General features: G+C 37.8%; 4 protein-coding genes across 4 annotated transcripts; 2 read left to right on the forward strand and 2 right to left on the reverse strand.

Moving 5' to 3' along the window:
* Positions 1 to 3,117: 3,117 nt before the first annotated feature.
* LOC139963426 (actin-related protein 2/3 complex subunit 5-C-like) lies at positions 3,118 to 8,690 on the reverse strand. The gene is made up of 4 exons (XM_071964179.1): positions 8,463 to 8,690; positions 7,602 to 7,670; positions 6,344 to 6,514; positions 3,118 to 5,593 (listed from the first exon to the last, which is right to left on the reverse strand). The coding sequence occupies exons 1-4, from the start codon at positions 8,598 to 8,600 to the stop codon at positions 5,531 to 5,533; spliced, it is 441 nt and encodes a 146-aa protein (XP_071820280.1). The 5' UTR covers positions 8,601 to 8,690; the 3' UTR covers positions 3,118 to 5,530.
* LOC139963428 (large ribosomal subunit protein uL29-like) lies at positions 8,629 to 11,202 on the forward strand. The gene is made up of 3 exons (XM_071964181.1): positions 8,629 to 8,766; positions 9,955 to 10,091; positions 10,830 to 11,202. The coding sequence occupies exons 1-3, from the start codon at positions 8,764 to 8,766 to the stop codon at positions 11,059 to 11,061; spliced, it is 372 nt and encodes a 123-aa protein (XP_071820282.1). The 5' UTR covers positions 8,629 to 8,763; the 3' UTR covers positions 11,062 to 11,202.
* An 874-nt stretch (positions 11,203 to 12,076) lies between these two features.
* Positions 12,077 to 19,507, forward strand: LOC139963427 (mediator of RNA polymerase II transcription subunit 22-like). Its single transcript, XM_071964180.1, has 4 exons — positions 12,077 to 12,235; positions 13,081 to 13,243; positions 13,709 to 13,792; positions 14,675 to 19,507. Exons 2-4 carry the CDS (start codon positions 13,109 to 13,111, stop codon positions 14,891 to 14,893), a joined length of 438 nt encoding a protein of 145 aa, XP_071820281.1. The 5' UTR covers positions 12,077 to 12,235; positions 13,081 to 13,108; the 3' UTR covers positions 14,894 to 19,507.
* An 899-nt stretch (positions 19,508 to 20,406) lies between these two features.
* Positions 20,407 to 52,549, reverse strand: LOC139963422 (xenotropic and polytropic retrovirus receptor 1 homolog). Its single transcript, XM_071964169.1, has 16 exons — positions 52,293 to 52,549; positions 44,318 to 44,369; positions 40,174 to 40,275; positions 39,162 to 39,403; positions 37,783 to 37,932; positions 35,088 to 35,168; positions 33,603 to 33,681; positions 31,551 to 31,673; positions 30,678 to 30,865; positions 29,305 to 29,484; positions 28,314 to 28,461; positions 27,369 to 27,557; positions 26,253 to 26,419; positions 23,989 to 24,119; positions 21,443 to 21,652; positions 20,407 to 20,710 (listed from the first exon to the last, which is right to left on the reverse strand). Exons 1-16 carry the CDS (start codon positions 52,359 to 52,361, stop codon positions 20,437 to 20,439), a joined length of 2,385 nt encoding a protein of 794 aa, XP_071820270.1. The 5' UTR covers positions 52,362 to 52,549; the 3' UTR covers positions 20,407 to 20,436.
* Between the last annotated feature and the right edge of the window lie 239 nt (positions 52,550 to 52,788).

Genomic DNA, 52,788 nt, shown 5'->3' on the forward strand with positions numbered 1-52,788 from the left:
TATATCCTGATAAAAGCAATTCAGCGATCCGTAGATAAACGAACAATCATGAACCAATAACTCAAACCATGAACGTCAATTAGTATTGTTCAGGTGTGTGGATGGGGTGGGGGAGGGTGAGGAAGAAATTAAAGTTTGGTCGAGTGGGAGGAGGCCGGCTGTGGTTCAATATGGATCATTGACCAATTTTCAAGGGCGTCTTCTGATTTGAGTATAGAGTTAGTAGAAAGGGAGAGGGGATTGGTGCCAGAGCCACATCAACTATGTCTGGCAAAAACTTTATATGATGGAAGTGAGGATTATTTTAAATAGGTTTTTTAGCCTACCATATCAATACTCAGGAGTCTCAGGTAATACGAAAATGATCGGATTAGTACTAGGGAATTGGCGGGGAAAGGACTTATATATTAGAGCAGCCATGCATAGTATACGTGTCATTTGCTGTTTTGGTTTTCTAACATTTGGATCGACTCCCTCGATAGGTCCCATAGATTCAGTTGTAAAAATTATCCAATATCCTTTGAGAGCCAGGCGCGCTCTACGAACAATCGCGAGTCATCTGGCCCAATTGTGACACTCTTGTAAATACCCCATAACTCTTTCCCGCCCTTTACATGCATTCTCCGAGACCCCATATTGACCCCTGTCCCAGGGTTGAAATTGAAATCCTACCAACGATCATCTACTCCCCCGCTAGGTATTTTCAGCTAATAACACCTATCAATAAACCATTTACACTACTCTTGACCAGCTTGGGGTGTTTTCTGCATTTCAGTTCATTAAGGACGGGAAGGCATTTTGTATGTGTGCGGTCAGTACTTGCCAACAACATCGGTGTATACATTAACCTGGACCGACTATGTCAATGAGGAGACGCCCTCAAAAACATACCAACCCATGGAAGGTCATGTGAATTCATGTGTAGCACTCAACTCTCATAATACTCCTTCAATGTATTTCCTACAACAACTAGTGTCATATCATAGCCATGGGCGGCGAGCGAAATTATTTTTCCCACTTCGACGCGGCCATATTAGCATAATGGGCGTGGACTATCGGTCGTTGTTACGGCTTATTGGTCACGTCACAGACTATGCAGTGATATCTCTCGGGTGTTTGTTTGGGTGCTGAAAGTTCTCAATTAAGTTACATGTCAGGGATTCTAGTACACGTACCAGTACAATAAATAGTATAGTACAGAGGGACATTGCTATTTAGGCATAGTTATAGCAGGGAGCTGCTACTCTAACAGTAACAGCTCCCTGGTTATAGTTAATACAGACGCAAGTGACAACTGTTTAATCAAATGGGTAGAATATTTCAAGTCCGTAACAATACCCAGTAGCGTACGTAAACTAATGATGAAAGCACGTAGGCTCCTTACTGCCGTTTAAAAGGGGGTTCATTTATAAATGAACAAATAATTTAAAATGATGGATAAAACAATATGGGGCACAATACAATACATGTATCTTTGTAGGTTTTTAGCATTGAAAGGTCAGTGGGCCTACCTGGTGTAATATGAAGTGTAATCATCAATACCACGGGAGGTTCATTTATAACTTTTCCAGACCCTGCTCTCACGGGAGGTTCTTTTCCAAACTTTTCCAGACACGGGAGGTTCATAACACATCTAATAAACAAACACAGTTTGATTTTGTGATGGAATTTACCTCAAGAGCTCCATAAGACCCGATTGACTGGGAGGAGCAGTCGCACATCATCATGGATCTCATGAAGTCATGTCTTAGGCCTGAGTATATTAGGCCTGAGTATATTAGCTGAGTATATTATTAAAGAGCTATATACGTAAGAGCTCGAAGTCGAAGTCACAAACTTGCCGGCCTGTGACGTATTTCATAAGCCACGCCCATGTGGCCGCGTCGAAGTGGGAAAAATAATTTCGCGGGCGGCGATCCGTACTTTCGAGTGGGGGGGGGGGGGATATGACCTTGTTGACTTTCTAAGCGTATCGCCACCATGGGTTGGCGCGAAGCGTACAAGAAAATTTTGGGATTTACAAACCCTCTAGATGGCCGGAAACGGCACTTCCCGAGGTTTCCAAGCGGCATATACCGAACTTTAAAATAGGGATATCATGTCCGAAATATCTTATAATCAGGATCCAAAATACTCTTTTTTAAAATTTCGGGTGTTATTTTGGGAAAATTGCCCCTGTCAATCTTGTTTCAGGCGATAAGTTAGAATGTTCGAGAGCTCTTTTTTATTATTCGATGAAGAAAATGGCCTCATTCAGGCTATTATAGGCCTATACACATGCAATACACAATTACACATAGTTACATTCCTAGGTACCGATTGCTAGGGCACCCAGGTGAAACGTGTATTAAGCATTACCCTGGTAACATGAGATTCTCAGCTATTCGAGGGAACATGTACGTGTGTAGGCCTACTATAGGGCCTATATGAATACTATTAGTGTGCATATATGTACTATATCAATACCGTGGGCGCAATAATACATTTTGTTATAGGGCCAATGAAGCCTACAGTCAACTATTCTTGCTTTATAAAGACGGTTTATTTGAAAAGATCGCACTGCGTTTATGGTAGGCGAGATATGAAGCTAAAAAAGAGCTGTACATTCACGATGATGCATAAATGTAGGCATGAAAATATTCTTATCCCTGGCATTTGGTGGGGGGATATGGTGTATTACATCCCCTCCACCCATTTTCATGGGGGGGATATATCCCCCCTCCCCCCCCAGGATCGCCGCCCATGATCATAGCTACCACATTCCTTGTTAGGCTACACGAACAGTGAAATCTAAAAAAGTGGTACATTTTCACTATGTAAACTGCAGTTTTTCAATTCCAATATCGCCATTTTGAGTATTATTTTTCCCAAGAATTGAACTGCAGCTAACACGCATGCAGCATATCAGGGCAGTACACAAATGAACATAGGCATGAGAAGCAGACGACCAGGTTTGTTGTTACTTTGCAACACAAGGATCCTCAGTGCCAACAACGTGAATGAACAAGTCTTTATCATCCAAGGACTACTGACTTGACATGATGATGATAATCCATATATGCATGATTGAATCAAAAATAAAAACACAAAAACAGAAGCAAGAAACACAGGCAGAAATATATTATTTGCTAAAATTTTTAATACCTGTTTTGTTTGCAATGTATCGTCTCCTTGTGAGAAATCAATTTTTGTCTCGAATTTACATAAGAAAAGAAAAATCTATACTAGACCTCAATGATACCATCCGTGTATATTCAATTACGTCATAACATTTCATAACAAAAAATTACTGCTCATGAAACCTGAGTGAAGACCTCTCCTCTCAGTGGTTACTTGCCTTGACAGTATATGCAGAACAAGCTTTCAAATAGTTTAGATATTCTAGTATATTCTATACATATATGTATTGCAGATTGTTATATTAGGGAACTGCTACGTAGGAACTAAGTCTTTCAAAAATTCTTCCAAATCATCTTTAGGTGAAAGATTATAAACACAAAAATTGTCAAGAAGATCATTCTAAGCGACCTAATTCCTCAAAAGGAACCAGTTTACTCCCTATAGATCATATCAGTCAGAATTGGCTAACACATGAAGCCTGCCACCAGATTGGACATCCCATTTCTACCAGTGAGAAAATATTGTGACAATTTCTGTAGATGATCAATGATGATATTGGTTGAACTGTGGTGAAAATCGATATACTGAATCCAGCTTACTGCCTGTATTATTTAATGGTCAGAAGGAAATCACCTTTTTAAAGGTTCTTTGCAGATAACCTTTGACCTCTTGGTTAGCTGAAATCAGCAATGACATCTTACAGCTAGCTCTGTTAAGTACAGTGATGTGGTATGGCCAGATGGAAATACTACTGAAAGTTTGGTTTTGGTTTGTATACTACTGATAAGTAGATGTTTGTAAGTACAGTTAAGTGTGAATTTCATATGCATGTTATTTACTATACAACTTGACTGTATAGGATACCTGCCTAGATATAACAAGTAACCATTAATGACTGAGGTCACACAGGTCTTTTAAATTGACCAAAGGCAATTAAAAACATTATGAGGTGTGGTGGTGGGGGACTGAATTAGAGGTGGCAACACAACAATTTAACGAAAGACACCAACAATTTAAGGAGGGCAAACAAATTGTGTCCTGCTAATTGTGATTTTTTTCTGCCTTTTTTACACATATAATGGCAAAGAATTATTAGCACAGCAGTCTGCACATGAATGGTGTGTCCATTATCTGTCCTTGGGTAAATATGTATAGCCCCACCATGACAGACACCAGCTCGACCAATCAGCGCAAAGTTTCATTAGCATTTCACCTTACTGTGTTGATCAATGCAAGCATTTTACTCTTCATGTCCACCTGTGTATGACCTGCGTCAGTAAGGATAATTTTTGTGATTTCCCCAGCAGCCATTATTCACAGTACTGCCCTTCAATGAAGTATCTGGTACATCTGATAAGCATTGACTCTACCTCCATCAAACCTCACTCCAACCCTCCCCACCCCGCCCCACCATGATCCTCCCCTCTCCTCAGAATTTGTTTCATGATTGTGTCATTTTAATGACCCGTATAACATTGCCTTGTATTTATTTTTCTTGTAAAATGAAGACCAAAAAAAAAAAACAGACATTAGACTGTTTCTAAAATCTAAACCCAGCAAGTTTAATAGTTGAGTAGTAAATGAGAAGATGCACAGAGCAGCATGGTCTCTTAATGTATGTCAGTGCTTGGAACTGAACAAATGATAATTAAAGACTAGTTAGCACACAGACCATCTATTGTCATGCAAAGATCAACTCTTATATTCAGCTAAAGAGATCCCACTAATTACTCTAATGAGCCGAGATGAAATGCATCAAAGTTTAAAAAAAATAAAAAATGGACAAAAATATGAATTTAAAAGTGAGTTGCCGGGGAGACAAACAATTTGGTTTTTCTCATGAAAGACATCTCTTGAGGCAAAACAAAATTCAAGCAATTGGAAAAAGGAAGTTGGTGGTGGATGAGGAGAAAAATTCTAAAGATTTAATTACAGGAAAGTCTGTACTCAACAAGCTATGGATGGTATCAAGGGTAGGACAGTTGTATGGCTTCACGAATCAGAAACTTAATGTGAAAATGATGCTTTTTTTTTTATTAATTCGTATTCACGGTACCAAACCATCCCAAACTGTTATTGCAGTGTTTTCCAATCTTTGATACCTTTCAAAGAAGCTACTTTTTTTCTAAATCTAGCATGCAACTTCAGCATGCGACCAGTGTACAGAGCTGTCCGTTGTAGCAAGTTACAGCATGTGGTACCTGTTATCATGATTGTCACAAGTAAACTGTAGCGTAACGAGTGATTATCGACTGAAGAATATGTCACTAAACTCGATATTAAGTATATCACAACTTAGACAACACCTAATATCTCTCTCTGTTCTCAATACATTGTTTTTTTTTGTCAAACTATGTTACAAAACCTTTCCTATAAAAAAAAACAGTGCTATATGGAGTGACTATTTGTTTCAGATAGACATTCTGTCCGTTAGCACACGAAGAATTGAACCGACACCTCCAACAGCATAAGCCTGCGAAAGGAAAACAAAATCAAAGATGATAAGAAAGAATAAAGAGGTTGATTTATATCACACATTTATCTCATCAATTATGCATTAAATTATTTCAAAAGTTTGTCAACATTTTTTTTGGTCTTCAAGGTCATCACTGTTGCCCTTAAATATGCTAGAAAAGTCATATTTAATGGTCACCCAATCCTCAAACTTAAACAAGCAAGTGGTACACTACACATGATAATTATCAGTTTGTATCTTTTACTACTCCTCAATGGCCGAGAATAATTCCGGGGATCGCAACCTCGAGACAAGTGGTTTTGAAAATTTGATGCAATTTTTTACTGCGCTGAAATTTGGGAGCAAATGATGACTTTTAAGTAGTCCCATTTGAGACATGAATAATCATTTCCTACAGCCAGATAAATCAAATATAAATACATTTGGGTATTTTTTTTTATATTCATATCTTCTTTCTATTGTCATTTTTCAAATATTTCAGGAATACTAAATTGCTGATTAAGCTATATCCTGTGCTGTAAAATATAATGTTTACGCTGCAATGAATGTGGAACTTCAAAAATATGACACGAATCGGAAGAACGAAAAACCAATAAATGAACCGAAAAACGGATTAACCAATGAACAAAATGCATGGACGGGTTGAACCGTCAAACTAAGTAAGTAATGAGTATTTGCTATCCACCACAACAGAAAATTGTTCTTTTTTCAAATAAATTGGCTTGTACTGTTCTTTGATAAAGTTACCTTTTCATGCCAGGTTAAAAGTATTCCGCAAGTATTATCCTGTGGTGTTTCAAATCCTTTGTAAATAAATTTCATTAATGTGTCCACTTCATCCTTACTCAGAGACTGAACGCCCTTCTCAACTTCGCTGGCTTTGAAGGAGGACATGGCTCGTAATGCCAACTCAGTGACCTGTTGATGCAATCAAATCTTTAAAATGTCAGGACATTGATGTAAAAATTCATACTTTCTGCTGGGAACTGATTGAATAAGTTGAATGTTTACATTAGTTGAAGATGGAACACGCCACTATGGTAACTTACATCATGCTACTAAACTACTAAACTAGTTACATTTCCTTTATAACAGGACATAATTGTGTGCTTGTAGCCTTGTATTGCATGGTGTGGTATTGGGGAGGGGGCACATTAAGTATAGAGGGTAGAAATTAAACAGAGGACTATCTCATAATTTCCCAGGCAAACTACTGTATGGATCACAGCCTGTGAATATCTACTTCCCTTGCTGACTCTTGTCATTACTTATACAGTTTGTAACAAAACTTAGTGTACCCCCATCCTGAATAAGAAACGTCTAATGTCGGTAATCTGACCTAGTTTCAATTGAGGTGTTAGAGAAGTGTTAGACACCACCATCGATCCCAGAAAATACACACACAACTTGCTACTGTCGGTAATTAGACACTAGTGTACAGTCAGTAATACAGCTGCGGTCAATACCCAAGGCACAGTGTACAAATAATACAGCGATGGACAACTCAGGTCCAGCTAAAGATAACAAGGTATCACGTTTCATTACTGTCTGCATTTTGTAGCGAAACAAACAAAATGCAAGCAACAGAAAGTTAACTTTTTCAGATGGCTGCACACGGTTTGGGGCGAGTCTTCAGTGCCTTTAAATGATGACACAACAGGTATTTATGTATGTACAAAAAACTGGCCTGTTCTTTCAAAATGGCCAAATTCTAAAATCTCACTCGAACATTTAATTACTAAAAGTATATACTATAACTGTTGATATCACCCTTTTTCTTTTGTTATTTCTGAACATTGTTCTTTATTCCATTACCCTTTGAAAGATCTCTACCTCTCTTGTTTTCCTCCAAACCTTCCCGCCCAACCCCCCTCCCCCCTTCCCTTGGTATTTGGCTAATATTGTGGAAATTAACCCAGACTCACATCACTGTTTTAGTTGCTTGTTCAGGATAGTACTGATTCCACTATCTTAAATAAAACCAAAAGGCAAATTAATTACTTACTTTAACAGCTTTCTGTTTACTGGCTGGTGGGTTAGCAAGAATTAGTTTCAAAGCTTCAATATTCTTTTTTGTGAAGCTTCTGTCAAGGTTTCATAATAATCATTAAAACAAAAATAGTGCAAGAAAGAAGTACAAAGGGGAAAAAATAATATCATTATAGGGAACTTACATGGTATCACTGGTTTGAAAGCTCATTGCGATCTTACTCATGTGAAGACATACTAAGACCCCACTAATAGAAATATAAATACTTAGGTGACCACAATTTTTCTAGGACACCACTCATATTGACATCATGGGTTGGAAACAACGCTGCATGTTTAAAACGAGGGGTTGTAACTTTGGGAGCCTTAAGCTCAGAATAGTGGTGGTTCTGTGTTTCACTGGGCAACTGCCCCATTTTACTAGAATTACCTCATTGAGGAAAAAAGTATTTTGTCCAAGGCAAATATTAGAAGAAATTTAGAGAAAAACCAATGCCAAAATGCCAGGTGGTAACTTACAGTTTCATTGTTCATTTATGTTTGTTGTTCAATAACTGCTTATGTTCAAACTAACAGTAACACCATGTAAAGAATGCCAAACAGGTTAACTTGAAATTATTCTGGGCCTTTCTACAAGTACAAGTTTGGGGATATTCCCATGGGCTAGGCGAACTTTCTTTATTATCAACATGCATACTGTCAATATTGAAGGCATTTAATTTGTTGAATTCTTACGGAATATTTTACTGTAGACAAAATCATGGGCTCACATGGACCACCGAACAGTTCAAACTTATGACTCAATTTCTGACTATGAGTAAGCCTAACGTTAGGCTTAGGCTAATGCTGCACACAATCACAATGTTAGGAAAGGATATGAGTTGATCAAGTTAGCCACCTCCCCTTCGTCTGGACCGCCTTGTGTTTCTTCAACAACGTCGTCTTGAAAATTATTTTCGTCAAATTCGTCTACATTTACTTTCCTAAACTTGCTTTCGCCCGTATTTTTTGCCATGTTTTCTTCTGTCAAAGGTAGAGAAATATCAGTTTATTAACTTCGTAACAGGTAGGCCAGTCTTCCTAGAAGTATAAAGTGCACTTCCTTATTCGAAGTTGCAAAGCAAAGTTTCCCGTCGAGCGCCATCTCTCTATCTTTTGGCCGTCTTCTCATAATCAAAATGGTAGGCATAACATTGACGTTCGATTTCAATCCTTCTTAATCGTATTTAATTCCGAAAACCATGTGCCTAAAAAGCGTTTTAATAATGCCTAATTACCATTCGTTTATTTAAGGTTCATTTTGTTATATATTTGGTTGTATTAGAATGAAAAATGAGTTACGATTTGAAATCGCAATACATCACTCGCTGTCCATGTCAGCTAGTATTATTGTGTGTAAGCTAGTTCGGAAATACTAGCCTATACTTCAACTAAGTCACATAGGCTCTTCGTCTTCGTCTTCGATACGGTGACACATCCGCAAAAAGGGACAATATCTCACCACACACACGTCAAGAGAGTAATTAATTAGATCTGACCCGAGTACTGATATAAGTGACAGGATTCACAGAACCACTGGAACTACTAATGAGGTCTGAAGGCAGACTATTCCAATCCCTAATTGTATTTGGAAAAAAACTATACTTATAGCAATTGGTACTGGCATACAGCTGGCAGAAATGCATATCATGCATGTTCCGACTCCTACGCAGAGGCTTTCTTAGGCAGTCAATAGGGATCTGAGCCTGACCATAGATGCCCTTAGGCGTACCAAATTCAGACGGTCCTTGTTTTACAAAGTTAAAAATAGCCCCCCCCCCCCTCAAATGGAAATAGGCAGCATTTATGTTTTCGTGGCTCCCATTTCCCATGTCATTAAGGGAAATTCTATTCTACACTAGGCCTAGGAAACCTAGGCCAAGGCTACAACAATACAAGTTTACAACTAAGTTTGGCTAGCACTAAGTAGTAAGTAACAGGTCTAGTAGTATTACTAGTTTCATGTGTGTGCTTATTTTCCAGTGTCGAAGGGTTATATGAGAAAGCCAGGGGTATGCTAGTCTTCCAGAGTGGCATTTCTCACAAAATGTTCAGTTCTGAAAAAATGAAAGTAAACCTAGCACAACACATTTACCAGTTCACATGTCGGCTATAGGCTAGGGCCTAGTCTATGCTGCCAGTGGGACGACTGGGCATGTGCCTGCAAAGTGATCCTTGGATCTAGTTCGGATTATTGTTAATGATACATAGGATATTGTCATTTCATACAAATGCAAAACATAAGCTATATATCTAGGATGTGCTATTGCAAATTATTATAAAAGAACTGCTGCCAGATATTTTGAAGCCATCGTTTCGTTGCATTTCAGACTCGCCTGAAGGCTCATGAGTTGCGAGGGAAGAAGAAGGAGGAGTTGGAGGATCAGCTCACACAGCTGAAACAGGAACTGGCACAACTTCGTGTTGCCAAGGTAACTGGTGGCCAGGCATCCAAGCTCTCTAAGATGTAAGTTGTTTTTCCAATTTTTACCTTGATGTTAGATAGGCCTAGATTAAGTTAGGTAGAGGTAGGGTATGGAGAATCTTATTGTACACAAATTCACACTAATCTATAAATTAGTATCAGTATATTAATGATTAAATTAAATTATTGCCTGCTTTATCTTCATCCTTGGATGCAAAGCATATATGCAACTTGAATTGACATTGTTCGGTTGTTTCATGCCTAGATCTACACACACTCTGTGCACAACTTTGCAATAGCATGATTTATAACAGTGGTGTGTGAGTCAGCATGTTTCCTCTGATTATGGCAATTTTCAAAACAGCTCTTCCGATTAATTTTTTGAAATTTTTGGTTTTGAAGACCCTGCATTGTTTCCTCTTAATTAAGAAACACCTAGCTTGCCATATTTTGTGTATATCGATACCTTGTGTATTTCGGGTGTGAAGAAACTTCCCAAAAAGGTCCCATGCATACGAAACAGGAAATACCGATTTAAGGTTCAAGAATTATAAAACGTTATTAATAAATAGTTTAAAAAAAAATTGAGTGTTTTAGCATTTTTGTCTTTAGTTGTGTTTTCTATGTCTTGTTTTCATGTCTCTCTATATTTGTATGTAGATATATTTGTCTGCCTGAAGTAAATTTTGTATGTGGTTTAACTTCTTGTTTCTGTGTACAGTGGACTCAAGATTTACCGTCTGAATTCCTTAAATTTCTATTCCTTTCACCCTTCCACAGACGTGTGATCCGTAAGAGTATTGCCAGGGTGTACACCGTCATGAACCAGAACCGGAAAATGAATCTGAGGAAGTTCTACAAGGACCATAAATACAAGCCTAAAGATCTCCGGCCCAAAAAGACCAGATGTTGGCGCCGTCAGCTCACCAAGAAAGAGCTCAACATGAAGACACGCAAAGAGACGAGAAGGTTGGCCAGATTTCCACCAAGGAAATATGCTGTCAGGGCATAAACACAAACTCTTGATGAGCTAGAATTATCATGTACTTTCTTCATGATGTGATTGCTTTTCATTTGCTCTTTGTGAAATGGATGGAAAAGAGAAAGTAAACATGAAAATTGTTTAGAAAAGAGAAAAGAAAATGAAAAACAATTTTTTGTCCTTATTTCAGTTTAAAGTTGAGTTTAAGTAACTTTCCTGCTAGCACATTTTGTCTTGTTTTTTTTTTTATGGTTGTTCCTCTGTGGTGAACAGAACATCTTCCTGGATATGAAGTGAACATATATAATCACTTAGACAACCAATGCAGCTATTTATGAAGTAAGGTATAATGGCAAACTGACTATTTAGCCCAGCACCATCACTATGGCAGCAAATCATCTTATACAGCCAGATTGTTTGGTCAGTGGAATGTTTTGTTCTATCAATTGCTGTAAAGACTTGCACAGTTCATGCACCTTCCCACACCCCTCTCTCACTCCCTTTCCCCTCTCTTACTCATACCTAGCCCTACATGTGCCCCTGCTCTTCCATCACACAGACTAGCTGGATAAGTAGGAGTACATATTGGTATCTTCACATTGTATTGTACCTTCAGAACCTATGTAGGGAAACGAGATTGTAAATAACAACTGCCATTACTTCTGGAAAGTTGTGAAGTAAGGGGTACAATATCTCTATTAATCCTGCCATTCTGGTCTAGTTGGATCAATATTGCCCCTTCAGGAGAGAGTTGGGGGGGGGGGGGGGATGTGGGCATTGGGAGCAGTAGCTGCAGGGAGAAGAAGAGGGACCTACAGAGAAGGTAGGGCTGGGGAGCGGTTGCTTGTATCTTACCCAGCCCCTGTGATATATGCTATTGATCAGTTATCCCACCATGTACACTGCTTGCACGACCTATAAGACTTTATTCAGCTAATATTCCGCATCATGTTCATATCACCGAAGTACCATGAATAGCACAAATTCCCCCCCTCGAATACTAAATAGAAGAGCCGTCTTTTGTGTACAGTACGGCTCTGGTACAATTCAGCTGTGGTAGATGTCGCTAGACGTAAATAGGATTCAGTCACGTTGATTGTGTGTGTTACAATCTTGCATGGAGCTTGGTTGGTCTATTTGAGTTGAAAACAGAAGAAGCTTTTATGATACATGTCATCAGACTTTTTATCCCATCCGATATCTGGTAAAATTTTCGATTAAATTTCTTTGGACGCGATTTAACTGTAACGTTTTCTATCTTTCATTAAGAAACCACACAGAGATAACTGATGCATAAGGATGTCCCGTAGGCAAGCCACATGGACGTATTTTGCGAAATAGGCCTAAGTTTAGGTCTAACGTTAGGCTCCTAGTTAGTATTTCAAACCTTAACGTACCCCAGCTGTGTTCCACAACATTTATTCTTTATTTATAAAAGCTATGTGACATAGGTCTGGAACGCATGTGTTCACAATGCAGTCAAAGAACGGTTGTTTTCAAGTCGTGTTACAAAATGTCTATAGGCTAGATACGGTACATAAAACCATCTAGCCAAATGCATAGCCAAAGTTAGGCTAGGAGTATGACAGACTGTATTTTGTGTAAAGGATACTTGCTCACTTGGTTTTCTTGGTCAAAGTATTACAAGAGTCCTACAGGTTGGGATGTTTAATTTATTCTCCTAGGTTTGAAAATAGCAGAACAGTTAAAAAGAAGCCTTTCTATGCTCATGAATAAAGATTTATTTATCAAACAAACCAATTTATACTCCTAGTCTGCAGTTCACAGAAATCTACTTAAAACTACAAAAAAAAAAGTGCTACACCTAGTGTATGCCTGCATGATTCTTGCAAAGTTACAGATTCTATAAAACTGTAAAGCCTACTTTAATTCCTTGAGGTATAAATGTTGGCCTTAATTAGGTTTTACTTTGAAAACTAATGTTTGACATGGAAGCAAATCCCCCGACCCCCACCATCCCTCCCTCTCCCCCAAATCAAATTATTGTGCTACATATTCATACTGACCAAAAGTTTTCCTTTCGAAAAGAGTACCTGTGCACATGTGAAGTCAAGAAATGGCTCAATCGCAGCAACAACAAAGGGCATTACCCCAGAGCAAGGAAACACTTTTGAAGAACTACCAGAGAAGACTCAAACAGGATACTCGATGCATGTTAGACAACTTCCTGGAGATACTTAAAATAGCAAAGGTTGGGATTTAATATTCAATTTTGAAGTACTCATGTCTTTTCCTTCTTTTAAAAAAGGAGGAATTATGATATCATATAAGTATTGCTTTAACACAGAAATTTCAAAATTTGTCTATATACATAGTAAAAACATTATTTAAAGAAGAATGAGAAATTTCTAAAACTTAGTTATTTTTACAGCTCAATTGCCATGACAACACCACAAAATCTAATGTTGCCAGATGCATTCATCAAAGTGTTTTCATATATTAAAATGTTGTTTTTTCCAAGGGTATACAAAATTCTTTTAGGATGTAGTATTGACCTAATGGTACAGAAAATTGATTGCACAGGTCTGTAAAACATCAAGTAATCTTGAATTTTTCCAGTTGCTTCCAATAGATTGGTTTGTAACTTCGTACACATATTTACACATACATTTATAATTGTATATATATATTTTCTGTATTGAATTCTGTTGCTAAGGTCAATCCAGATGGAAAGATACTAACCAGACAACTGCAAGCAGAAGAAGATCAGTATGAAATGAATGTGAGGGCAGCAAACATTGTAAGTACCAACATTCAGATGTGTTAAAACCCAATACCATTCACTACACACAGTCCATAATCTTCTTTCCAAAAATATCTTTGCCACAAACTTCGGTCCTAAGTTTCCTTCAAAATGACATCCTCGCAGCAATTGAAGGATTACACACAAGGAAAGTGAAATACCACTTTCCATGTAAGAACTGCTTTAACACATCACACAGAGACCCTACAAACACATCACACAGAGACCCTACAAACACATCACACAGAGACCCTATTAACACATCAAACAGAGACCCTATAAACCATGATGCCTTCAGACTTGGTGATTCCGTACCATGGTTTACGTGAGAACATTCTAATTATCAAACATGCACACAAGATGATTGTACTCGATAAGCTGTTATTGAAATATTGCACCATGTTATGTGCAACAAGAGATTTCTGGACTGTGACCTCTATTTGACCTCTCATGTTGACAAAACCACCCCATGAGGGTTCTGATACCAAACAAGGGTGGATCCACACACCACATATGAAGTTCATCCAAGCTTCATTAATGTTGTAACAAGATTTTTAGATGTTTCCCTCTGTTGACCTCAATGAAAATTGGCTGGCCTCCACAGAAAACAATAGGGTTCTTGTACTTAATAAGATGTATTTACTTACAAAATTTGAATTTCATCTGTTATGTATTTGTGGTGTTAACAAGCCAATGTGTCACATACACCTATATATATATATATATATATACCCATACATGCTATTACCATCATCTAGATTCATTTTCCTTTGCCAAAAATCTATAAAAACCAGATGAGAGAGCTATGCAATGAATGACCAACGTTAAATACCTTGTTTTGATATTTCCTTTCACTTTATATCATTTATCTTCCGAAAGGTTCGGGCCGGCGAATCCCTACAGAAGCTTGTATCGGACATTAAGCAGTTCCTAATCCTCAACGATTTTCCAGCTGCAAACGAATACATCGACGATAGGACAAGGTTCCTGCAGTCGCATCAGAAAGAGGTCGACAACCGGCTTGCAAACCTTCGCGACGAAGTCTCCGTCGACCTCTACGAAATAGAAGAGGAATATTATGCGTCCAAATATAAATGAATATTTATGAATGGCTATGGATGTTGAGGTCAAGCCTTCCAGATGGTGGGTTGATAGTCCTGGACCGAGGAGAGGTCAACTTGGGTGAATCAGATTAGCTGATATTCTACTTGTGATGATCGAAAGTCATTTTAGTCACAGAAAATGGCTCAATAACTCCACCGACTTTCCGTAGAATCCGTATGCCACCGGCAGAACAAATCACGAAGATGGTTGATTTAATGCTAACCGAACAAGACTGAGAAGAGTGCTTGCAAGCATGTTAATATAACATTGATGGAGAAGTCCTTCTTCAAGAAACTTGACAGAAAGTTTGTTACAAGAACTCTGGCTCAAATCCAACCAGAGAAGATCATTTAGTCTTCATGTAAGTAGATTTCCCTTTTGACATAAGTGAAGACGTTCCCTATTACTATGGCGACCCACGGTTGCGGAACTTGAGGCTACAGTGTGCGTCCCCAGATGGATGTGTCCGCTACTCTAACCTGCCGACTACCACCAATGACGGCTCAAGTTGGAACCTTCAACCTACCACCAGGCTCTGGAACCTGCCAACAGGTTGTTGCAAAAGTGGTCAATGACTTTGTAGCTCCCTCCAGTTTCGTTTGAATCTTTAATATTTCATCCTGAAATGCTTTTGACCGTGGGGCACAGCTGGGTGTGGGTTTCCTACCCACTGCAGAGGATTTGTGACAATTTTACCTCCTCCACCGCAGATTAGGCATCCACTTTGTTTCCGAACCACCACTTGAATCTTCCTAGTAACACATGGATGAGTAGTGAAACCAATAAGATGGGGTGCTATTTTGTTCTCTTAACACATTATGTCAAATTTGTACGGATTATGAAAAACAAGAGCAATTGGTGATTCCTGGTTACAGGGTTCTACTGTAATCGAACAATCATTTCTTGCATCAGGGAATGTTGAATGTGTGTTTAGGTTTGGCAGTGAATGGTGTAATGAAAGCATGTTCAAATTACTGTCATCCTATCAGACCTTCAATTTCTGAGCCGTGCATGTTGCATTTGTACGAACGTCAAAATTTTGATTATAATGAAATTATGTTTGTTCGTTTCCTCTCTTTGTGGAGTAAACGTTGTTATTATATTTACAATATTTTCAAATCAAGCATGAGAATATATCAGCGATTGATCATATCAAAAAGGTGTAAAAGGATGGACTTACCTCTGAATAATTCTTAGTTATTATGCTGTATTCACCTCCCCTCCTCACTCTGATAATTATCGATAGCAGTTACAAGCAGACTTGGTCCTATATATGAGGAGAATTGAAAAGGGAGGTTGGGGCAGGGGGTGAGGGAGAGGATTGGCCCACCACCAAGAGGAGGAAAGGTTTGGGAACTTTGGGGTACTTTGACCTCATCCACAGGAGGAAAAAGTAAAGAGACTTGGTTAGTGGTTACCTGAGACAACTTTGGAATGGAAAATACAGACTACATATTGGGGGGGGGGGGAAGAATTCACCATGTTCCATCCCTCCCCTCCCCCCTCCCCCTGTCCTTCCTTCTTCTTACCTCCTGTAATTGGGTTAGAAAAACACTCCACAAAGTTCTCAGCAAAAAGCAGACTACCAAAAATTAACTCTTAAAACCTGTATCTCTAAAAAACCGAGTGTATTTATGACTGATTACTTAGCTTCCACAAGCTCTGAGAAGAAAAAATACATTAACACATTTACAAATCATAAACACTATTTCTGTGGAAATTCCTTGCCAGAGCTTTCAATAACACTTCTCAACGGTACCGTCTATATAGCTAAGTTATGTAGAAGAAAAAAAAGGAAACCTTATTTAATACATTACAAATCCTAATGCGAAGACATGCAGAGTAATACCTTGTAATGTTTACACATTCTCAAAGTTCATGCAAAGTACACAATACCAGTATTAACTTGACTCTCTCATCTAAATTGACAAGTTTTGGTATTTTCTTTGTTTTTTGTGTGTTCTGTAGCAGACTTAATTCTAATTAAACATGTGTTTGTAAGAAATTTAGAATAACACCGTTTTTTTTCTACTTGCTCGTACTCGAGCGTAGCATCTCTAATCTACTTTTTTCTTTGAGAGAGGGCATGACAAGAAACATTCTGTTATGTTTTGATACTGAATAGTAATAAAAAACTTTAAAAAAAGATCAAACCACAGGGCTGACCAATAATACACCAGCAGATATTTCCTCCAAAAATATGCTAGAAAGTAAAATACTAGGTTATGTTCAAACTCCACATATTATACGTAAGTCTTCTTATTTTAACAATTTTTCTCCATTCAGGAAATAACATGGTGGGGAAAAGGGAGTATCTGAGAGCAATTTTTTAGGATTCTTAAAGATGTGGAAGCAATGTTGTAACATTAATAAAATTAAGGGGTTAGGGCAGGGGAGAGGTTCATATTATAATGAAAAAAACAACAAAATATACCATGCAAATGGTAAACAAAAATGTGTTAAATAACATATATACATGATGCAGTTTGTACATGCCTACTCTGTCACAAAAACCCGATTTTACTTCTCCAAAACTGTACGTGGGTCTAGCATACATAAAGGGTCCTGAATATTAACCATTTGTTCCCTCTGTTTTACTGTGCATCAGCTCAAAAAAGATAAAAATAATAAAAATAATACTATATAAGTTACAGTATATACCTCTTATCAACAAGTCAAAGCCAACTACAGAGTTAGACCATCATACCAGATAATTAAATATAGATTCATTGTAACCTGAACTTCTTGCTAACTATTTCAAACCGTAAGGTTGTCTCCTTTTAATTCTGGTACATGGAGGATGGCACCCAAGTTTGATCATTTAACTGAATCAAATTATCCATATCTATGTATTTGTTAAAAAATAAGAAAGAAAAATACAAACACACCTGCCAGTTTCAGCATGACCTTCATATGGTCATACAGTCATGTCTTTACTGAAAGTAAGTTTATAAAAGAAATCTTGATATTAAAATGCAAAATATTGAAGTGAATTAAAATGCAGCAAAGAAAATAATAATTTCAACGTTTTGGCCCTCTCCTGTTCTCTTCCCTCCAAATTTTCTTCTTTCAGCCAGTTGGGACAGTTTCCTAATGCTAATACCTCTCAAAACTGTCCATCCATATCATGCTTCAAAGCACTTACACTGACAGCATGAACAGTTCCTAACCTTTTATCTGATATTGATACTGCTCGTACTGACACTACGAGTGCTCTGAAGAAGAAGAAAAAACCTCACTTAGCAGCATACAAAGAGAGTAGCAAAATGGTCATATGATCTATGTTGACCTATGACCTGCATAAATTAGCATCAATACCTTCTGAAAAGAAATTGCACATCAAGGCTTCAGCTGTTTTGGAAATTGTAGAACATCTGTTTGTTGCTGGTATTGTCAAAATGATCAAATCCCAACCTTTTGAATACCAAGCTAATATATCTCGGTATGTTGCGGGAAAGGGAACAACATGCAGAAATCTCAGTATGTTGCTTGTAACATGATCTTGACTAGTTTTACTGTTATTCTACACAGCTGATACATAAGTGCTTGAAAAACAGAAAGAAAATAAATTGCTAAAAATGGTTTAAAAAAAAAGTTGAATGATATTGGAAGGCATTGCTATCATATCACACAATACTTCTATGATGATCAATTATTCTACAAAGTTGCTGACCAATTCCTGAAACAAAAAGTTGTTACAATTTATTTTGCAGTATTTGATCCCCTTGAAACACTGCATTCTGTTTTGAACCTAATTTACCACTAAGCCACAGGAGTACTCACATTTTGTTGCATTCTTCACTCTGCTTGGCACAAATCTTATGTTAGAAATATTATGTAATGGTTTCTTTGGCAAAATTACGAAAGCTATTTCTTCCAAACCAAACTTGGTTTTCTTGATAACAGGTACAAATTGTTCACTGAGACCATTAATGATTGCAGAAAAAAACAAAAAACATTAAGATCATTTTTCATATGCATCCATGCTTGGAACTAAAATTAGACTGCAATAGGATCACCCATATTGATCCCCTCCAAATGGATCACCTTAAGTTATCCTCTCCAATAGGATCATACGTATTTATCCCCCCCAAAAGACCACCTTATTCATCATCTAGAAAAGGATCGTCCATATTTATCCCCTCCAATAGGATCACCGGTATTTATCCCCTCCAGAAGGATCACCCTTATTTAATCCCTCCAATAGGATCACTCTATGTTAACCTGTCTAATAGGATCATCCATGTTTATCCCCTCCAATAGGATCACCGGTACTTATCCCCTCCAAAGGATCACCCGTATCCAAGCAAACAAATTCTATACTACAAACTCTTGATTTCGATTCTGAGAATTTCATTAGAAGAATGGGATGCTTGTATAAACTCTGAAGTACAAAAAGACAAAAAAAAATAAAAAAATATCCCAGAAATGATAGCCTAACAGGGAAATAATTAACTAAGGCCACACAAATTACACAATAACTTAGGCTAACGTTACTGCAAATTTAGAAAGCTCTTTAACCACTCAACCTAGCAGGGAAATATTTCATTTTAATTTCATAACCGACAGGTTGGTTAAATATTGGAGATACAGGCAACCCCACCCCCCCCCCCCCCAACAAATCACCTTTGGGCAACTGGTCCTGTTCCAAAATGGAGAGATTTCTGTATATATGCGAGTGTTCACAATAACACCACTTCTAGCTAACAGGCTTAGTGTTTATTTCATAAAAAATAAAAAATTCTAACTTATTCAGTACTACTTTGCAGCAACCAAAAATGTATTTCATAGTAAAGTATTTATTTCAAAGGGAATGTTACGATCCATCGGACATGAAACCATCTTCATGTGACGTCTGCTTTTTAACCCTATTTAAAGTGAAAGATATACAGTTACTTTGAGCATCAAAGAAAAATTGACAAAGGCCCAAAAAAAATTTACTTTTTTAATTTAATTAAAAAAAAAAAAAAAAATCATGCACCAAAAGATAGAAAGCACATCCAGATAGCATGCTTTATTACGAAGACATGAACAAGTGAACTTTTGCATCTGGCAACAGCTGAGAGCAATTTGATTAATGTACCTGGCAACAGGGTGGAGCTGCTCTCCTTCAGTGTGTTATGTGATTGACTGAAGGAAACTTATATATGTGAGACTAAGATAACTCACTTAGACCTTCAGTGCCATGAGTAAGACTGAATCTCTTGTATAAAATTAACAAAAATAAGGATAAAGTGAAACCCCAACAGAGCACATCCTCTTTGTGATTTTAAGACGCTACAGGATTCTCTAGCACGTGACTTGATGATGCGTTACTGTGTTTCATACCCGACCCAGAACTACTAGACAACAGAACACTAAATGGTTCACTGATATCATAAAGGTGACCAATGCTCACCAATCACTTCTTAAACAAAAACCAAGAAAATAATGAATTCGGACAGAAAGCTTTAAGAAAATACCGGTAATTTTCTTTTGTTATTTGATTATTTTGTTATTTGATTATGTGATTATTTTGTTATTTGTTTCTTTTGTTATTATACACTATCTTCTTCCTCCTCATCCTCATCTTCTTCTGATCCTGGCTCTCTCCTCTCGGAAGAACTTCTCTCCAATCGGTGGTAGTTTGCACATCGATCGCCTACCCCAATCCTACGATGGCGGGAGTCAGAGGAGCTCCGTGGGGGCTCCTCGTCACCCAGGAGGAAGTAGACGCGGGACGTACGGTTTTCCCTAAGGCCTGACGGTGCTTCTTCGATGGTGGGGTTTTGCATAGTTAAACAGTTATTTGGAATGTGCATAGTGTCGTCACTGCAGAAAGTAGGGGAAAAAACAGAAGGTAATTCAAAATATCCTTCCCGTTTTTATCTTCTTCGCTCTCAAGACTTTTCATGTATGCATTCAAGTTAATGGAATTTGACTTGATACAGCTTTGTCTATGAAAACCACAGCACAACGCTGATTCCTGTGAAATTTTAACCTAAAAGACCCGTCTAAATATTGCGATGTCTTTATCTGTCGTGGTTAAAATATTGACATATATCAACATTTGAGATAATTCAGATCAAAATATGAAAGCTGCAAAGGCTTTTAACGTCAATCTATATCGAACTCAGAAGAAGAGTGATTATTATTACTTAACATTTTTTATTCTCAGTGTTTAGTTCATCCTCTGGTTTTTTTTTAAGGATTGCGATGAATAAGTCGTAGGGGGAGGGTGGGGTTGCAGGGGGGGGGAAGGGAAGCTCCCCTGTTCCTTAATATGAGAGAGAACTCACCATGAATTAGGAGGGGGAGGGGGTGGGGTAGGGTTGCAGGTGGGGGAAGGGAAGCTCCCCTGTTCCTTAATATGAGAGAGAACTCACCATGAATTAGGAGGGGTAGGGTGGGGTAGGGTTGCAGGTGGGGGAAGGGAAGCTTCCCTGTTCCTTTAATATGGGAGAGAACTCACCATAAATTAGGAGGGGGATGGGGTGGGGTGGGGTAGGGTTGCAGGTGGGGTAAGGGATGCTCCCCTGTTCCTTAATATGAGAGAGAACTCACCATAAATTAGGTATCCTCTTCCTTCTTTCCCAGCTCATCTTATTTTTGGAGAGCGGTATACTGCCCTCGTCGTCCATCATGCCCTCTACCTTGACAGGATTGTTCTCATTGCTCTTGGCTGGTTTAATCGAGATGTCCCGGACGGCTCGGAATTGGCCGCAGTTGTTCAGGTGCTCATTTTCAAGTCGAAGGAAGTTCCACACGAACCGTCTGGCGGGAAGAAGAGGGTGGGGTGGGGTGAGGGGGGGAGGAAGAAGGAGGAAACTGATTTGAGATTGGTTATAAAGGACACTTTAATAGCTAGAAGATATCAAGGAGTAGGACAGTTGTCCATGGATATAAAAGGACACTAAAGGGAAATGAGGGACACTTAAATAAGGATATGGAGGACATTAAGGAATATGGAGGACACTAACAAAAGGATAAGGAGGACATTAACACAAGGATATGAATGCACTAACAAACAACACGGAGGGCACAGAAACAGATATTAACAAGAAAACCAAGAGGTTTTGAGATTCCTTGGCATCTACAGTAAATATTACTGTAGGTTCATTGTGTACACTTGGTTCCGACCTTTTATGAATATTAATGTAGCATCAACACAAATGTTGTTCCTTGCTATCAGCTCAAGTTTGATGAACAAATTGATATTTTAAAGAATTTGCTTTAAGCTCTACCACTCATTAATATTCATGCCCCCTCATTAATAGTATTGGGGTAGAATTCCGACTTGCAGCTGGAAGGTTAGGGGGTTCGACTCCTGGCCGGGTCATACTGAAGATTTGTTGAAAATCACTCTAAGCCCCGCCCTCTCATTAATATTCATGATATTAGCACCAAAATAAATAGGGATCGTCTACTCATGATGGGTAACCTATGTACCAAGAATGAGATCAATCCACCTTGGGATTGCTGAGAAAACCTAATTTCAAGCTTTTTTGCGAAAAACAACACTTAGCCCCGCCCCTCATGAATAATAATGAGATTGGACAAACTGTCACCATATTCATATAGAGGACTTTCCTCTTGTACCACCAAACCAAGTTCCATGAAAATTTAACTTACGGTTGCGAAGATATTGACATTTGTTGAAAATCACTCTAAGCCCCGCCCACTCATTAATATTCATGATATTAGCACCAAAATAAATAGGGATCGTCTACTCATGATGGGTAACCTATGTACCAAGAATGAGATCAATCCACCTTGGGATTGCTGAGAAAACCTAATTTCAAGCTTTTTTGCGAAAAACAACACTTAGCCCCGCCCCTCATGAATAATAATGAGATTGGACAAACTGTCACCATATTCATATAGAGGACTTTCCTCTTGTACCACCAAACCAAGTTCCATGAAAATTTAACTTACGGTTGCGAAGATAATTGACATTTGTTGAAAATCACTCTAAGCCCCGCCCACTCATTAATATTCATGATATTAGCACCAAAATAAATAGGGATCGTCTACTCATGATGGGTAACCTATGTACCAAGAATGAGATCAATCCACCTTGGGATTGCTGAGAAAACCTAATTTCAAGCTTTTTTGCGAAAAACAACACTTAGCCCCGCCCCTCATGAATAATAATGAGATTGGACAAACTGTCACCATATTCATATAGAGGACTTTCCTCTTGTACCACCAAACCAAGTTCCATGAAAATTTAACTTACGGTTGCGAAGATATTGACATTTGTTGAAAATCACTCTAAGCCCCGCCCACTCATTAATATTCATGATATTAGCACCAAAATAAATAGGGATCGTCTACTCATGATGGGTAACCTATGTACCAAGAATGAGATCAATCTACCTTGGGATTGCTGAGAAAACCTAATTTCAAGCTTGGCGTCACACACACACAGACACACACACACACATACGCACACACACACACACATACACACGCAGTCATGACCGCATAGATTCCTACGGCTACCGCCAAGGAATCAAAAAGGACACAAGAAAAAGGGATATGAAGGACAGGGAAAGGCTACTACAAAGGATATGGAGGCCACTATAACAAGGATATGGAGGACACTAAAAAAGAACTTGAAGGACAGACACAAAAGGATATGGAGGACACTAAAACAAGGATATGGAGGACACTAAAACAAGGATATGGAGGACACTAAAAAAGAATATGGAGGACACTTACACAAGGATGTGAGGGATACACACAAGAACAGGATTGGCAGGCCACAGAAAAGAACACAAAGGACACAAACAAAGTATATAAAGAACAAAAACAAAGGATTTTGGAGGACACATACATAAAGACATGAGGCACACAAAAGAAAAAGAACAAGAGGACAGGAGCAAAAAGATATGGAGGGCACTAAAATGGATATAGAGGACATATTCATGTGGCTTTTCAAACTAAAGAGAGTGGCTTTGAAGTAAAACAAAAAGCAGGCAGGGGCAGGGTTTGAGCATTGGGATAAAGCAGCTCGAGGAAATAATTTCGTCCATGATGTGCATACAACTTTTAAGATGAATTCCAAAATGGTGACCTATCTTATTAATAGATTAATACTCACTAACCTGAAAACTTCCAACACTGCAAAGATGGTAACGATCACATCAGTTTCCAAGAGACCACTCAAATTGAAAGACAAAGCGATGGTCCAGGCAAACCGTAGAATAAAATCCTCTACCACAGCAAAGTAGTAAACCTGCAGAACAAAGGGAGAAAATGAAGAATAAATTAAACATTATCTTCAGTGAGATTGAGGGTGTGGGAAAGGGTGCAGAGGGGGGGTAGAAGGGCCGGGGGGGGAGGGTAATAGTTCTACATGATCCTTGTACCACAGAACTTGACATAACTTGTGACTGTGCATTATTACACCAATGTTTCAATTTGATGCGATACGGATTACAGAAGGTAAGATATTTCGTGAAAAGCACAGCAAGGTTCTTTGGCCGATATAGGCCGTATTTGTTAGAGGGTGGGACTTTCTATGTTATGGACAGTGATTGAAATCACATTTCATTGACAGAAAACTATTTTTTTTTGCTTTTCACAGTTGGTTCCTACACAACTCTTTTTTTATACACCCTATTCAGGTCAAAGCATCGCTTGAAAATTTGCTATCAGCATTTAACGATTTTCAGAAAATCTGATCCTTAGGGAATGATTAGAGCTGTTGGGTTGTACATTTATGTCACTCATATCAAGCCATACCAAAATGAACACACAAAAAAAGTGGTAGCCCTCAATCTTACTAAGAGATCTAATGGTGTTAAGAACCACTGGCTCCAATGTGAATGAATTACAAACTGTCTCATTCAAAATACAGACAATTTTATTTTTCACCCGACTTAACAAACTTTTGTACTGTTTCTTCTGCAAAAAGTTTGAAGTTTGTGCCCCTGTTCCATCTATCTCGGTTGTAATTTTTGGTGACACACATGGTTCCTAATGCTTTACCATTGGCATAGGCATAGGAGGCGGGGGGGCTGGGGGGGCTGCAGCCCCCCAACCAAATTTTTGGGTGAAAATTCGGGCAATATGCTGAGAATTTTTCGGGCACCTACTGGAAGAAGAAGAATTTGCAATGTGTTTTTCATTTTTTTGGGTGGTGAAAATTCGGCAATATACTGAGAATTTTTCGGGCATCTACTGAAAGAATAATAATTTGCAATGTGTTTTTCAATTTTTGGGTGAAAATTCGGGCAATATGCTGAGAATTTTTCAGGTACCTACTGGAAGAAGAATAATTTGCAATGTGTTTTTCATTTTTTTGGGTGAAAATTCGGCAATATGCTGAGAATTTTGTCGAGCACCTACTGAAAGAAGAATAATTTGCAATGTGTTTTTCAAATTTTTGGGTGAAAATTCGGGCAATATGCTGAGAATTTTTTCGGGTACCTACTGAAAGAAGAGTAATAATTTGCTGTGTTTTTTCCAATTTTTTTGGTGAAAATTTGGGCAATATGCTGAGAATTTTGCGCCACCTACCAGTGGCGGAGCGTCCATACAGTCAGAGGGGGGCGGATGCCCCCCCTGACGGACTCAAATGGACTGCTGGCGCCCTTTTCAGCTTTTTACCACTTTTTACTTATTCACGATTATTGACTTTTCTTATTGCGCTCTCAAATACCTATTGACATTTGTCACATTTTGTTGGTGCAATTTTCTGACAAATGGCGATGACCCCTATTTATTCTTTGTTTATCTGCAAATTAGCAAGGCCCTGAAAAGGTAATTTCCGGCGATCTAGGGAATATCTTTACTCCAAAAATTTCTGTACGCTTGGTGGCGCTCCGCTTAGATGGTGTCAAAAGCGCCCCTACAGACCATTCTCTCCCCCTTGACCAATACCCCTAGCTCCGCCACTGGCACCTACTGAAAGAAGAAGAATTTGCAATGTGTTTTTCTTATATTATTTTTATTATCATTATTGTTGTAACAACTTCCCCAATAATTCTAACCAATATGGAAGGGTCATAACACGGAAAATGATTTTATGTTATTGGCATGTGATGTAATAACCGATGAATGCCTATTTATATGCACATTAACATGTGGAACGCGCGCGGAGCGGGCGAAAAATTTTGGTTATATTTTTCGGGCAAGTCGTTACAGCCCCCCCAAATCAAATGAGGCTCCTACGCCTATGACCATTGGTACCAACAGACTGTGAACAATTTCAATGGAGAATGCAGCCATTACAAAACATATAAAAATATAAAAAATATAAAAAATACAAAAATTATAAAAAATATAAAAAAATATAAAAAATATAAAAAATATAAAAAAAATATAAAAAATATAAAAAGGTCAAAGGAGGTCAGAGCACACTTACTATTTCTGAGTATATGACTTCTTCTCGAAGGAATCTTTTTGGAGCTTTCCCCTCCAGCAGACCCCAGTCCATCTTGATGTCCCACGTCAGAGTGTAACAGGAACTGACCAAGATGCTGGTCAACCATAGATAATGGAACGGATCCTCCCACTTACTAGAATAATTCACTGGACAAAAAGAAAAATCACCCCCCAAAGAAAATATCGGTCAAAATTTGTGTCTTAGATGTTAATGATTCATTTCTATGAGCGTCGTGATAAATCGAACAAATTCTGGTCTGACTCGAGTGGCGAGGAAAGTTCCGAGCAAACTTTCCGCTCAGGGCTAGAGACGGTCGAGGGATTTGTAAAATATTTTCAAAGAGTGCGAAAGATGAGAACAGAAAGAGAAAGAACTAGCCTGGAAAAAATAGACAGCCAGGAGAAGAGTAGAAAGATGAGAGCAACTGAAAAATGAAAACATATACACATACACACGAACAAACACGCACACACACACGCAAACATGCACAAATAAATACATCAGCCAAGAAAAGTAGGTAGTTTTGAATTATCTTTTGCCTCACAGAAGAATATATCATTATGCAATTGTGGTCATCATCCCTGTTCCTCAATCCCTTCCACCCATCCTTTGCACCCTCTTCTTTAGCACTCCTACAATGGGACTAATTTTTTACAAACTTTGACACCCCCTCCATTCAGAAATTGTGAAAATAATGACTGACTTCAGCAAAAAATGCTGTTATGAACCTTGTAGCGGGTGTCTTTAGAAAACGAAAACTTGAACAATCTTTCTATTTTATTGGTCATTTATGAAAGAAATCTTTTACAATTTTTCAAACTCTTGTAAAATGCAAATCTGAAACTGAAAACGTGCAGTCTCTAAGTACTTTTGAAAGCCTCCTCCGGCCCCCAGGTGAGGTTTTCTATTCACTGGTACTCAAAAAATATCATAAGCCTAAAAAAATAAAATAAAAAAAAATCACATTTTATCGAATATATCTTTCGAGATTGACGGTGAGTATAAAATAATAATAATAATGATAGGAATTTTTAAAGCGCAAAATGCAAAAGCCTCTAAGTGCTAAAATAATGTAAGAAAACCAACCGTACTTACTTTCAGAACTTAATGATGAGAAGATGACGACGAAGAATGTGGTCGAGTACTTGCCAGCGTTGACAAGATGTGGAAAAGCCAGTCTGGAATCGTAATAACGCCTCACACACTGGGCAAAACGGAACCAAGCAGGAAGACTAGCGACTATTGCACGTACCTTATAGCCATACGTATTACAACTGACACTGCCTGTGATGGTGTTAGAGAGGATAGAAACAAATCATCGTTAAATAAATTAAATCCCCTCCAAAATACAATAAAATAATCATAATAATTATAAATTATTTCTCCTTAATTGGTTTTTCAAATTTGGTCAGTAGCGCTACGATATGCGGTTAAGTGATACCAAATGGTTTTTTGCCCTTGCGTGACTTACAGACACACAAGTATTACGTGTAACTGTGGTAGACCTTAGTGTACCCGGAGACTCTCAGAATACACATGTTAAGGCTAGCAGCCAATAATATCACAACCAGATAGCTGAGCATTCTCTATTCTGTCAGCCTGTACCAGGAGATGTTAACCAATCTATTAATTATGGTTAACAGCCAATCAGAGTCAGGGTACTTTTCTATATTATGTGGAATGTACCAGTAGACTGTTCACAATGTATCTATCTTGTTAAAATGCCAATCAGAGACAGCTATTTGGGACTTCTCTGTTATGTCAGGCTCTACCAGGAGACTGTCACAATCTATGAGCTAATGGTTCGCAGCCAATCAGAGACAAGTATTCTCTCTCATGTCAGTCTGTATCAGCATTTAAAATGTCACCTGACAACTTCTTCTTCTACTGATTCACTACAAATGGTGGATTCATCAATTAACACAACCAAAATGTCTAATTATACATGCTGGAAGCAGCTTGTTATTTCGTGCCTAATCAAATATGAAATATTGCAACAAACACATCATCTTCAACCTGGGTAGACCTAACGGTACTTACAAGAGCTGTTCACCCAGAGAACCTCACAGGAGTAAAAACAAATAAGAAATTCAAAATCTAGAAGGACACACTGTAGACTGTTCAGTTGATCGGCCAGCCAGAAATCAGCAAAGCCTACTGGGTAGAAAGGAGCCACGGCGATGTGTGACTGTGGATCGGAATAATAAAGAACACGAAAATACCATTTGAAGTACATGATTGTGATCGTAGAGTGATATCATCAAGAGATGGGTGGCTTATTTCCTCGGGGGTCATCGAATGGATGAACCGTGACATAGATCAAAGGATCAAAACTAATTAGTGACGGGTTAAAGACAAAAAAAATAAAAAATTGTCAGTAAATATGACATATTCCAATAAGGCTATCACGCAGACTAATATGATACTACATTATGTCGAAACATGAAACCAATAAGTACGAGTCTGTGATCGTAAAATGCTCATTTGCCCTATTTTCCTACACTGAATGAATTAATTGTACCTATTTCCACATAATTTTCCGTCTAAAACTGAAATCGTATTTAACTATATCCTGTTCATTTGAGACGAAACATGATAGAAAAAAAACAAACTGTTCACTTTCTGTCTCTGCTTTTGATCCCCCCACCCACCCACCCCCTCCTTCCTCACAAAAGACTAACAATGACAATACTAACAATGACAAAATTAACAATGACTATACTAACAATGAAATAACAATAATGATCATGACAATCTCCAAGACTTGAGGAGGGGAAAAAAAAACAGCACATTTTATGGAATATTGTCAACAAATTTCCAAGATTCTGGGCCAAAATATGACAATGACAACTTACCAATGACTATAAACAATACAACAACGATACAACAATGACAATGACAATTTCCGACACATGGAGAGGGGAAATAAAAACGACACATTTTACGCAATATTGTCAAGGAAATTTGTAAGAATCCGGAACCCCCCAAGAAAAAAGATCAAAAAAGAAAGATGAGAAAAAATTGAACATACCAATATTTTGAGCAACCAGAACCTTGCCCTATATTTGAGTGTCCTCGTGGGATTAAATAGAAATAGAAGCATAAAGACTGCTAGGGCCAGAGGGTTTAGGTAACTCCATCGATTCAACCAGTAACAGATAAGAAAACTAAAAACACTGATGGCCCAAAGGACTCCTAAAAATAAAGCAACCTGTAGTGAAAAAAAAAACAAACAAAGGAAACAAAAGTTAAAAACAACCCCCAGATATGATGAAATCTAGTATTAAGTAGCATATTAAACCAACCAGAGAAGAACAAATTGGTTAGTGGTTCAAATGCCCAAACAAATTCAATGGTGTGGTAAGCCATAGTGTACATGTTAAGATTCATGAACGTGTGCACACCAAAGTGAAGAGGAATTATCTTATTGACAAAGGAAGGCACCAGGAATCAGTTATCATGTCGAGAAAGTCTATTTAGTGACATAGTGAAAAAACAGATACATGAATGAATATTAATGAGGTCATAATTGCAGTGAAGAGGGCAAAAACGATACAGTGAACTCCAGTGTAAGTAGCAAAATTAAACAAAAATAGATAAAATGGATATCTCTTAAAGAAGAGTAGTTTTGTGTTTCACTTTGTAAGAATAGGAAGAGAAAAGGACGAATTTCAACTTGCCACCTGGCTAACTAAACTAAGTCTATAAATGCAATTATAAGGTTGACTGTTACATTGTCTACTTTCATGATATCCCTTTAACGGTCACCCCTCCCCTCACCGACATCATCCCCTCCCCTACCCCCACACCAAGTGTCACATAGTGGTCAATCAAGTACAAGCTGTTATGACAAGCTCTTTACACTCAATATCACAGCACAACTTCACTCAGTGAGATTGATTTTTGTTGTCAGAGTTTTATGCTTCTCTATGTATGGAAATAATTTCGACGATCAGAACATGCAGAAAAATTCTTCAAGTAATCATGATAAATTTGGTGCTATGCTGATGTCCAACGTTAAAGATATCAGCACTGCCGGACAGCCAGATGGTCAAATGACCAGATTACAACATGTACAACTCTGCGATACTAGGCACAGTCAAGTCAATATCAACGTCCAGTCTGACTAGAATCGAGTTCTCCACTCGAGTCACTGTATTATCTCTAACGGGCAATCGATTTTAAACAAACCGGTCCAAGTTACACCGTTTTTCATTAAGGTCGTTTCCAGTCATTTTTTTGAGACCCAAATAGTCTAGTCGTTGACTCGAGTCACTGTGTTTCATCTCTCAGACGAAACTTCACAAATCCGATCTAGTCACGCCGCACCTAGACCTTAGTGACTCGTGTCACGACCCGGTCAACGCGGGTGGTAACCGTGGTGACCATTTCAGGCCTACCCACCTCTAGCAATTCCTCGTGAGAGAGATTATTTCTGGGATCTAACTCGAAGATGAGGACGTGATTGACCCCAGCCTTCCTCCAGCCGTAGGTGTTGATGCCGAGCAGGAAGATGATGAAGATGAGCAGGAACATCCCTCGGTACATCCTCAGAGCCGGCCTCCACTCCTCTCTGACGTCCGCACAATCCACTGTAAGAGCAACACCACAAACGTTTACTCAATCCTCTCTGTTATGTGGGTACAGGTGAGGGTTGGCAGAGGGTCGCAGGGGGGGGGGAGATATAAGTGGACCATAACTGCTAAAATTAATCATTCCTCAATGAGGGTAAATGTGGAAAGACTGAACAACTTCTAAGATCACAACTTCTTAATGAAGCATTACTCTAGGAGGTTAAAGGTGGGAGAGGGTGATCTTTTACCCTGTCATGTGAAAGGATGACTATTAAAGAGAGGTGTGATGGGGGTGGAAAGTGGGTAATAATAAATCAGTGCCATTTATGATAGGAGTGCTGAAATGGGTGGTAAAGATGGGGTTGGGGGGGGGAGGGGGAGGAGATGATGAGGACCATGGTTGCATAATAAAATTATTCTCCCTGTAGACTTAAGTGCCACCCTTCATTTCTGGCATACTTGTAAAAATGGTGGAAATGGAATTAACGTGATGTAAATGTCTTTTATCCACAGTAACCCTAAGTGCTCGACTCATGTTAAATAACATCCAAGAAATCAAAGTCAGTCCTTAGAAACCAGTCTTTCTGGACTGGGTATCATTCGTACATTAATTTGCACTTGAAACGATATTCGGCCATTTACATCTTGGAAACTTTTTTCACTTTTAAGGCTTTTCAAAAATAAATTCTGCATGTGCTCTTACCTTTCGCAGGAAAATTCCCCCACGTTATCTCCAGTTCGGAACAGTTCATGGGGCTAGTCAAATTCTCGTCGGCCGAGAAGCTCGGCGTTGTGAAACGATCACTGTACATGTGCGAAACCATCACTGTGAAACAAAGACGAAAAGAAATTAATAAAAAATATCTTCAAATTATTTGAGAGGTCAATGTAAAGATATCATGGTTCAGTCCACACTGGTAGCTTACACTTTTAACATCTGCGGAAAAATTATCACACCCATGTAGACAGAACTAAACTAGAATATACAACCTAATTCGTGATTTTTGTTCCCCTCTTTCATTGAGCGTTTGTTAGCCAGGAAATTTTTGCGGAACACGAATAACTTTTGACCGATACCAACAACAAATCCCAAACCAGTTCTGCCGAACGGGAAGCTACATACATAATATGAAGTATACCCCAGTTATTCTTCTGAAGTTAGAGCGTTTTCCAGCAAGTGTCAACATACACACACACACGTGCACGCACACACGAGGAAGCAAGGAACAATCACCAAAAGTAACTTAATAGGCTTCTTCATCATTAATTGAAGCACTATATGGAGACCTCACATTCACCCACACAGGTGTGTTTTACATTCAGACCGAGGACCCCATTGTTTTTTCCATTGTTCAAATCCACGTACCCTAACCTTAACAATACCCCATACAATAGAATTCTTCCGAGGACGTGGTGATTCTTTAAAAATCACAACCGAGGACCTGAAATTCTTTTGTTCAAGTCCTCGGTCGGACAGAAAACAAACGCACACACACACACACACACACACACAAAAGATGTCTTAACTTCAAACATAAGTTAGGTCCACAGAAGGGGTTTCTATGGGGACAGAGACAAATTTAAATCATTTTTCATATTGTCATATTAAACTAGGGTTGCTACAAAGAGCAGAACTGGAACAAAGTCAGACAACCACACAGATCGGCCTCCCTCTGTTGTTTACTTATTTTCAGTAAGACTTCGAGTGTATCACACCTTAACCATGTTTACACTCCAGAACCAATCAAAACTAAGCGACCGAATGAGGTCGTCATAACAAAGAACACAAGTCCAATATCCATCCAAAGAATAACTGTCAACGGCTTCCCCTAAACACGACCTTGTCAAAACGAGAAAGAAAGGTTGTCCCATATTCATGAGACAGATTACCAAACTAGAGCTGTAGCAGAAAGATAGCTTCCATATTGAGACAAGATTCCTACCAACTACTGACTACTGGGGATTACTTTCATGTGAATCTTGGCAGCCAAACATCCCATGGTAATCCCACTACTACATCAGCAAATCCCAGTAATGTAGAGACCTCAACAAATCAGTGGATTAAGCAAGCAAACATTGATGTCACACTATGTATTACCATCTCATTATACTAAAGAAACAAAACTTACCACCCCTGCCTGCCTGAACCTAGCGACCTAATTGCATAAAAATATTTATTCACTCCGTTTTCCAAATTGAAAACAGCCCAAAAACCTTTTGTTTTTTCCAAGGAAGAAAGAAGAACAATTGATAACACATTTCAAGGTTGCCATGGCAACCATAGTCAACAACTACAGAAGGATATCAATGAAGAAAAGAATAAAGAATACATATTGCTGTTCTATTCACAAAACCTACACATCTCTCCTACAGTGTACATATTGCTGTTCTATTCACCAAACCTACACATCTGTCCTACAATGTAAATATTGATCATTGTTACTTTGCTACATTTTCTTGGACGACCAAACTGTATGGCCTGGTTGCCTAAAGGATAACAAGAAAAAAAAACTTCTTATATAAAAAAAAACTTCTAATATTTTGCCCTGACATTTATCGTCGCTCGTAAATGATTTTCCCGATAATCAAATTAAACAATACCAATGCTAAAAATCCAGTTTTGTAAGCTTGACCATAGTGAATTCTTCATTACCAATAATTGAGAAGAAAAAAAAGGAATAGAGAAAGACAAAAAAAAGGGGGTGTGTGGAAATATGCTCTGATTGATGAAAGACGCTTTAAGTGATATACTCACTTCCTGAGAACAGAAGGCACAGTACTGTTATGAATAACCCTGAATATAACCCGACGAAGAAGGTGGTCCAATTTGTGTGCTGCCAGATAGAAAAGCAAAGACAAGAGAAGATGATGAATAAACTTATCTGGTTTTCACATAGCAAAATGCTATGCAACTTTGCATGCAAATTGCTATACAAGTGCAAAACATGCACGGTGAATAACTTATCTGGTTTTCGCATAGCAAAATTGGCAAATTGCTATACAAGTGCAAAACATGCATGGTGAATAACTTATCTGGTTTTCGCATATCAAAATGCTATGCAACATTGGCAAATTGCTATACAAGTGCAAAACATGCACAGTGAATAACTTATCTGGTTTTCGCATAGCAAAATTGGCAAATTGCTATACAAGTGCAAAACATGCATGGTGAATAACTTATCTGGTTTTCGCATATCAAAATGCTATGCAACATTGGCAAATTGCTATACAAGTGCAAAACATGCACAGTGAATAACTTATCTGGTTTTCGCATAGCAAAATTGGCAAATTGCTATACAAGTGCAAAACATGCATGGTGAATAACTTATCTGGTTTTCGCATATCAAAATGCTATGCAACATTGGCAAATTGCTATACAAGTGCAAAACATGCACAGTGAATAACTTATCTGGTTTTCGCATAGCAAAATTGGCAAATTGCTATACAAGTGCAAAACATGCATGGTGAATAACTTATCTGGTTTTTGCATATCAAAATGCTATGCAACATTGGCAAATTGCTAAACAAGTGCAAAACATACACGGTGAATAACTTATCTGGTTTTCGCATAGCAAAATTGGCAAATTGCTATACAAGTGCAAAACATGCATGGTGAATAACTTATCTGGTTTTTGCATAGCAAAATGATATGCAAAATTGGCAAACTGCTATACAAGTGCATAATATGCATAGTAAATTTTTTTTAAACACAGAACCAAAGTACTTTCTAAGAAACAAAAGTTCATAGCCTTGCAAAACTGCTATGCAAAACTTTTACACTAAAATTATTCCCCGGATGAGGAGAAATATTGAGAGGTGGTGAAACCAATGTTTAGTTTAGGTGATTGACATCTCCTGAAGTTAATGGGTTTTGTTTCGAAAGGACACTGCGTTTTCGAAGTGATTTGAAGTGTTGAGGTCGTGGCTTTAGCTACACAACCCCCAAAACTCATGCGAGTTCGGTTGTGGGTGACACCCCTATGTCACATTCAGGGATTCAGGCTAGGTTAAACCGCACTAGTGTCACTTCCCTGAGTGACACTATCTTGTCACTTTGGCAACTTCAACATAATTCCACATTACCTAATAAACTGACAGCAGTACTTTGACGATAGGTAACCACATTTCATGTTTCTATAATCATTACCATCGGGTCAACTTGGACTGTTTGTTTTCTCTGATAATTTGAAGAGATCTCTTGATACTTGTTTTGTTGTCATTGAACTAAAGTCTGCATTACCTTGGCAACAAGTGGTGGCACTCTTAACTTGTTCATGGCCCTTTGTCTATCTCCATCTGCTAAATTATTTGTGAACAGTGCCTGTGAAAATAGCAAAAAAAATAGAAAGATTTTCAAAGAAATATTAAAAAAAAAAAAAAAAAAACATTGTCTTATTGGTAATCCATTAATACAACAAATCAAGACAAGGTGATGTTGAATTAACTCTGGCCTGCCAGAGACGCTACAAGTTTGTGTACGACGGTTGAACAGCTCATTGGTTGGTCGGTCAGTTAGTCAAGTGACCTAGGACTCCTAGTAAACAACTGAAAAGAAATATAACCAAACTAACAGATCATTCTTTTCTCAAAAAGTTTAACGGGAAAGCCCAGTTGAAAAAAATTGAATATGAATATGAATTTTACTTTTTTTAAGTATAAAATTTCTAAATTTAGATTAAGATATAAATGTATCTTGCAATAGTCAAGAGCCATCAACATCAGTACCAAACATGATGTGGATTGGGATGGGCGTAGGGGAACTTCTGTTCCAATCAACACTTGTATGTTACTAAATACTAAGTCTCAAAATGGATTCCAATACCTTTGCTACATAGACTTAAAGGGCTTATTCCCAAACAACAAAATATTGCATTGTAACTGAAAATGGGTTGCACACTTAAATCGAGAACTTAGCCCCATCATTGACCAGAGCATGGTACATATATAACATATTTACAAAATTTTGGGAAACTTCCCAGAACTTTGATTTGAAGATTTTCAAGCAGAGAATAAAACAAAATGGATGAAGGTGTTTCATATGTGGTGGAGATGTAATGGAGGGCTGGTATGAAGTCAGAGAAACAACAACATTCCTCTTAGAGACAGACATAAACAAATGAAATTCCATCCTACGAGGAATTTGTTATTTTGATTTTATTCTCCCTCCTGCAGGTTATGAAGACATCAAAAGTTGACTTCCGACGTTTCCCTCAAAACCTGTCAGATTTGTAGGATCAACCTCAAATGATAAAGCACAAAGTCATACAGGGACTTTGTGTTTATTTGCACTTGGCATTATAGCATGATAACAGAATGCCAACACCGAGACATTTACTGTAGGTAAACTCACACGGTGGTAGTCCGGACAAATGATTTAACGATTAACTTTTATGGGGGGGGGGGAGCGGAAAGGTTTCCTTCGATGTTGTCTTTTTTTATAAAATGCTCTTCCTCTGGAAACGTGAGAGGCTAAAGCTTGTAGTCACGAGAGTAAAAAATCATAGAGTGTGAACATGGACAAATTCATGTAAACCTACAAAGCCCTTTTCAAGCATTTTGCTTGTTATTGGGAGTAGCTTTTCCATATTAGGTTAATAAAATCAGAGCTCGCCTAATTGCCATACCCTCCTGCGTTCAGGTATCACTTCTCTTTGTTAAAACACATTCTTGTAGAAATTGAAAGGATTTTAAGGGGTCTTTAAGAGGGCCATTCAAATCACTAACTTGATGCACCAAGGGGTTAATTTATCAATTCAGTATAGGAAAGCAAAACACAATGCCAATGTGATAAACTAGCTTAACATATGCAGTTTGTCTGCAACAAAAGCTAAATCTCTGCCCAGCTTGTAGTATGTGTTATGAATTGTGGGCATTAATACAACATGTTATTAATATCTCTTTATTCTCCCATATTTGCCCTTCCAAACAGTTCCTTTTACCCAAAGTCATAATCGAAAGGAGCGCAAAACTTGACGAAACCAAAACTCCGACCTTTCTGGAACCAGATACCCACCATACATCTTTGAAATCTGAAAACCAGATTTGAGATTTAAAAAAAAAATATCCCTTGATTTGGCTAGTGACTTAGATAGTGACACTCCTTATGAGAGTACCCCTTTAATAATTTTTAATATTTTTGGAATTCGTGGCCAACTGGACACTTCATACAGCTGATCCAGCAGATAAGAATAAAGTGGAAAAAAAATGAGGTCCTTCAGAAGAAAAGGGAGACCCTGCAGTAAATTGATCTCTCAACTGAAAGCAACTTTTTTTTACATTTGGTCTCTTGATTTCTTGATCTGTTTTTGATCTGTTTATGATCTCTCTTGATCTGTTTTTGATCTCTTTTGATTTCTTGATCTCTTGATTTCTTGAAAATTTATGAAACCAGAAAAAAAGGTTCCCAAGATTTGATCAAGCTATGTAAGGTATGCACCATTCTCACATTTCTTTGTGTTACAAATTTAAGTTACCTTTAGCTGGTGAGTATTAACTTCATTCGATTCTGGGAGGTCTGGTCTTCCATTTTTTAACATCTTTCTTAAAGATGACTTTCGGCAAATGATTAATTTTGGTATCTTGACCACCAACTGACGAATTTAATGAATACAATTTAGCCTTAAAGGAGCATTCCAGAGATCTGACACAGTTTTATGTTGAATCTCTCTTCATTGACCCTCAATAGCTACAGAAATGTCGCTAGTGCTCAAAATGTACGTTTTTCCCCAAATTTTGACAGAACAAGACTACACTTCTGCCTTATGAAGTCATCGTTCAATACATACAAAGAAAACAAAGTACACTGTGAAGAGTTAAATTGACCAAATTCAACTTGTAAAGCTACTGCGAAGAAAAGAACAGAGAGTAAACATACCCTACTCTTTCCCTCACACCCTCCGCTCCCCCCCCCGCCTTTGCCCCCCTCATCTAATCACCTCTGTTTCTGCGATGATATTGTCAACCTGTTTACTGATGTAGAAACTTGCTCTCTCCACCTTCACAGAGCGAAAGTCAGCCCCCTTGTCATTTTCGATCATCTTGTCGTGTTTCTTGAGGATCTTTCTGAAGCCAGTAAAATTTAAATTCTAAGACAGAAGGGAAGAAAGAAAGAATAAATCTTATTCCATTTGGGAGATAATCTCATATTAAAGTTTACTATGAGAGGTGACATCTGTGATGCTGTAGTACGTCGAGGAGGCGAAAAAACCTTTACACTCTTCCAAGACTTCACCATACAAGAACTGGTGGAACAGAATAGTTTGAATTTTAAAATGCAGAAGCCAATGCATGTTGGAGATTGTGTACACTTTTGTTAGCAAGAGAACAATTACTGAAGCTTTCATGCCACGAGGGAACATGCAAAGTATAAATGAATGGGATAAATTTGATTTTTTTTTTTTTTTAATTTTCGATTATAATTAGGCAACTGACCATTCACAATATCACCATTTTGGATCTCAGATTGTAAAGTGCTATGTTCCCTATATACAACACTGCTATATACATCTCTGCATTCATATAGCAGTGCTCTGTGATGTGATACTGTATAAATTATTCCCTGTAATGCAAGCCACTGCTAGGACAAGACACTATTTACACTGAATATATATATTTTGCTACCAGTAAGTTCTATAATCACATAATCTACACTGGCAACTAAAATGCTGAAAAGATGATATGAAGAATAAGAACATTTGACCAAGTTTATTTTGTCTGAAACAAATATGTGAGCCTCTCCAACAAGGGTTGATTGTACTATATATTCTGTGTCCCTAGCTGGGTGGATGTATTTACCAACAGCTATAATGTATGCATGGGTTCCACACCAAGATTCTGGTGGCAGTAAAGCCTGGCAGTCTTTCAACAGGCTGATACTAGACTGTCACATAAAAGATTCAGCCTTCGCATATCATGTGCTAAATAAACACACTGGTACCTTAGGGGAATTATGTACAGTATATAATGTAACCACGGTTGAAATGAAATAACTGACGCACAGATTCAGAGCAAACTAATATGAGAAGCAAATATTAGACAGAAGGAAGGTGACTGGAGATTGGGTCTACATTTTGGTTGATTCAATCAGAATAGCTTCTACTGTACAGAGAGCAGCATTTGCCAATTTTGTCTGAAGCTTTAACCTGATGGATAGGGGAGGGTTTTATTGAATCTTTTTTGAAATTTTGAATTGGGGATGGCGAGAGATATACGCAAGTTACGTCTTCCGACCGATTGATCTGAGCATATTTTTTTCATTTCTAAATACGTGAGTGAATTTATTAGGTATTTTCAATCTTGGGGAGTACTACTGTACCTGATAATTTTGAATTAGAACCAAGCTAAGATAAAATTCGGTGAAAGCCAGTTTCAGGTCTGCGATCTGCCTCTTGTTGGATTTCACGTTCTCCCGTTCTTCGTTGGGTTGAAACTCGATCAGGAAGAACGAGCTCTTCCTTCGAATCTTCTCTTGCATGTTACGGGGGCGGGACGGAGCTTCCACCTGTCGCAGCTCATCCTGCAACTGGGCGAATGTACGGGCAGCCTCGGCTTCTTTCTCTGCAAGTCACAACGTCACATGAGTAAAAACAAGCGCTTTGAATGGGTACATACGTATATAATGAACACAGCATGAACGAGTTCACCCTGGATCGTATGAAAATAGTATGACATGAACTCTAGTCATACATGCAGAGAGAGCAGTATAGACCAGTATGTATACTGTCCTGTACTGCACAATACTATACCTTAACATACAATATCATATATCATACCATACAAAACCATACCCAACAGTACGATACCACATCATAAAATACCATATGACACCACATCATACCATACTATACCCTACCATACCACTATTCTGTACCATACCATATGATACCACATCATTCCATACCTCACCATACCATACTTTCCCATATCACACCATACCATCATATAATACCATACCACATCATACTGTACCATACCATCCTTGCATATTAAGATCGGGGAAGTAAAGTGTTATACCATACCATATCACACCATCATGCCATACTATACCCTACTATACTATACCACATCATACTATACTTTCCCATACCACATCACATCATACCATACCTCACCATACCATACTATCCCATATCACACCATATCACACCACATCACACCATACCACACCACATCATACCATACTATACCCTACTATACTACAGTATACCATATCAAACTGTACTATCCCATATCACACCACATCATACAATACCATACCGTTTTTATCAGTGTATCCCTTTCAGCTCCACATTTGAGAAAAAAAATCCCCCGGTACAAAAAAAACTTACCATAAAAAAATGTATTTATCTTAGAGAGCTCCTTCTCACAGAACTGGAAAAATTTCTCCTCAAAGTTTGCAAAGTAGCGGCTAATTTGCTGCTCCCCATAATCTGTCAAAAAGCAAAAACATCATAAAAGTATATGTTTGAAAATGACAATTAGATCAATAAAAGTAACAAAATAGAACAAGACAAAAGTATTCAGTCAAAATATCTGATATAACATTTTTCTATATCGATTATGACATTGTGATTTTGTTCAAGGTCAGCAAGAAACGACACCAACTGAGCTGGCATGCTAAGAAATATGACATTTGATCTACTGTACAAAGGAAGACAAAATTTACTGGGTCAAACTTGTTTTTTGGAATGAATGAATGAATGAAAGTTGTGTTCAATTCCCACAATCTTTGAAGTATAGTGAGATGGAGGTCTGAGGGCTATAAGTAAATCACCCCCCCCCCCCTCATTCTCTCTCTAGGCTCTGTCTATCTCTCTCAAACAAACTTGATGGTTTGGGTTGTCTGACGAGTAAATTATTCCTCTCAGAACCATCAGACAAACGCTTACATATTCATCAGTCCTGAAGACAAGGATCTTGTTAATAATGTTAGATCTTGAGTAGTAGCATTCGTGGTGTCGACTGTGCATGTAATAGGGAGAGAGTTGAGAAAGATGTCCTGCGAGTGTACACGCACGTAGGGCCTGCTGATGTGAATCTCCAGTGTACATTGATACTGTACATGTGCTCAGACATACAGTAGTACACACAGCTCTCTTTAAAGTTGGCGTTGAAAATTATCCTCTTTAAGTGGTGTACATATACTACTCTGTATTTTGACATGTGAGGCACGAACTTACGTTGATGGAACGTACTGTGCATGATCATACTAAATGAAATCTTCAACTTTTGATACCTGGTTACTGTAGAGCACTACTGTACATAAAACCCCCAAAACTCAATAAGTCGGGATCATAATCTACTACCTACTATCTACTGGCTGGCAGTGTTACCAGTTTATACTCTAGAGGTAGATCTACAAAAAGGATAGGGTTTGTTGATAGTGGGCAGGTACAGGTAAGATAGGATGGGGCTATACTGTATTTATATATTTAAAATCGTATATAATACTACGTGTACATATATACTCTGTGGATTGATCAATGTTTCGAGACAATGTTTCAAAGTACCTCAAGTTTTATCTTTCCTTTGAGTTTCATAACACAAGATATTGGCAAACTCGATGCAAAATGATCAACCTCTCAAGACAATGTTTGCAAGGACCTCAATTTTATCTTTCCTTCAATACCAGAACTTTGAGTTTCATAACACAAGATAGTGGCAAAGTTGATGCAAACTGCACATAAATTATGCTTTCAATCTTACAGTTACAAATAAATGCTTCTACTGTGACACTGAAGTCGCTGGTTTCAATCCTGTTTCAGCCAAAAATTATCTTTGCTCTTTCCAATTGTTGCTATGATTTCCCAGCCAGTTTTATGGATGCTCAATTTGCTTTTATGTAGAAATAAATTTTAAGTTTAACAGAAATTACTTCTAATTGTATGTAGACTAATTCTTACATTTTGTTTTATAGTTCTGTTAATTAGGCCAACTTTCACTTCCCTTTAATTTTCAGAAATTTTCCTTAAAATCTATTTGTACGTCTCTCATTGGTTCATCATGTCACATGACCTTTATTACTTACACAACAGAACTGCATAGAAACCTCAGTCTGTACCTACATTACTACACATTACTTCACATTACTATACATTACTATACATTACTATGCATTACTATACATAGTTATCTACACTACTTATAAAACAATAAAACTGCCCCAACCCCAACCCCTACAATACAACACAATGCAACCTACAGTAATTACTCGATAAAAAATATAAAGCCGCCGGAAAAGACCAATAAAACCCATCAACTAGTCTTTATACAGATCTATACAACCTTTCAATTAGAAGCAAGCAGTACAGTCCATGACAGGACTGGATGGGGTCTATGAGTGACCCCACTGGGAGGGTAAAGTACCATTGTCTGCTGGCTGATAGCAAGAGAGAGAGTTCACCCACTAATCTGAATACAATTAAACTACATTATAATACAGACTTGACAATACATGTCCCATAGGAAAAATTTGGGGAAAATGTTTAAAAAAAAAGCTAAAAATATTTTCAAAAGTTTGCATAATCAGGTGTCATACATATGGAATGGATTTAAGTGTTTAGAACAGTATGTATATGTATGTATATATTTGAAATCGAAGTGTGTCTATATATATAAATATAGGAATAACGGAAAAACTGTTAAACAACTACTGTATGCTGTATTTAGAGAAAGGCTGGATCTTGAGTGAGATACAATAATTGAATTAGGTAAGTGATTGGAAGTAAAACAGCCAATGTTTGGTTTTTGCAGAGCTTTCGAGCAAAACTAGCTCTTCTTCAGTGCATGATCACCGAAAGTGACAAGGAGTAGCAGGAATTGAAACTATTATTACCAGGAATTGAAACTATATATATATATATATATATATAAAGTATATATATATATATATATGACAAAGATTCAATTGTTCACTTCCTAATGTAAATTACAGCATAGGTATACTATATAATAAACATATTTATACATACATATATATGGACTAGTCTATTCAGTGGAATAAAAATATTTCCGAGAAAGTAACAGTCATGTCAAGCATTTTACTGTATTGTATGGTGACCTTTGTAATTGGAAAAGAATGTATCAATTGTCTGTACTTATACCCATAACTATATACTAACATGGTACTGATGACAGGAAAATTGTACTTTTAGAATGAAACAGAGTTAGATCCTACTATGCACAGTGTGAGAGGGATACCAAAACCCCCCTCCTCTTCCTCCACCCCCCCTCTCTCTCCCTTCCTCCCTCTTCTCTCTTCCACCCACAAAAAAGATTAAGAACAGAGAAAGTTTTAAGTCATCAGAAAGCCAACTTGTTTAGTGGTCCCTTTTCTGTCTATGAGAAGAATTTCATGTAATATGCTGCATACAAGATTTTTCAAGTTTTACTTGCTAAAATTCAACTATAGTACTAGCATTTTCATATGTACAAGGTTTTCAGACCTTACCTTTTTTGACCTCAAATGACCTACACAAAGCCAATATACTTCATGTACTCAGCAGGTGGATCATTTTTACTTATATTATTTAGCAAGTATAGCTCAGTTTATCCAAGCTTTACAGTAACCTCTTTCCCTCCCCCTAACCTAACACACCCCCTTCCATCCCACCATTTCATTTTTCTTTCTTTTGCAAGGTTACACAAGTTTTTCATCTGGAAGTTATCTTGTTTTATTTTCAAATTAGTTGACCCATCGATTGCCCGACAGCAGGCTTTGAGATATCTCATCCTAAGAGCACCCCGATCAAAAATTATTTCTTACATACTTACACATCTTCTGACACCAAATTATTGTTTACAAGACAACAATGCGTGTACCTCAATTATCCATCCTCAAACGACTAATTACAAGCTCACAGAAAGAATCTCCCTACATTAATGTTTAATTTGTATCAACATATGAAATCAAGATTTAAACTTTGACGATCCTGGTTTGTTGTTGTTGGTATTTGAGTGCCGTTAACTGATAAATAATGTGTCCATCTATGTGTCGATCTAAAGACCAACAGAATGTAGCAATGAATATATAGATTGATATCAAGATACATTTATACTATATACATATATGTCATATAAACAAAGCTCGAACACCAACATCCTCTTTCGCGATACAGAATACAACATGGGTGCGTTTAACTATCGTGCGTGACGGCCCTGACGGGTGTTAAATGTTTATTTTTAAGCACTCGTTGAAAAACTTGAAAATTTGACACTGCTGTATGCAGCAGAGTGTGCAGTAGGCCTGCATGCCCTGCAGTTAAAAAATGTGATATTTATTCCGTCTAGAAATGAAACAGTTTCACTTGTGTACTCTATGTACAGGGAGTGTACACACTAGATAAGCCCACAAGGGTTTCTTGATGCACTTCCTTTCACATTCCATAACTCTCTGAATTCGCTACATTTGTTGTATATGTTGTGAAAAAACAAATAAAATAAACAAAATAAACGAAACTTGTGAACACCTACCTTCTGGTTGCGGAGCATTCTCGGTTGCTTTATATAACAGATCTTTCAGCTCCTGAATAGAAAGAAAAGAAAATTATGGATCAGCAAAAATGGGGAGATGTGATGGGGAGGGAGGGGGGTGGGGACAGGAGTAGTGGTGGGGGATGATCATAACATTAAAGCAGCATTTTGCGTCCTCGACTATGATATTTCTCAACCTCACTGACTCCACTATGCCATAACGACATACATAACTAGCTTATCTATTTATACCTTACTTCAAATGGTGGCTTAAAAGTCGAAAAAATTGCAACTTTCAACTTTGTTGCTCTCCAAGATTTTCCGTTGGGAACCCAATAAACCTCGCCCATAATATGAATATTTAAACACTACGAACGTCATTGACAGATACGTAATATAACACCACGCTTGATTTGTGTACACTCTATATGGCAGTTGTACCAGGGAGTTGCATAACAACTCCCAACGCAAGCTCTTGAATCTATTTTTAGCAACGGCTCATAACTAAACCTGCATCTCTGATTGGTTGAATTCAAACTAGTGAGTTTGGGAACTGAATGCGATTTAATTTTGTATGTGGAATACTCGCCAATTAACGTTTATGGCAGGGAAAAACTTGGCTAATATCTTAATTTGCTGTTTTGTGATTTGATGTATGTAAAAAACTCGATGGACATGTCAAAAAAGTAGAAAACGGCGACCAAACGCAAAATGCTCATGAATAAACATACTATTCACTGATTGGTGGAATTCAAACTAGTGGATTTGGAGATATGAAAACTTTGTCGAGGACACTTTTACTCGTTATCGATATAAATCGTTAATTACTCGCTAATTAACGCTATTGGCAGGGTGAAACTTGGATGGTATCTTAGTTTGCTGATTTATGATTGATACATGTAAAAAAATCGATGCACATGTTAAAAAGGTGGGAAAAAAAAGCGAACCAACGCAAAATGCTGCTTTAAGCAACAGAGAATTAAGCAACCGTCTCTCTGAACATAATCATTATCTCGTGAACTCTCTTCATGCTGGACAAATGTTTGATGTGAGTACAGTTGGAGGATGCTCTGAATTTCTGTAAGAATTTTGTAAATCGGAATTTGGAAAAGAATTCTGAATTTTTCTAAGGTGGGAGGATCCATTTAATGGACATTTGTGCACCTGCATGTCATTTTAGTATAGTAAACATTACCATCAGTACATGTTACATCACCATATGTTAAATTCCTTTCATTTCAATTTAATTATCATATATAATGAACCATTACCAATTTAGCTGCATTTGTGTGATGTAGTAGCCTCAACACTATAAATGTACTTCACAAAATATTTTAGAATATGTCTGTAAAAAATTGCTTTTAAAACCACACCCAATAAGAAGAAAAAGAAACACTGTCCATTTATTGGAAGCAGTGCCAAGTTGTTACAACACTGTGCACCGAACCACAAGAACGGTACTGATGATTGCAGTCAATGACACATTGACCCCTTTAACTACGTAACTTTAAAAGATACCCCAAAAGTGGACTCAGTTATTATGCAACCTTTGCTTCTTTTGTGGAAAAATACTGTTCGCAATCTTCCACTTTTCCCTCCTTATAACTACCAGACATGTATAATTATTTATTATTGGTATATAAAACTATTGACTTTTTCATAAAAAGTTTGTTAGCCCTAGAAGCTCCAAAATGGTAGTGTACACATGCAAATGACCTGTATTCTTGGCAAGGTAGAACGAGAGTGCTGAGGTTGTTTGGAGACAGGTAAGCGAGGAACAAAGTAAATTTATAAAAAAAACATTCAAACTGCATTACTGTATTGTACATACAAGTAATTATGCAAGTTATCTGGAGTTCAAATTAATAGAACAGTGTTTACTTTGGAACGGCAAGACTAAACAAAGCGACATGTGTAAAGATGATAAAAATGTGGACAATATCAGGAGTCAAATTCAAAAGATACGTAAGTCTTGGGAAGACGACCTTAAATTACCGGTTAAGGTTTTAACAACAATAAAATCCAGAACGAAGTTCATAGGTGACAGTTTTATTGGGTCATGTAATAATTGTGGTCTGTACATCACTTTACAGTAAATATATGCAATGTATTATACCAATAACGAATGTGCCATTATGATGCATGCATCTTGAAAAATGCAAGTACTGATTCTAAGATTCCAACAAAGTCCATAGCTCTTTCCTGTGTTCCATGTTCTATTCCTGAGGCAATAAAATACTTTAATATCAAACAAAATGTATACTGCACATAAATAAAATTTAATTAAAATAATAATTGAACAGAAGAATAGCAGTGTTTATCAAACTGGCCTTTGTATCAACTGGTCTTTTGTTTACAAGTATGCAAGTTTAGGAATTTTAAAAATTGTAATTTGATGAGTTTGTTTTTCTCAAGAAGCAGTTACCAGTAACACTTACAGTACATGCACAGTAGGCTAGACAGATGATCTGCCAACTACTTTGGGGGGGGGGGGGCCCAACAGTAGGACTGGACAAGTTTTCTGTGGGTGGCATGATCTTTCCACACGGGCAACAGTTTACAGACTGAGATTTATTAAGTTATTTTTCGTCAGGTCCATAGTCCCAGCGAGCTTTGATGTATTCTGAGCATCCATTCTGAAGGGATGGGGGAGGAGGGGGATGGGGAGGTTCTGGTGGGGTCGTGTCATAGTCCTCCAGGAAGATCCTGGCTCTTGGGACAAAAAGTTTGTGGCTTGCTGGGCTAGACTAATAATTGAAATAACCTGAGCTAAGTAAATCTGTTACTTGGTAGCTTATAAGCTGAATGCCAGGGGTCTACTGATACATGATTACTGTAATGTAAACACACTACACAGCATACATTGATTGATTGACAGTAGAAGCCAGTATTCAATGATGGCTACTTGCAATCATTCTTAGTTGGGTCTGGATTAAGAAGGACGTAATCATCGTCAATAATTCTGTTGACGAATCAGCTAAACTGACATCTTAAACGGACGGACGAACAACGACGATAATTCTTTCGTGGCGTGTGTAGCTGGTGGTGTGAGCAAATTGAATGGGCAATAAACCTAGTCATTGTTTTACAGTCTCGGGAGATAAAAACCCTCCTCTGTGACAAAGCTAAATTGCAAACAAAAATTTGTTAGAATTTTCTTCCTATTATCCCCAGGCTAGTTTTCCACCGGGCCTACTGTACTCTGCAATGCATTTTGGGAGGGTTTATTTTTGAAATTCAGAGCTTAATATTTTTGTGTTGAAGAACAAATATTAATTCAGTCAAAACAAGAACTTTTCAGTTTTTGTTTTTCAGAGATTATATACCAGAACCCCTGGCAACACTTTTTAGTTCCTTCTTGAGTAGGAAGGGGCAATAGTAGTCAAAGAAGAAGGAAAGTTTAACATTTGTTGGAGAAACTAATCAACGCCTCATAAATTGTGAAGTCCAACATTTTTTTTAATCCTTTTAATGGCATTTATATAAATTTAGTAGAAGTCAAGGGACACATGCTGTAATCCAGTCCACAACGTGCTTGAAGGTGAAGGCCAAACATTTTACCTCCAAGGGCAAGGATCATTTTGGACAAATGTTGCATACCTGCTCACATGAGGTATCTTCATTTCATCATGGGTAGCACCATTCATTGATTTGTCCTACCCTTGGTCCTACTGCGATGCCAGCAGGTGGAAAGGTGTCACAATCATGTTATTGTACTTCACTTAACAATGGCTAGGGGAGCTCTAACTTTAATAACATTATAGGGCTTATAATGACATACAAACAGAATCTGCAGAATGTCCTTGACCCCAAAAAGGCAATAAGTGGGTTACCCAATTTGTTACCAAATTCAGCATGGCAGGGTACCGTAGATACAGTACTAGATAGGAAAAGTGCATGTCGTGATGGGAGACAGGTAAAGAGGAGAGTGGACAAAGTCGTTGTTGAATAAACTACTTTACTCTTTATGGGGTACCTTATATGCAAAGAACAGTATGACTGCCCTACATGTTGCATTGATAATGCTGACCAAAGAATGGAAGTAAATTGCTGACCAAAGACGAACCGTTCAGAACCATCCTCTCTGACACACGCACGTAACAGAGCAAATTTTTAAGTAATTTTGTTTTTGGTCGCCCCTTTGGACAAGCAGGTCTTACTACGAAGTAGCAAATTTGGTTGTCTGGAAAAATATTATGAGATAATTTTTTTTTTTTTTTAAATGACCAATATATACACTAAAGGAGATATGTGTAGGCTTTGTGAAATAGAACACCAACTTTAGGCCAGAAAAACTCCCCATTGGGTGGATCATAGGCATACCACTTTTTATGTTTAATTTCGGTGACCCCAAAGTGGCGGCGAGAGATACCAATTTATCTCTGTGTTGAGTTTATTTAAACTGCAATCTGGATCCAATGTATACCACTAGTCATATGCCTTACAACCTCTACAGCCTCTTCTGGTTCTCCAAACAGAAATTTATGTGGTCTTCACTTAGGCAGCAGTTAAAAATTTGCCCAGAGTTAGTTACTGTACAAGTACTAAACTAAAATTCCATTTTCAACCAAGGTCCTTTTAATCATTGCGCCCAGTTAAAAATACTGTACTGTCGGTAGGCTACGCTGTCAAAATGAGCTTTGAACGTGAGACTACTGTTGAATGGTGACATTTCTATTGTAGAGGGTACAGACAACAAACATATTTAAGGGGTAGAAGCAAACACTTGCCATGACTGTTATGCAACAAACAAACAGTACTGTTTACCCTAAAGCACAGGTCCCTTTAGTTTCCCTTTGCAGGAAAATTTACACATGACGCGCCTGGTAGAAACCTTACCAAGTTCAACCGTTAGGTCGTTCCACGCACAGCCTGCACAGGTCATCGTAACTAGAACAAATTCTTGTCGCTACTATATAAAGGTCACAGATTTAAGAACAGTATTGATAAAGTCATAATTTGTGTTGACAATGGTATATTTTTATGGTCCTATACTGTAGTTCGTTTCCATCAAAACGTCGACGGTTGGTAGTCTAGTTGAAGAAAAAAAACCAAAATTGTCTGGAAACATAATTACAGCTGGTTCGTGCATTCCGAATAGTAATATAGCATACTCATTCCCCTATTTCGTGCAACCGTTTCATGCAGCACACACATACTGTACAGCGTACAGTACATCTAATTCAGGCTAGGCCCTAGCCCTACCTCCATCCTACCTCCATACTAAATTACACTATAGACCAGAGTAACCCACAAATCTTGGGGACTATCGAGAGATTTTGTTTATTTCTTCATTTCGTAATGCGTTCGCTTGATTTGGTCATCTTTTCGCATCCTCTGAGTTTCAGCGGACATGTGTATATATATAACAAACTATCTAATATCTAACCACAAAAGTAAATCTTGTTGAGATTGTTTTTTTGACTTGTCCTTTGCAAAAACATTGATTCCACGATCTGTTTACATTTACTCTTGGTCGGGTGAAATCAAGACTTGCTTTAGTCGATTAAGGTTACAGTGCTCAGTTATGATTTGAGGGGGAACTGGGAATGTTCATATGGAACCCCGTAAAAGAAGTAATAGCTGCCACTGGAAACAATATCAGTCAACAGTTAGTTGGAACAAAGTAGTGACGTATCATTTCATCAGGCACACACCACGTGAGGAAAGGGGGAGTATACTAACCATATCACTTTAACTGAGCTCAACAGAAGGCTGGCAATACACCCACCCAATTGATACAGAAATAAACAATGATGTGTAAGAGTGCAGTGCTAAACTGTTACCAACTGTTTTAGGCTAGGTAGATTAAGTGCAATTAGTAGCATGGAGATAGGTAAGAGAGGAGTGAACAGTGAAGCAAATACTATAAATAATTTGATTTGCGGAACGACTAAAAATCACCAAAATTATATTGCTTCATTACTTCATGATCTTTCATGAGTAAAAGGGCAAAGTTTAATCCCCCAAAACAAGTTCACAAAATTTCATATGGAAAGAGTGCAAAAGTTGCGGAATAAAAATGAAATGTTTGACAAAATCTGGAACTCCATGACCTCATAGACAATAATGTGTGAGCTAAAGAAAAGAAGAGAGATTGGACCAAATCCCTGAGAGTTATATAAAGCCTTGTTGTTTTTCTTTGAACCATCTTTGAACATATAAACCAGTGCAGAGATTGTAAGACCAAAAGCAGCATAAATAATTTTCATGTTATAGCAACTGGCAACTCAGACTTTGAGATTAAAATCAAGGAAGCTCTCTATATAAAAAAACTGACACCAGTTTTAAATAGTCAGTTATTCCAACATGGGTCCTCCTACCTACTCAATGTATTTTAAACTTTGCTACATTTATCAACATGTTATCACAAAATGGCTACAGACTTATGGAACTATATATTTTTAAAGCCTTACTCTACCTGAAGAGGAAGATGAGATATCTTCGAAAACGTTCAAAATAACATGACGCTTGTAAATATTATTGTTTTGTGTTGCTCATTTGTTTGGTTCTGTAAATGTACAACTCTTCCTAAACTTTATTGTACAAGGTTATTATCATCACAGTCATATCCTTGATGAAAAGAAATCTATGTAAAATTGCAAATACAATGTAGTACATTCCTATCCAGGACAATCTTCTTCACCGACACATGTTACATTATCTTGATGTCAATGTCTACTTCTACACACATGTTATTCCATACTCATATAAGTTCAGTTTCAACCTCATTTAAGAATGTCCTCAGTTTGGTTATGAATGGGAACCACTCTACAAATGCTATGTACAATCCCTGTTTATCTACCACACTTGTTTTCAAGTTATATACATCGCTACCACTACATTGCTACCATGCTAGCCTACTGCTGTACATACAGTACACTGTACCGGTTTTTGTTATTTAAAGGAATGACGAAGGCAGGGATCAAAGACAATTTATATTATTCATTTATCTCAAAAATCTCTATTATTCAATTTTAATTTTAACTGTTTTCTGTTTGACTGAATATGCTCGCTTTGAAAATTGGCTCCTAAGGCCTCCCCACAATACACAGTAAGCCACCATTGAGTACATAATATGCTTGAAATTCCATAGAAATTGATGAAACATTGACCAGAAAACCAAAGCATTTACAGCCGAGTCTGCTTCCTCTAATCGGCCAGAGCAAACATATAAGTGACATCTGCTTAGCCATTTACTTGGCCGATAAGTTAAGGTTGCTTGGCAATCATTACTATGGTAAGTCTGGTCAGCAAACATGACTGAAGATAGTCTGAGTCTGAGATTGGTAAGAGTCTCTTTTCAAAAAATATGCAAACAACTTCAAAAATGATTTCTTTGAATCCTGCATCTCCAAAACATATTGCATCTTAGATAAATCTAATGGAATGTAGAAGGTAGCACTTAGAAAGGTCAAGTTGTACTGAAATACCAATTTCCACTCTTGGATAAGCCTAATGTTAGATTAGGCCCTGTGCCCTTCTTGGCTTTTCTTTTAGTAATGTGTGGCATACATTGGGAGCTCCTGTGTGTTACAACTGTAGGCTTGCCTTTTCCACATTGTACTGATTATTTGGAACAGTTGCTGGAACACTACCTTCGTTCTTCCTTCTAACTTGGTACAGACTTTCAAAAGTTAGTCCTAGACTAGGCCTATCTCAAATTTTCAAGTTGCTTGTCATGGCATTGGCAAGTAGCCTAATTGTGAAGGCCCAAAGCCATGGTCCACAACAGTTGATATCAGACTCACCTATATGCTACAATGGAGGCGCCCTGAATTTAAAGGTCCAACTTAGTCTACATGTAGGTTAACTTATAATAGCGTACCCACTGACACATAAATCAAAGTATTTAAAGCCAGTGCTTAACGTAGACCTAGCCTAACTTAGATCTAGGCCTAACTCGTTAGGAATAACGTTACTCTTGTGCCTAACTAACTGTTGTCAGCGTAGGAACTTTGGTTAATTAGCTTACCTCATATCGGATGTATTGTTTACGCCATTCAGGCGTCAAATGCGCCGCTAAATGCTCCGAAAACTTCATCGTTTTTTCTTAGCCAGGCTTCATCGTCAAAACGTCATCCATCACTCGAAAATTAAGCTTCAAAGTCTTCAACAATGAAGTCCGGAAGCTTTCAGAGGAAAGCTGCTGATAGATAGACCACGGACACAATAGTATTAGTAGGCACGGTATTTTCGACGTGCAGCGATCAGCTGTTGCGAATAGCTACAACAGACAGATGATTTATTGACACACACCGACGTCGAACACGAGTGATGGAAAGAGGGCGCTTAGACTAAACAGATCTTTTTCACTCTTTTGGGCTGATCAATCTTCGAAGCAGGCCTCTAATTCATTTGACTTCTCATGTGTCACTTAGTGGAGTGCACAAGTTTGGAATGTTGTCTTTCAGTCGTTATATTAGTTGAAAGTTTGGTGGCAATGGTAAGAAATGATATGTGATAAAATG

The sequence above is a fragment of the Apostichopus japonicus genome, chromosome 22, assembly GCF_037975245.1.
Source record: "Apostichopus japonicus isolate 1M-3 chromosome 22, ASM3797524v1, whole genome shotgun sequence".
Taxonomy (NCBI): domain Eukaryota; kingdom Metazoa; phylum Echinodermata; class Holothuroidea; order Aspidochirotida; family Stichopodidae; genus Apostichopus; species Apostichopus japonicus.

What these genes read in the sequence shown, in the direction of transcription:
- LOC139963422 (XM_071964169.1), bottom strand. Translation starts at nt 52,361, where the DNA reads ATGAAGTTTTCGGAGCATTTAGCGGCGCATTTGACGCCTGAATGGCGT. An exon ending in TGCCACCACTTGTTGCCAAG is followed by an intron (nt 33,682 to 35,087) that starts GTAATGCAGACT and finishes TCTATCTGGCAG; the next exon opens with CACACAAATTGGACCACCTT. An exon ending in TCTGGTTGCTCAAAATATTG is followed by an intron (nt 28,462 to 29,304) that starts GTATGTTCAATT and finishes TCCGATCCACAG; the next exon opens with TCACACATCGCCGTGGCTCC.
- LOC139963427 (XM_071964180.1), top strand. Translation starts at nt 13,109, where the DNA reads ATGGCTCAATCGCAGCAACAACAAAGGGCATTACCCCAGAGCAAGGAA. An exon ending in AGATACTTAAAATAGCAAAG is followed by an intron (nt 13,244 to 13,708) that starts GTTGGGATTTAA and finishes TCTGTTGCTAAG; the next exon opens with GTCAATCCAGATGGAAAGAT. An exon ending in ATGTGAGGGCAGCAAACATT is followed by an intron (nt 13,793 to 14,674) that starts GTAAGTACCAAC and finishes ATCTTCCGAAAG; the next exon opens with GTTCGGGCCGGCGAATCCCT.
- LOC139963428 (XM_071964181.1), top strand. An exon ending in GCATCCAAGCTCTCTAAGAT is followed by an intron (nt 10,092 to 10,829) that starts GTAAGTTGTTTT and finishes ACCCTTCCACAG; the next exon opens with ACGTGTGATCCGTAAGAGTA.
- LOC139963426 (XM_071964179.1), bottom strand. Translation starts at nt 8,600, where the DNA reads ATGGCAAAAAATACGGGCGAAAGCAAGTTTAGGAAAGTAAATGTAGAC. An exon ending in TGGCTAACTTGATCAACTCA is followed by an intron (nt 7,671 to 8,462) that starts TATCCTTTCCTA and finishes AGAAGCTTCACA; the next exon opens with AAAAAGAATATTGAAGCTTT. An exon ending in GTAAACAGAAAGCTGTTAAA is followed by an intron (nt 6,515 to 7,601) that starts GTAAGTAATTAA and finishes TTGCATCAACAG; the next exon opens with GTCACTGAGTTGGCATTACG.